At 37.6% G+C, this 55,418-nt stretch overlaps 13 protein-coding genes and 2 long non-coding RNA genes across 18 annotated transcripts; 6 read left to right on the plus strand and 9 right to left on the minus strand.

Annotated features, from left to right (window-relative positions):
* Positions 1 to 1,398: 1,398 nt before the first annotated feature.
* Positions 1,399 to 2,870, minus strand: LOC148697681 (uncharacterized). The gene is made up of 3 exons (XR_015961276.1): positions 2,448 to 2,870; positions 1,765 to 1,854; positions 1,399 to 1,681 (listed from the first exon to the last, which is right to left on the minus strand). It is a non-coding gene; the product is annotated as an uncharacterized LOC148697681 (long non-coding RNA).
* A 1,644-nt stretch (positions 2,871 to 4,514) lies between these two features.
* Positions 4,515 to 8,255, plus strand: LOC137722315 (uncharacterized). Of its 2 annotated transcripts, none has more exons than XM_088693165.1 (13): positions 4,515 to 4,934; positions 5,416 to 5,541; positions 5,717 to 5,776; positions 5,864 to 5,959; positions 6,087 to 6,197; positions 6,313 to 6,431; positions 6,526 to 6,627; positions 6,756 to 6,872; positions 6,994 to 7,062; positions 7,168 to 7,234; positions 7,363 to 7,416; positions 7,523 to 7,696; positions 7,798 to 8,255. In XM_088693165.1, the coding sequence occupies exons 1-13, from the start codon at positions 4,896 to 4,898 to the stop codon at positions 7,891 to 7,893; spliced, it is 1,230 nt and encodes a 409-aa protein (XP_088549291.1). In that variant the 5' UTR covers positions 4,515 to 4,895; the 3' UTR covers positions 7,894 to 8,255. The 2 variants fall into 2 exon arrangements, with proteins under 2 accessions (XP_088549291.1, XP_068317383.2); XM_068461282.2 differs by having other exon boundaries at positions 4,515 to 4,917.
* A 1,303-nt stretch (positions 8,256 to 9,558) lies between these two features.
* On the minus strand, positions 9,559 to 10,340 carry LOC137722316 (uncharacterized). The gene is made up of 2 exons (XM_068461283.2): positions 10,110 to 10,340; positions 9,559 to 9,967 (listed from the first exon to the last, which is right to left on the minus strand). Exons 1-2 carry the CDS (start codon positions 10,206 to 10,208, stop codon positions 9,710 to 9,712), a joined length of 357 nt encoding a protein of 118 aa, XP_068317384.1. The 5' UTR covers positions 10,209 to 10,340; the 3' UTR covers positions 9,559 to 9,709.
* Positions 10,341 to 10,736: 396 nt separating this feature from the next.
* Positions 10,737 to 14,825, minus strand: LOC137722313 (zinc finger CCCH domain-containing protein ZFN-like). 2 transcript variants are annotated; one of them, XM_068461281.2, is made up of 7 exons: positions 14,242 to 14,825; positions 13,466 to 13,623; positions 13,238 to 13,300; positions 13,044 to 13,163; positions 12,281 to 12,571; positions 11,607 to 11,936; positions 10,737 to 11,465 (listed from the first exon to the last, which is right to left on the minus strand). In XM_068461281.2, exons 1-7 carry the CDS (start codon positions 14,324 to 14,326, stop codon positions 11,184 to 11,186), a joined length of 1,329 nt encoding a protein of 442 aa, XP_068317382.1. In that variant the 5' UTR covers positions 14,327 to 14,825; the 3' UTR covers positions 10,737 to 11,183. The 2 variants fall into 2 exon arrangements, with proteins under 2 accessions (XP_068317382.1, XP_088549290.1); XM_088693164.1 differs by having other exon boundaries at positions 12,281 to 12,574; positions 14,242 to 14,754.
* Positions 14,826 to 19,675: 4,850 nt separating this feature from the next.
* On the plus strand, positions 19,676 to 23,173 carry LOC137722972 (GDT1-like protein 3). Its single transcript, XM_068462110.2, has 9 exons — positions 19,676 to 20,131; positions 20,209 to 20,274; positions 20,801 to 20,941; positions 21,217 to 21,315; positions 21,445 to 21,517; positions 21,674 to 21,762; positions 22,350 to 22,433; positions 22,617 to 22,676; positions 22,788 to 23,173. Exons 1-9 carry the CDS (start codon positions 20,051 to 20,053, stop codon positions 22,974 to 22,976), a joined length of 882 nt encoding a protein of 293 aa, XP_068318211.1. The 5' UTR covers positions 19,676 to 20,050; the 3' UTR covers positions 22,977 to 23,173.
* A 5,532-nt stretch (positions 23,174 to 28,705) lies between these two features.
* LOC137722443 (CRIB domain-containing protein RIC4-like) lies at positions 28,706 to 29,847 on the plus strand. Its single transcript, XM_068461447.2, has 3 exons — positions 28,706 to 28,959; positions 29,109 to 29,264; positions 29,393 to 29,847. Exons 1-3 carry the CDS (start codon positions 28,824 to 28,826, stop codon positions 29,692 to 29,694), a joined length of 594 nt encoding a protein of 197 aa, XP_068317548.1. The 5' UTR covers positions 28,706 to 28,823; the 3' UTR covers positions 29,695 to 29,847.
* Positions 29,848 to 29,978: 131 nt separating this feature from the next.
* LOC137722441 (photosystem I reaction center subunit XI, chloroplastic) lies at positions 29,979 to 31,259 on the minus strand. Its single transcript, XM_068461446.2, has 2 exons — positions 30,929 to 31,259; positions 29,979 to 30,550 (listed from the first exon to the last, which is right to left on the minus strand). The coding sequence occupies exons 1-2, from the start codon at positions 31,094 to 31,096 to the stop codon at positions 30,059 to 30,061; spliced, it is 660 nt and encodes a 219-aa protein (XP_068317547.2). The 5' UTR covers positions 31,097 to 31,259; the 3' UTR covers positions 29,979 to 30,058.
* Positions 31,260 to 33,346: 2,087 nt separating this feature from the next.
* LOC148697682 (uncharacterized) lies at positions 33,347 to 33,636 on the minus strand. Its single transcript, XR_015961939.1, has 2 exons — positions 33,527 to 33,636; positions 33,347 to 33,493 (listed from the first exon to the last, which is right to left on the minus strand). It is a non-coding gene; the product is annotated as an uncharacterized LOC148697682 (long non-coding RNA).
* Positions 33,637 to 33,638: 2 nt separating this feature from the next.
* Positions 33,639 to 36,141, plus strand: LOC137722593 (inositol diphosphatase DSP3-like). The gene is made up of 5 exons (XM_068461635.2): positions 33,639 to 33,793; positions 34,292 to 34,385; positions 34,653 to 34,710; positions 34,821 to 34,864; positions 35,588 to 36,141. Exons 1-5 carry the CDS (start codon positions 33,639 to 33,641, stop codon positions 35,843 to 35,845), a joined length of 609 nt encoding a protein of 202 aa, XP_068317736.1. The 3' UTR covers positions 35,846 to 36,141.
* Positions 36,142 to 36,846: 705 nt separating this feature from the next.
* On the minus strand, positions 36,847 to 41,698 carry LOC137722592 (WRKY transcription factor SUSIBA2-like). 2 transcript variants are annotated; one of them, XM_088693167.1, is made up of 6 exons: positions 40,992 to 41,698; positions 40,218 to 40,343; positions 39,683 to 39,982; positions 39,111 to 39,574; positions 38,859 to 39,017; positions 36,847 to 38,619 (listed from the first exon to the last, which is right to left on the minus strand). In XM_088693167.1, the coding sequence occupies exons 1-6, from the start codon at positions 41,256 to 41,258 to the stop codon at positions 37,890 to 37,892; spliced, it is 2,046 nt and encodes a 681-aa protein (XP_088549293.1). In that variant the 5' UTR covers positions 41,259 to 41,698; the 3' UTR covers positions 36,847 to 37,889. The 2 variants fall into 2 exon arrangements, with proteins under 2 accessions (XP_088549293.1, XP_088549292.1); XM_088693166.1 differs by having other exon boundaries at positions 39,111 to 39,982; positions 40,992 to 41,697.
* Positions 36,961 to 37,604, plus strand: LOC137722594 (protein METHYLENE BLUE SENSITIVITY 1). The gene has a single exon (XM_068461636.2). It carries the CDS (start codon positions 36,961 to 36,963, stop codon positions 37,294 to 37,296), a length of 336 nt encoding a protein of 111 aa, XP_068317737.1. The 3' UTR covers positions 37,297 to 37,604.
* A 1,154-nt stretch (positions 41,699 to 42,852) lies between the features above and the next one.
* LOC137723805 (putative pentatricopeptide repeat-containing protein At3g49142) lies at positions 42,853 to 45,200 on the minus strand. Its single transcript, XM_068462997.2, has one exon. It carries the CDS (start codon positions 45,054 to 45,056, stop codon positions 43,047 to 43,049), a length of 2,010 nt encoding a protein of 669 aa, XP_068319098.2. The 5' UTR covers positions 45,057 to 45,200; the 3' UTR covers positions 42,853 to 43,046.
* Positions 45,201 to 46,148: 948 nt separating this feature from the next.
* On the plus strand, positions 46,149 to 48,011 carry LOC137722230 (Putative adipose-regulatory protein (Seipin)). Its single transcript, XM_068461187.2, has 2 exons — positions 46,149 to 46,825; positions 47,182 to 48,011. The coding sequence occupies exons 1-2, from the start codon at positions 46,199 to 46,201 to the stop codon at positions 47,935 to 47,937; spliced, it is 1,383 nt and encodes a 460-aa protein (XP_068317288.2). The 5' UTR covers positions 46,149 to 46,198; the 3' UTR covers positions 47,938 to 48,011.
* Positions 48,000 to 50,167, minus strand: LOC137723130 (putative 4-hydroxy-4-methyl-2-oxoglutarate aldolase 2). The gene is made up of 2 exons (XM_068462299.2): positions 50,025 to 50,167; positions 48,000 to 48,774 (listed from the first exon to the last, which is right to left on the minus strand). The coding sequence occupies exon 2, from the start codon at positions 48,759 to 48,761 to the stop codon at positions 48,261 to 48,263; it is 501 nt and encodes a 166-aa protein (XP_068318400.1). The 5' UTR covers positions 48,762 to 48,774; positions 50,025 to 50,167; the 3' UTR covers positions 48,000 to 48,260.
* A 1,803-nt stretch (positions 50,168 to 51,970) lies between these two features.
* On the minus strand, positions 51,971 to 55,161 carry IPP1 (isopentenyl diphosphate isomerase 1). Its single transcript, XM_068461529.2, has 6 exons — positions 54,724 to 55,161; positions 53,689 to 53,744; positions 53,214 to 53,305; positions 52,858 to 52,960; positions 52,626 to 52,763; positions 51,971 to 52,452 (listed from the first exon to the last, which is right to left on the minus strand). The coding sequence occupies exons 1-6, from the start codon at positions 54,945 to 54,947 to the stop codon at positions 52,199 to 52,201; spliced, it is 867 nt and encodes a 288-aa protein (XP_068317630.2). The 5' UTR covers positions 54,948 to 55,161; the 3' UTR covers positions 51,971 to 52,198.
* Positions 55,162 to 55,418: the final 257 nt, after the last annotated feature.

The following is a 55,418-nucleotide window of genomic DNA, read 5'->3' on the forward strand; positions in this document are numbered from 1 at the left end:
CATTGATATAGGCTTTAGTTTCATAACAAAACGGTAACACACTATTTTTTGTCAAATAAAAGAAACAAAAGCACAGACACCAAAACTACAAGCTAGTGAACGTAAACAAAAGCATAATAATAATAATAATAATAATAATAATAATAATAATAAACTAACTAAAAGTCCTTAAAAACTTTAGTTTTAATCAAAATAACAAAATAAAGGTGTGAGGGAATAGTATCAGAAGTGACTTTTCAGATTAAAAATATCCGCAACGTTAAAAGTGAACAGTATCAGAAATGTTTTATTAAAACTTCCTAAAAAAAAAAAAAAAAAAAAAGAAAGAATTTTCAAGATAGACTCGAGTCTATCCTGGTCTTTACGTGGTTTCATCACTGTGGGCCATGATTAAGTGATAGATTGATAGAGTGGAATCATTGTGGCTGAACTGGATTGTCCAAGGTCAATATAATTCGGCTCGAACGATAAAAACACACAGTGGTGACGATGATGATGATGATAGATGCATAAAGAATTCAATTAACCATTTAATAGTTTGAATTGACATATTAACATAGTGATGAACATAGAAAAGGATATATTAATTGACAGTTGGCATGAAAAAGAAATAAAGAGGCTGTCTTGAAAAACCAGTTTGTGAGATATTTCTGTCCAGATTTCGGGTCAATGTTCATTGGGCTCGTCAAGGAATGCTTTTCTTTTTTCCTTTTTTTTTTACCTTTTATCTTTATATATATTAGCATTTGCTTGTATACTTTGTATATATGAACACAATTTTTTAAAAAATGATAAGAAGAGAGGGAGAGAAAGAGAGAGAACGTAAGGGGATTGAGAGGTTTTTGTTTTTTTTAATTTTTTTAATTTTTTAATTTATTTTTAATATTAGATGTATTTTAACATCACCTATAGGTGAGGTTTCAATAAAAAACAGTAAAATTTGGACCTGTGAAATTACATTATTGCCCATTGTTTTATTTTATTTTGGTGATAGAAGACTAATTTATCTTTTCACCCTCTTTTGGTTGACAAAGAGAGTTTCATTAATGAGTAGAGATTAGTAGATACATACATATATATATATATATAATTTTTTTTTCTTTTCCTTTTACAGGTACTAGCCTTTCTACACGCGTCTTGCGTGTGTGAAAGGCATTTTCTACATCACAGCGCGCTACGTACGGCATACATAATTCTTTTTTTCGTTCCACAATTCTGCACGCATAAAGAGATCTTTACAAAAACTTCAAAAAGCATACAAAATTTTGTTTGAAAAAGCTTGGCTACGGTTCCCGATGTCATAACATCAATTTATATTTTTCGTAATCCCATTTAAAGTTGTCAAAGTCTATTCTACCAATTTAAGGTTGTCAAGGTTGTTGACTGAAGTCACCTGGGGAATAAAAAAAAACTAACTAGATTTTGTAAGACAAGTATCAGTACACTGTAATATCAATCACATTGATTTTTGTTTTGTTTAGTGAAATGAATAAGTCAAACAAAAACATTAGAGTTGGAAGTCCATACTCACTACGAAACCCACCAAATGACCTTACAAATATGAAATGTTGGCTAATTCTACAGATTTCCAATATGCCTTTGTGCTTGTTGACTTCTGAGGATGTTGATCCACATAGATGTTTAGAAATTCACCATTTATGATAAACAAACACATGGATACCTGAAAAACATCAAAGGAACAAACACAGATTCAACAATTGAGCACTAATTGAAGAAGAAATTGAACCGGTTAGAGAGAATCACCATTCTTCAACCGAATTGCTGATGTCTGCCTTGCTTTTTCTTTGTACTCTTTGTTTGGCTCTTTTATAACTTCAATCAATGAACATCCTCCTAATCCATAAAAGCAAGATTTTTGTACTTAAAAAACAAAAACAAACGCTTATAATTCGGAGTAGTAACCTGGAGAAAACAGACAGTGTCTTAGGTGTTGTTCTAAAACAAATGACAAATGCTTAATTTTTGTACGTATTTAACTCTTTTACACGTAGTAGTAATTGGCAGGAAATGTGTAACTTAAAATGAAGAGTATTCACAATGAAGAAGTAAGGATGATTGTCTAGCTTGAGGAATATATGAGTACCAAAGAGAAAACAGAGCAATAAAGACACATTTAAGCTTAGTACCTTTGAGGAATATGAGTCGATGAGTGCCTAATAAACATACAGGCTGGAAAATTATTTACTAAATAAGAACATGTCGGGGTCGCATTGAGTGGAAAATTAATTAGTAAATAAGAGTAAGTTGGGCTGAGAGTAAATAAGAGTCGCCTGGGCAGTTCATAATCATGTCGAATAAAAAGTATCTATTGTTGTCCCTCAGTGCAGCCAAATTGCAACACTATTCCAAAAAACACATCCGAAATTTAGAAACCCCAATTTTATTTATGCAATGAAAAATTAAAAAAAAAAAAAAAAGTAAATTACCACTGGAATTCTTTATGGAGAGAGCGAGTCTGAGTCTTCGGAGGATGCGATCGTAGTGGGAGAAGGGGCGGCCGAAGGCGACAAAAACGACGGCATTAGAGGTGGAGTGGGGAGGCTGAGAGAGAGTGCTTGAGAATGTGGTGGAGGGCGAAAGCGGCGCTGGTGTCGACGCAGTCTTTGAGGTGCACAACACCCTGGAGGGAATAGCCGGTTAATTGTGGGAGGTAACTGAGAAAGTGGGGGATTAATACGGTTGAGAATGATGAACACCATGTTTATTTTTTTCACTCACGTCTCTTTTTTTTCCTTTTTTCAGTTTTTTAAATAATTTGTTGTTTTTATTCCAAATTTTCTATTTTTTTGTGACAAAATTGCCCTTGTAAATTTGTTTCTATTATTTTCATTCAGTTTTGGATTTTTTTGTTTAAAGGGCTTTTTAGTCCAATTATTTTTGGTGAAGCCTTGAGACACCAAACTTGACTTCTGGCTTTCTAATATTAGAGATGTTTATTTTTTTCACTCACGTCTCTTTTTTTTCCTTTTTTCAGTTTTTTAAATAATTTGTTGTTTTTATTCCAAATTTTCTATTTTTTTGTGACAAAATTGCCCTTGTAAATTTGTTTCTATTATTTTCATTCAGTTTTGGATTTTTTTGTTTAAAGGGCTTTTTAGTCCAATTATTTTTGGTGAAGCCTTGAGACACCAAACTTGACTTCTGGCTTTCTAATATTAGAGATTAGAGATTAGAGATTAGAGATATGCAATATGTTCATCTTTTTTATTGGCTACTATTATTTCCCTTTTAAGTCGTTGAATTGAAATTCTAACGATAAAGAAAAAAAGGATTCAAAGATGCCATTTTAAAAGGAAAACTCATTTAATCCTAAATTTCTGCTTATCCATTATTTAGTATTGAGTAATGAGGTTGATGACCTCTAATATAAACTATTTATTATCCCACAATCGACACCAAACTATTTAAGTTTATTCAAGGTTTTAGAAGGTGCTAGGTGTTAGTCGAGCAGTGGATAATGGTCTATCGACTAGGTAGGGCCTAGGTGGGCACCCATACCCTTTTTAATTAATTTTGTTATATAATATATAAATAATTGTTTACTTATATTTAAAAAAACATAATTGTATTGTGTTACAAAAATTATAAAACAAAATGACATAGAATATAAAGTATTAGAACATATTAAAACCATGTGGAACAAACATGCATTAAGTGTTCATCCAAGTTTTAATCTGAGCAGTAACTAGCCGCCTAGCGCCTAAGTGGTATTAAGTGAATTTTTTTAGAACAACATGTCTATTCAATCAAACAATCGGAAATAAATAAGTCGCTTCTTTATAAACTATTTGTTATTCCACAACCGAAAACAAGCTATTTGAGCTTATAGTGATCCACTCCCTTACTCATTTTTCCATATTAAAATAGAATGATGTCAATCGGTATCAAAAGTTTGGTGTGCACTAAATGTTATAACTAATATATCATGATACAACAGAAAAATAAATATAATTATTTTACTAGTGATACAATGTAAAATACAACCTAAAAAGGGGCCTACCAATATATGCAATTATAGTTTTAAAGAAAATAAATAAAACCCATGAACGTGACATCACATCATGCTAGAACACATCATGCTAGAAGCAAAATGCCAAATTTAAAAATCTTTGGTAATCTCTTTATCAAGTTGGTGTCTTGTTACACTTAATTATTGTTACTTTTTTTATTTATGATTACGTAATCAAAAACGCTTTTTATTTGTCAAATTTTTTTCACATTTCTATGGACATTTTCAAATGGGTAATGTTAATGAGACTAAATTTAGAAGCAAAATTTTAAAAACTAAAGAACATGAAAGTAGATGATTGATTTTTTACTCCAACGTTGATAAACGTACTTATTTTTATTGGTAATACATCATTTAACTTGCAAATTTAATATTTCTAATATTACTGTAATAATTCTGGTCGTAGTCGTACCAAGAGACTAGCAAAGATCGTGAGAGTAGTGCTTCCCCACTATTATTTATTTAATTTTGTTTAAATAATATTGCGCGTGTTATTCGGGTGCCCGTTAACAAACATCCTGTCTCTCGCTCTCTCTGTGTCTAGAGAGTCAAGGCTCTTCCTTTTCTTCGTGCCTCAATATGTTTGACAAATCTACGTCGTGATGATTGGTGAATGGTAGTCACCCAATCCGAACCCGAATCCGAATCCGAATGCTGATGCTTCTGCTTCTTGTTTCTTCTGGGTTCCTGTGATCAATCGCTCCTTCCTCCATCATCCTGCTTTCTGCAACACATTTTCCGTCCCCTGTAAAAACTGCGAACGAGAAAGAACAAAAAACCCAGAAAACGGAGCTGAGCATTCATATTTCTTCATCGAAAACAAGAGCCCCAGGACGCAAAGAAAGAACAGAAATCGGGTTGTTGCATGGAAGATGAAGTCCTCCTCTGTAAGCACGGATCACCTGTTCGTCTTTCACTCCCTTAATACTGATATTGTAATTTGTAATTGGTAATTGGTAGTGAACATATTGATTATAAAGACAGATACTTGTATGCTTTTCTTGTTTTTATTGGGATTTTTGGGGCTGTTAGATATATCGAATTCATCGTTCCTTGTTCGAATTCCTCTGCACATATTTTCCTGACCATTGGATTTGGAGCTACCGAGCATAATTGAATAGCGGTTGGTTAAGAAATATGATGAGGATGCATGCTTTCTTGTACATAATTGATCATCACTTCTGTTTCTTCAATGAATTTTGTAATTATTAGTTTAATTTATGATTAGCGGTCAGAAAGTAACAATAAGTAGGTAATTAGGACATTTGTTCTAATTTCTTTGCAGATAACTTGGTTACAAATTGTATTTTTTTTTACCTCTTTTTCCAGCCATCTAAATTGTTTTGACATGTTTTCTCCAATTTTTCGTTGCCTTCTCCTGTCAGGTTACTTTTCGTGCAGATTCGAGAAGCGGAAAATCGTGTTTTTGTAGTATTCTCCCGGCAGCTTCTCTGCTGTGTATATTATTTGTCATAGTGAGTGCATACATATCATCATCAGATTACAAAGAGGTATGTATGTATGCGTGTACGTATATCAACTTTTAGTCCCGAATCCAATCTGTATTTTCTGTGTGAACTCCGATATCTAAGCTTATAAATTATCAGTTTTACCGGCCTGAACATTGGAATTGAAAGTTGAGTTGGTGTTGACATAATCGCTTCAATTTTGCGTTCTATTGCACAGGATTCATCGTCATTTTGGAAAGTCACAAACAATTTGCAAACTCTAAAATACAAATGCAAGGTTTGTTTATCATTCAGGTTCCATACATCTTTCCTATCAAATGAGTTGTTGTGATTTATTACTTATAACTTCTTGTATCTGTTTTAGAATCAAGATAAGCCTTACGGAAGTGAGCCACTTCCTCGAGGTATTGTTGCCAAGACTTCTAATCTGGAAATGCAGCCGTTGTGGCATGCTAAAAAGGTAAGGTTTTTGGAAACGGAAGCTCCTGAATCATTCACCTGATGATTCTGTAACTTTGCATCCTGCTGCTCCAATTGGAAGTGCTGCAGGCTTATCTAAATTTTTAACTGTTACACTGTTTGCCCAGAAACCTTCGTTTAAATTGTTGGAGAAGAAAGATGCAAATTCTTCATCCAGTTTGTTTGCCATGGCCGTTGGGATAAAGCAAAAAGATCTTGTTAGTAAAATGGTCAAAAAGGTATGTCCTATAAAACAATGCTCACAAAGGTAGTCCAAATTAAGTGCTGCTGATAATTCTTTTTCATTGTTCATAGCTCTTTACAAGTAATTGCTTTTCGCTCACCATGTTTCAGTTTCTGTCAAGTGGTTTCGTTGTGATGCTCTTCCATTATGATGGCATCGTCGATCAATGGAAGGAATTTCAATGGAGTGACCAAGTCATTCATATATCTGCAGTCAATCAAACTAAATGGTAACTAATTGGTCTTACTCTTTATCTTTGCATGCCTGAAACCAGTTAAGTCAAAGCTGCAGTATTGAAATGTGATCTTCTGGTTGATGCCTAGGTGGTTTGCGAAGCGCTTCTTGCATCCTGACATAGTTGCCGAATATAGTTACATTTTCCTCTGGGATGAGGACCTCGGAGTTGACAATTTCCACCCCCAACGGTATGTACATTGTTGGCCGGCTGCATCTCTTTTCTCAACCTTGTACATTATACCGACATTAAAACTTGGAAGCTACTTACTGGTTCTTAATCCCATTTTGTCAACTTGTTATTTAACACTACTGTTAGGTACGTATCCATTGTTCAAAAGGAAGGGCTTGAGATATCACAACCTGCACTGGATTATTCCAAATCAGAGGTGCATCATCAAATTACTGTGCGTTTGAGAGGATCGGTAGCACACAGGTCTCTTATAACTGCTAAATGATGAACTCCCTTGAGGCATATTGTTGAATGTTGACATATGAGTTAATTTCAAGAACCCTTAATTTCAAACAACTTGATATAGTTCATGTTGTATCTGCAGAAGGACTTACAAGTCAAGTAACAATGGGAAAGGTTGTCACGTCAGCAATACAGCTCCTCCTTGCACTGGGTAAAAACTGTGTTTCCATTTGATTGCTCAAGACAATTCCATTGGTAATTTAGTATTGTAGTTGCAGAAGTCGTCCACTAAAATAATGCAATGCATTTTCTGCAGTTGGATAGAAGTGATGGCTCCTGTTTTCTCTCGAGCTGCCTGGCGCTGCGTATGGTATATGATCCAGGTGGGTGTGTTAACTTATTTCTATTGTCCTGCCTCCTGGAACTCAACTCAAATACCTATTTTTCTCTTCGCGTGAGAGTAGAGTCAATGGCGGCTTAATTTGCGCCGGTTTGATTATGTTAATTGCAGAATGACTTGATTCATGCTTGGGGACTAGATATGCAGATTGGCTATTGCGCACAGGCAAGTTCTTATACTTCCTTTGCCCCGATCTTCTGCTGTTTGCGGAACAAACAGACCCGCATTCTTTCTGTGTTTGATTTTGAATGTATATGTAATGTTGTAATAGGGGGATCGAACTAAAAAAGTTGGGGTTGTGGATGCCGAGTACATAATCCATTACGGCCGCCCTACACTGGGGGGATCCTCAGATGATCAAAGTGATCAGGTGACGAAGGATAAAATTCGTTGGCAGGAATCGTCACCATCATCAAAATCCACAAGAAAGGGCCACAGAGCTGATGTAAGTCTCTTGACGGTTGGCACGATAGTATTGTATTTAACGTATAGTCTTCATTGGATTGATTAAACGGTTTTCGTTTCTTCATGTTGTTAATGTTGCAGGTGAGGCGGGAATCGTACAACGAAATGAAAGTGTTCAGAAGGAAATGGGAACGAGCCATCAAGAATGATAAATGTTGGATCGATCCCTACAGGTAGCCAGTAATTGGTTAGTGCTTGAGCGCTCCTATCCTATATATGAATATCGACATCCATCGTCCTTCATTTGGAGGAAGCTCAGAGCGCAGAAGATGGTTTAAAATTTGGAGGATCATTATCCAAAGCAAGGTTTTAAGTCCCCCGAAATTTTCCTTTTTTTACATAGTTGACACGTAAATGTGAACATAGATAGAAACCAACTCCACTTTATACTTGAGAGAGGCTTGGCTGGCCGGCCTCCTGTATATTGATGACAACTCCTTCTCTTGATGCTGATGATCTTGTTGTACTAGCACCGTCCGATTGAGCTTACAACGTTGCCTAGAGATGGCTTGTGGTTTAATTGAAGGTTCCTTCTGTCATGAGTTACACTACTACTAGTACCACTTGCTAGTTTTGAGTTTACTCGATAGACTTGTCATACTGCCCTAACCAACAGGACTAACGCTCGTTTAGTTCACTGGTCAAATGAATAAATGAAACATGACCTCAGTTGGACCAGTGACCAGCAAGGGAGGGAAGTTGAGAGGAAAACAAGGGCAAGCACTTTGAGCAGCACATGGGTTGTTGGCATGTCGCCCCATACAACTATGTCATCACAATATGCAAAGTCAATGAGATTCCCTTTATTCCCCCAAAACACTCTCATCAAGACACCAAAATCAGATCATGTGGCTCACTGCCCATGCCTAAAAGGACTCTTTGATTCCATACTGTCATACATTTTAACATTCTCGCATGACATTGCGTGTTCAACTTAAAATACCATTACAGTAGCATCCCCGTTAGATGTAAGCTAAAAACCCTAAACACAAACTTTTGGTGCATTGAGACTTGCATTTCACGCAACAATCTACACGAGGATATAGAAAAAACCAGCAAATTCCAAGCAATAAAAGTTATGCAATTAATATCCATCCAAGAATTGTAAAACTACCATCTCAACATCATGGAAGCAAAACTTAGTGGCGATGGCTTAATTGCCCCCCATACCCCCACCCAACCCAACTTCCAGCTACATGCATTAATATTCATCACACTAACTCATCCCACCTACTGTTCGACTAAAATCTAATCTACTTAATTCTCCAATCTCCACCACCAACAATATCCAATCTCCCATCTGTTGCAGGTAACTCAGAAGCCATAGCTAAGCAAGGAGAACTCTCTCTCTCTCTCTCTCTCTCTCTCTCTCTCAAGTATCTATATGCCCAATGAAATGCTTGAAATTACAGACAGAAAGCAACAATTTATAGCAGATGAAATGAAACCCTCACATTCTGTAAACATCAAGTGGAAAACTAGTAAACATCAAGTGGAAGCAGCAGAAGAAAACATTAGTAGCAACCACTTTCATTTAAAAAACGTGAACTAAAACTCATCACAAATTAATAGAATATCAGCACAAGACTAAAATAATAGAACATGGGAGTTGAACCTTAATCCTTGTCACAGAGTGTCACTCACAGTAGCTCTACTGAGCACTTACATTAATATATTGTTTTGGAAAGTCAATAAAATATCATTAAGAACCCCAAATAGCTCCATTAACAAGGAAAATGTTCCCTAAATTGCCTCACAACTATGCTAATCCTATCTCCAGGCACTGCTTATTCCACCAAAAAAAAACAATGGAAAATTATCCCACTAGATATAGAAATAAGCTAACCTGGAAATATAAATAAATTTCATAACTTCTAAGCAAACAAATCAAGAACAGATATTCTTTTTCCCATCCAGACTCCCAACAAAATCAAACATTACCCCTAATTAAACAATTTTTAATTATAAAATTATAAAATATAGAGAGGAAGAGTTAGATACGGCATCCAAAGCAATTACAGGTCTTGGGTGTGAAAGAACAGAAACCGAAAGGCCTGTTTGGAATGTTGCAATTGATGGCATAGCAACAAGGAGAAGGCAAGCAAAGACCTTTGGCACCTCCACAACAAGTACACAATGCACAAATCCGGAAGCTCCCCAACTTCCTCCTGGTCTCATTCATCACCAAAGTCTTCATCTTTTCAGCTCCGATCAGTGGCACCAGTGGCCCCACAGCTGCAGACCCATTGGCCTTAAAAGTTCAAAACAACAAACAAGCACTTCAAATCACAGAAAACCCAGAAAAAAAAATCATGACCCATTTGACAAGCAAAAGTACAGGGATCTATGAAATTGAAAGGAAAGTTGGGGGGTCTTTGAAGCGAAACACTCACATGGTCTAAGCTTGCTGCTTCAGTGGTGGAGATAGCGGTAGCCAAAAAGGACAGCAGGAGGAGAGAGAAGGTGACCCCATGAGCACGAGCAGGCATCATGAATTGCTTCTTGAGATGGGTGCTACTTTGGTGTGAGCTTTGAGAGGCAAAAGGTCATGGGAATTTGGTAAAAGAGTGTGAGCTGGGAAGTGGGTCCTTGATCTTTTCTCTTGAGCGGCCTTTGAATTCGATTTGGTGGATCATTAATGTTATGGTAACAAGGGTCCGTAATGGGTATTTGCTTTGAGCTGCTTGATTTGGTAAGTTTGGGTTTGGGGTTGAGGAATTGGAAAATCAAACGTAAAGAAAAAGCCTAGAAAGGGAGTCGACTGTGGGAGTGGTTTTTAGTTGGGTTTGGGAAAAATTAGGAACAAGGGAGGATTGATTATGTGCAGTACAGGTACGAGGGTTTCTCTTGTCGGACCAAAGGTGCGGACCATCCATGCAGACCAATATTTAACAACGAGTCCGGATCCCTTTCCACCAAATCCATCTAGTCCAGGATCCGGACTGTTGGATTTTGATCAAACGGCTAGTTGGCGGAAGTGGGGCAGCGAGGAATGAATGATTGGATTTGGACATCCAAAGTGAATGAACGGTTTAGGTCATGACATTTATTTGGTCAAATGATGTCAACAATAAACCTGATAAAAAAACATATAAAACAAATTACAAGATGCATACAATATATTTTGAACTCTTTTTTATCCCACGACTCATCCTTCCCTACAATTTTCTATTTTTATCAAACTTTTCATTACAACTTACAAGGCTTCAAGTAATACCCGCGAAAAATAAATCATAACATGAGAAAATTTGGGATTTGGGATGGACAGAATGTTCACATTGGGTTTTCCAAGTGACAACATTTGGAGATGTTTTATACAATGCAGCAATGTGAAATTCAGAAAGTTGAATCTGTCAGCTGAATGCATTTTCAGGACATAATCAACTTCAATTTACAGATATCATACCAGACTCTTCTTTATCCCTCAAAAGATTGTTAATGTAAATGGCTCGCTTTCGAGCCGCTTTTCACTCCTCTGTGTCAATGTTATCCTCAGCACTAGGCATCTGCCTCGGCTCTGACAATGAAAGTCTCCTGGGCTTTGCTGATCCTGCTTCGACTAGCCCTTCTGATGATAAATTTAATGAAGCAGCCCCCGACGTTGAACCCAACAAACGCCGGGCTGGGGCATCAGCCGAAGATGATGCAGAGAGATTCAAAGTGAAGATACCCATAGGGTGGTTGAACTTGCAACTTGGTCCAAACTTACAGATACCATAACGAGAATAGAAGATGCACAAAGGTTCTCCCTGTTAAAAAGTGTACCAGATTCATCGTGTAAAATGTCACCAAGTTAGACTACTTAATGAAAGATGTAATAAGAGCACACAACTAGTTTCGAAACCATAGCTCAAGTTTATAACCAAACTCCAACAGTAAAAGTAACTCACCGGTCGTAAAGGAAGGCCCATTGGACTCAAAACACAGTCTGGAGCAGGAATTAACCTCTCCCTAGGATGATGGAATCTACAGACTGCACCAAACTTACAATCGCCGGTCTTCATATAAAACTGGCACTCAGGCTGGCCAGGTCTCTCAGGAAATACATTTTCCCTTTGCAATGCATAGAACCCCACAGGGATGGAACCGGAACTGTAAGGAGAAAAGCCCCCTTGAGATCCTGAATTTTCCGGTTCACCTTGGTGTGAAGTTCCATACATCTGACTGTTTCCCACTGTTTGTTGCTGACTCTCTGGAGATGAAACGGAGCCAACTTGGCCCTGCAAAAATTACCAACAAAATAAGCGTGTTGATTGTGCTCAGGGAACCATAGCGCAAATATACTATTGAACTCAAACTCAAAAGCTGCTGCATTAGAGCTTTTCTGATGGAGTGCAGTAAAAGAAATTGCAAACCATTTGATTTTCATCTTGTTTTCTTCTCATGAGATAGATTTTCAAACTATTATTTGTGCAGTAAGATCAACAATTTTAAACACACATGCATATAACTCCGATTAAATTGATTCCGAGACAAACAATAACTAGTTGCACCCTTACCTGCAATCATAAGGTAAAACAAGAGCATCAAAGCATTTTGCACAGAAGGGTACAATAAAACTTACACTGTATGTGTTCCATCCCGGGACTGATACCACTCCTTGAGGAACAATGAGAGGAGCATAACTTGATTGAGCTTGCCAGCGTGGACTGGGAATAAAAGATGCTCTTGACCAATTTGTAATTCCTCCCGCATACGACTGCTGGCCAGGAGTAGTTGGAGATTGGACAGTAGGATATACAGGAGAGGCGCCCACTGAAACCATCATATTAGTAGGTTGGGGATGGTGGAATTTACAAGTGCTTCCGAACTTGCATTGTCCAGTTCGTAAATAATAAGCACATTCGACCTCATTCTGCTAAAAACAAAGAACAAAAAGTAAGGAATTTATCGTACCAACTAAGATGCACACAAAGATCTACAAAACAATCTCTAAAGCAGATATGCATAGACATTTATAGATGTACAGTATGCCTTAACGAAAAATGTGCAGCAGCAGTTATTGTTCAATTCTACAATTACTTCAAATATACAGATGGTATACAAACAACATGGCCACCACACATATTCAAGTATAGAGTAAAAGTGGAACACTCGGTCCTAAGACGAAATGGTTTCTCCTCTAGCATATGGGTGATTCTTAAATCATTATTTTGTGTCACACTACTTGTAAAATTCACCACATCAACACGATTGGCGAGTCCCCTGTCTGTCCGTATGCCACAAAAATAAACTACGAAGTAAACATTCAAGTAAAGCAAAGAGAACGGAAATGAACAAATGAAGTGAAAATGGCACAATAATGAGATGAAAACAGAAAATCAAACCGGTCGAAGTGGATAGCCTAAGATATTTAAGGCAACTCTTCCAGCCATTCCCGCCTTGTCTCTAGGATGATGAAACTTGCATGTTGCTCCAAACTTGCAGGTTCCTGTCTTCAGGTAGTACTGCAGGGAAGTTTAACAAATATTATTGAAGTCAGACCAAAATTACACGACCGACCTTCCACAGAAATACATGCCTGACACTCTGGTTGTCCAATTCTTTCGGGGAACTCTCCCTTCATCCTTGCAGCGGCAATAGCCTGGCAATAAACAGAATCTTATTATACAGACATAATTTCAATCAAATTGAATGAAATTATTAAACTTTAGACACGAAGCATACTACCCTTGTGCTAAAAAGTATTGAAGAAAGATTAAAGATTACTAAACTCATAAAAAATCGCGTAAACATGGTGAAACTATACCAGCTTGCGGTTAGGTGGATGATTAAAGCGACATGTCGCCCCAAATCTACAAAGTCCTGTTCTGATGTAATAAGAACAATCTGGCTCTCCAGTACGCTCGGGATAGGGCCCGGCTTCCATTGTTTCACTTGATCTCAAATTCATTTGCCACATTGCATCTGAAATAACATTTCATAACTAAGTTCGTTACATTGTGTCATACAAACTCATCAAAATTCAAGTGAAAGGCATATTTTTGACGAGTCCATTTCGTCTGCATTCTGTTACCACTTGTATGCCTTAAGAAGACAATCAAGCAAATAAATTGTGCCTTAAACTGGTAATTAAATTCAACATTGACATTGCATTTTCTGTTTAAATTGGTTCTGAAATAACGGTTCTCATAGCGATTTTCGTGCTATAACAATTACTGTGTTTAAATCGTCACGGAATGGCTAAAACTTTGGTAAAACAAAACAAGAGGCAACATTCTGTAATCATTCGAGAACCGGAAAAAAAAATCAGATTAAAAAACAAAAAAAACATGCGAATTCAAGTCCTGGGAATCGAAATTGACGAAGCTGAAGAAGATTTGAAGCATTGATCACATCTGAATTGAGCTATTGAGAGGTCAAAAGGGACAATTCGCATCGGCGGAGGCAGCAAACGTGATTGGGGAAACAAGGAAACAATGGCGAAACAAAAGAGAAACAGAAACAGAGAAAACAACGACAATTATTGACATACAAAGACAAATGCATGTGCGTTGTGTTATGTAAGAGAGAGGGAAAGATGACCTTGGGTCAAGGAGGGTGACAGTGAGCGAGCGTCGGTGACGGGCGCGGCAGCACGAGACATGGGAATTCCGGCATCGAAGTCCATGGCTCCGTCGCCGGCGAGAGAGAGACAGTAAGTTAAGTCGTCAGCAGCAGCACCACCACCACCACCTGGCCGTCACTCTAGCAAACCCCACCGGAATTCCCATTCATTCACTCAACCCCTCCCCCTCAACTACCCGGCACTCTACCCAAATCCCCCTCTCAACGATCAGACACACACACTATATCTCTCCTCTCTCTCCCCTCTCTCCCTCTCTCTATCTAAACCAGACCAAACCCAGACCAAACAAAGAAAACAGAGAGCCAAATTAACAAGAATAACAGCTTTCTAGAGAGAGAAACTTTTACATGGAGAGAGAGAAAGCAGTTTTAACAGAGAGATGATGAGAGGGACAGAGAGAGGAGAGAGAGAGCGGTGTGTTCTCCTCTCCACAAACGAGAAGAGGAATAAAAACCAACCATCTCTCAACCAGACAAGCTTTTTCACCCGCGTTTTGGCAATAAACGGACCAAACCCCACACTACTTCCCTCCCCCGCGACTGCCTCAGCTCCTATACTCGCTCTCCCCGCTCCACGCGTGCTCCTCCTCCCTCACCATTCCCCTTTGCTTTTGCGTTTTTGCTCGACGTCAATGCCCTCAGCCAATTTTTATTCGACACGTTGTCGGCTTGCGCCGCGAGTAGGTTCCACTCTCTGGGCTGCGAATATGCGCTTCCCCCAAACCGGATACCAGAAACTCGGACCGCTTTCTGTAACCGCTTTTACTATTTCCAGCTTATTTCTTTATATTTTCCACTGTCTGCTCTCCCTCCCATTTTTTATTTATTTTGATTTTCAATTTTTTTAATAATAATCGAAATCTTACTAATTACTTTTTTTTATTTTTTAATTAAAAGTGATTAGCTAATGATTTCGTCATGACAACCCATTTTTTTTGAGAGCTTTAAAAACTCACATAGATATTTAAGTGATATATTAATAAGAAAATAGTTGTAATTATATTCTTTTATTAATATGAAGGAAAGTAGTTGAGATATTAAAAAGGTTTCTAGACCAAAAATAGTCAAATGCATGCATGGTTGACGAATGAGTTTTACCATCGACAGAATATACAATTACGAAACGATGGGTCTAGGGTCCCTCCTCTTTATATTTCTATATGCCCGTCAAGAAAACTAACACAATTTTACACGATCTAAAAAGTGTTTATAAAAATAAATTTAAACTACATTTTTGTTAGTTCGCAGACATAACATACTTAAAATGCAACAAAGTCTTAGTGTCTCGTTTTGATGTCTTCAGCAACTAAATCCAACGAGGAATAGTCACCATGCAGGAATCCGATGATCTGGACAACTGAGAGGGCGTCACCCTCAAGCTCAATCTGTCACTCGAAGGCCAGCTGGCCACCCTCCTGGCAACTTGAAACTTCACCACGTCAAGGCTCGTCACGTGAGATATTTTTCAAACAAAAACCGCTTCATAACGAAATGTTACACCGACACGCCAATTTTAATAACATCACAACAAACTCTATCAGCATTAAATTTCATCCACTACAAAGAATAACGAAAACTTTAAGACGAAAACGAAAAGAGTGAGCATTAAAAGAAGGAAGAATCACAATAATTAAGGTGAGATGATCAAGCTTAGAAAAAGGGTTATGTAAATGTACTATAAATATGGTTTTTGTGCCCTCTAAAAAGGGTAACCATGCATATTTGTTTTAGTTATTTAACCATCAGATCATGTCTAGCTACTCCCTGCTAATCCTGTAAAAAGCAACATGTCAATTTCTCCCACTTTATGCTATGCAATGGATTTATTTACTTTCGGAAGCTCTTCTAATTTGTTTCTGCCTTAATTTTGGTACTGAGATTTTGCACCTTTACATCCCTTCTTTGCATTATTGGCTTAGACAAAGTGGTCGTTCTGCTTGCTCAACGTATGAGTTCGACTCGCCACCAACGTTCGGTGGTGCTAAACATGACAAGATTTGTTGTAGGCTGCTGCTTATTTAATTAGTAAAGCTCTCATGCTTTTACTTTTATAATAGTTGCTTGACGAATGCCGTTGTCAAGACATCCATCTATTTTTGGAGTAGGATTTTTTTCCCTTCTATTCCCATCATCTTCTCTTCCTTCCTCTCACACATTGATTTTTGTCTTATTGTCTCTATAAAAAAATCAATATAAGATGTTGACGTGGCTTAACCGTGACTGTTCAAATAGAAGGGGAGAGAAGGGAAAAGAGATTAGGAGGGGAGATAATCATATTCCTATATTTTTCTAGCTAAATCTATTACCTATGCACCATTTGCATAATTATTTAGAGCGGTTATTGTTTTGTTGAGCGAGTAGATTATCTTTTTTTAGTGGATTTAACGATGACATGATAGTATATTGAGTTATTTGTTGGATCGATGCCTTCCAGTTTGTCCTCTTTTGTAACCGAATAAGAAAAAAAAAGAGTTATTTCAGGCACTTTATATAGAGTCGTTCATTACTCGTTTATATATATTTTTAAATTAAATTAAAAATAGAATAACTAGAAATTAGTACACCAAAAACAAACAAAATACATACATAAATGAAATGAGTGGGCGTGGGAGTAGTGAAAGTTGGAGGGAAAAGAAGGGGAAATTTGGTGGCAACACGAGAAATCCGCTGGGCAGTAAGAGGAGAGAAGAGGCGGGGGCCGTTTGAAGTCTTAACCGGCGGAGATTCACTTCGTTTTCACGATTCAAAAGTGGCGGCAGCTCGAACGCATTCCCCTCAAACCTGATTGGTCGAGCGGCTCATCTGGGTTGGGTTGGGCCCAGTTTTGGGCCCTCACTGGCCTTTCCTTTTTTTTTTGGTTTTGCAATCGCATCTTTTTTTTTTTTTTTTTGAAGAGGGACAAAAAAAGAAGATGATTAGAAGTGTACGCATGGACGATTTCTATTTGTCCTTTGGCCTTCGTTTTTATGCAATGAGCTTTCTTCTACCCTCTCACACCAATTTGGTTGGTTGCAGATGCTTGGTGGAATTGCCAAGTGGCCCTCCCAATTGATCCATTATTTCCACTTCCAATTGAACAGCGATGACTCGTGTGTTTGTGTTTGTGTATGCATTGATCTACTATACTTCACCATAATAAGATCTTCATACAGTGCCTTACATCTTTTATATTTGATATGCATTTGAATTTTAACATTTTTAAACGACTCAAAGTACAATTATGTTATTTTATTATTACTATTTGCAAGACTCGGTCCATGGCAACGTATAAATTAGTTGATTTGTCTATGATTTGCGCGTATACAAGCACAATGAACGTGATAATAAGATCTTCATACGGTGCCTTACATCTTTTATATTTGATATGCATTTGAATTTTAACATTTTTAAACGACTCAAAGTACAATTATGTTATTTTATTATTACTATTTGCAAGACTCGGCCCATGGCAACATATAAATTAGTTGACTTGTCTATGATTTGCGTGTATACAAGCACAATGAATGTGATTCACAAACTTTCTCTTTAAACTGAACATACAATAAACGTGAACAAGTACGTGCTTTATGCGCAACTTTAATAAGGCCGTTTTACCTAATGACGTATGAATTCCAACTATAGATTACTTGTGCGTTGATTGCTTATGTGAGAATGAAAACATAAGGGAGTCCCACACCATATCATGAATTCAACTTCTGACTAGAAATTGGACTCTTGAAAGAGACCTAATTATTGTGAGTTTGTAAATATCTTTACAAAATCAATAATGTAATTTAGCACACAAAATCATCTATAACATTCTCTAATTAATATGAACTTTACTATAGCATGTGACACTGAGAATTATTCATTCGAAATATTGTATTTTCTTATTAATGCATTTGAAATGAAAAGTTAGTGCAGGCTAACTCCATTATATACGGCAGTTTGAGGTAATTTTCACAATTTGGTCATGTAGTTTTACATTTGAAATCATATCAATTTATACATTCAATATGTTTAATGTTGTTGATAATTGGAAGTTTACAATATCGTCAAAGTAATATAGTGATAAGTAGAGTGTCGTTCAAACAATGATCGGATTAACCTAAATTTACTATTGAGATTGACTTCAAGCTAAACTTAAATAAAAGAAGGATTACGATAACAACTTCAAATATGCAAAGAAACGAAACGAAAGTAAAAATAATAATTGATCGAACATGAAGTTAAAGTGAATGAATTATGCAAGATTAATATATGGAAGCACTAGGACATCAAGTTCCTCATTCTCAATCTCATCTAATCCCGTTATTCATATTAACATCAAATTATTCCCATGTTACTAGCAATTATCCCTTGATTCATCAACATTTCCTGTCAGAATATATTAACCGTGTTTCTAACTATCCACCCATGCTATGTCTAGCCACAAATATAGATAACCGAAACCCTTTACGCTCAATGGATAATTACGCGATACTACACAAAACATAACCAGTACGTCTACTTAATTATGTAATTCATGGTAGTTGTTATGAGAAGCAATCTACTAAACTCAACATGTCAGTCACAATTTAGTTATTCACACAAATAATAGCCAGTTATTTGATAACGATGAAACACAATAACAATTACTCAACATGAAAAATAAATAAGATTAATATATAATAACGAGAATTATATGTTTATGATCAGAGTACACCTAGTCATAGCAAAAGGACTTAGTTCATGATTAAACTAATGACAAACATGAATGAATTCAATAAGAAACCCAAAACTCCAATTCTGTATTCGTGTGCGAGTATGTCCTGAAAATCTGCAATCTTCTTCCCTAGAGGCACACCCGGATTCGGCTCTCAATCTTCTCCTCTTTTACGGGGCTGGGTTCTCCTTCTTTTTTATATTTTATCCTCGTCTGCCTCCAAATGAGGAATTAAAGTCCTTCTCCTTGTTGGAAAAGTCCAACCGCCACTTTTTATGAAGCCCAAATTGGACTTATTTGATGAAGCCCAAATTCCAGCACAACTCTCACATAGCAGAAGTTCACTTCGTTATTCCTTCATACTTTCCTTATAATTCTTTTTAAAAATCCATATTTATTTCCGACTATTATTTCTATAAAACTCACACAAAACACATCAAACTCCCCAATTTAATACAAAATCATGATCAGATAATAAGTAAAAGAGGTAGAAAACATGCATATAAGATCACCCTAACATTTAACCTTGTGACAATTATATAAATGTGAAATTAAGTCTGTTTGAACATGTGGTCAATCGTTAAATTGATGATACAGTATATATGAAAATCATCATTAGGATAATGTATAAGTCAAATTGACACCAATAAAACCAAATTGTGCGATTGATTCGCGTTATATTGCAAAGTATCAAAACTCTGATAGTTTGAGAAGAGAGTCCCTAAAGAAGAAGAAAACATATTACTAATACGATTTAAAAACGTCGTCCCTTTTTCACTTTATTCTGGGGTCAAACCTTTGTCTGTCTGAGAGTTTGGGAAGAGGGTCCCTTCCACTATTTAAAATTTTTAATATGTGAAACCTTCATACTCGTAGAGATCTTCGCTTTCAGCAAAGATCTCTCCCTCTCCGTCTCTCGTCAGATCTCTCCCATTTCTACAGGCTTTACGTAGGATCTCAGTAAACCACTAAGCAAGGATTCAGATCCATTTTCCTGAGAAAATCCTCCCTAAACTTTTCCCCTCTGATTCCATCGACTACCCATCGCAGCTTCAGAGTTCAGACCTTCCAATTTCTGCAGTCATGGGGTTTCGCTCGATTCCCAGAACGATTGCGTACTCCCTCCCCCTCCTCTTGCTCCTCCTCCTCGCGGTTTCTGCTCAGGTAGCTCTCTCTCTCTCTCTGTATGCATACATATAGGTATATATGATTCTAATTGTGGTGATTTGTTGGGTGATTAGGAGTCTGGGGCTGAAGCTGAGAGGGGAGGCTATGGGGGATCCAAAGATCTGGGCCGTCGTAGCAAGGTTTGACAATCACCCTCTCTTTATCATCTTACAATCTCTTTGGTTACTGAGAAAATGGATCAGAAACGAAGACATTGAACATTCCCTAACCATTATTTATCTGATGGGTCATGTTTCTGTTCTCTGATTGTAAGCAAGTTACAATGTGATACTGCAAGACCTGTTTAGAGTGGGGGAGTTGGTAGCTTGTATAAAATTCAATTGTATGTTCATCGAATTAGGTAGTGTTGCGTAAAGTAAGTTTGTTATTTGATTTGATTTGTAGTTTGATGCTTTAGAAGCTTGGATACAGTTATTTGGAAGTGGCGCGTTGTAGGTCTGAAATTTGGACGAAACTAAACTGAATTTGGTTCTTTTGCGCAACATTAGTATTCATTTCGTTTATATTTTCATGCTTTTGATGGGGTACTTGGATTGGATTTTTGTAACTTGTATGCCTAACACTCAATTGTATTTTTTAAATGGAAAATTCTGTATGTTGTTCTTTGAATTTCTTCGTTAATACTACATCAATTTGTCTGTACAGATAAAATTTGGTATTCTTGAAGTTAATACTCTTGGAGTCAAGACAGAGGGTGACTCAGTTGCTATCGGCCTCCACGTGGACTCAGGTCTTGGAGTTTTCGATGCCTTTGTTGCAAGCTTGTCAATGATACTAGTTAGTGAGGTTTGTGCACAAACTTTCCAATCTTGTTTAGGTAAATTTTAGTTTGAAAGTTGTGGTAATTTATGGGAGGTTCTCACCTCCTTGTTCTGTTAGTAATCAGTAATCCCATAATAACAGAATGAAATTTGATGGCCTGGAACCAAGTCAAGTGTATATAAACAAATGATCGAGCTTGCATGGTGGTGCTATTTTTGTTTTTATGTTTTTGAACCTGTTTAACAAAGAGAGCTATGTTGTTTAAACTAATATTTTTCCCAATTGATAACTGCTACTAGATTGGAGACGAAACATTTATAATAGCAGCTCTTATGGCAATGCGTCACCCCAAGTCAATTGTCCTATCTGGTGCACTTTCAGCCTTGTTTATAATGACGGTAAGTTATCTGATATTTCAATATGCAATTTGTTTCCATGGTGTTGTAACAAAACGGTTTCAAGAACTGAAAAGTGCAATTTGTTACTATTTATCTGATCGAGATTTAAGTTTTGTGTGTGTCAATTAGGTACTTTCCACTGGACTTGGTAGGATTGTGCCAAACTTGATATCAAGGAAGCATACAAATAGTGCAGCTACAGGTAAAGCTACCCATTCTTTTTGTTACTTGACCACTAAAAAATTTTATGAGAATTGGATCTTTCATTTTTTTTTTTTTGGCAATAGAATCATAGACACATGTTCTTGCTTCAATGTTTGATGGTAAATCGAGTTTTGTAATTCTATTTTCTTTGCAGTTCTATATTTATTTTTTGGACTGAGGTTACTTTACATTGCTTGGAGATCATCTGATTCTAAATCTTCCCAGAAGAAAGAAATTGAAGAAGTAAGTTTATGATATGTTTTCACTTTTTAGCCTTTTAACTGATTTGTGTTTATTTATGATCTCTAGATAGATGGATGGTAAACTAGCAAATGATTGGTGCCTGTACTACCCAGTTTTGGATCATAATATTCAACTTTAGATTGGATAAAGCAATATTTAAATTATTTCGAGAATTGTTTTGATGCTTTTGAATGAACATGTGAACAAGGGAGGTCTTCAGAAACCTCCGAAAAAAACCTCATCTGTATAGTGATGAAGACTGCCAAAAAAACTTTACCTCAACTGTGCAACTGATAAAGCAGGCTGATGACATTGAGTAAACCGGTGTCGTATGTTTAAAACTTTTTACGGTCTGTGGTTTCCCTTGAGTTAGCCATGAAAGGACTAGGAATTTAGGAGTAGTGGGAATAATCTCTTAGAATTCATATTTGTTCTAAATTGTTTGCCTGCATTATTCCTGATGCCTGATCACTTTTTATATCCTCATGTTTTCATTGCATTTATGAACTTACAACATGAATTTTGTCCCTCCACTAGTGTTTTTGGTCGATTGTTGTCTAAATTTGCTTGGAATCTGATATATCTAGGTTGAAGAGAAACTTGAGTCTGGTCAGGGAAAGACACCCTTCCGCCGTTTCTTTTCCAGATTTTGTACACCTATCTTCTTGGAGGTATGACTGATTTGGTTTATTTGATCTATACTTGTAGCGCATGCTTGTAGCAAATATGATCCGTATCTTATTCTATAGCTAAGCGATGTTGAGAATCAACTCATGCAGCTGAGACCTTTGAGCTGTTAGTTTGAAGTCTTATGATAACCTTCATTACTAACTTAATTCTGTTTGCTGTTGCAGTCATTCATTTTAACGTTTTTAGCAGAGTGGGGAGATCGCAGCCAAATAGCGACAATTGCTGTAAGATGAATATCTTTGAACTGATATATTAAGTCCCCTTTCATAGTTAATGTTATATTTAGTCAATACTTTTTCCTCTTGAACTGAGATGAGTTTCTTTGAACCCTGCAGCTGGCAACCCACAAAAATGCGATTGGAGTTGCGGTGGGTGCAACACTAGGACATACAATCTGCACGTCTGTGGCTGTGGTAGGAGGGAGTATGTTGGCATCCAAAATCTCCCAACGGACAGTCGCTACAGTTGGAGGCTTGCTCTTCCTATGCTTCTCCGTATCGTCTTATTTTTATCCTCCTCTGTAAGTGCAAACTGTGAACCCTAGGCTAACCTGATTCTTTTAAGAGCCTTGAATGCTCTACACATTTTGTTTTCGTGTTGTGCTCCGTTTTTATTTTTTCGGATTTCTTCACCAGTAGAGCATATGAGGCTCGTTTATAACACATCATTCTGATTTGTTTGTAAAATGTTAGCATATACTATACAGTGATATTTTGTGTCCCTCCTCGGTTGCATTGCCCCATTGTTAATGATGCATACCACGAAAGAAAATGTAAACCCATTTTCTTACAAACGTTTTCAATTACATGGTCTCATCCTCATGTGAGATGAATCAAAGTGGAAAACTTTTACCCGAAAAAACCGCATACGTGAAATAGGCCAGTTGCTCGTGACAATGTCTGTAAGCGAAAAATGAAATCAGTAACGTGTTCGAAAGAGAGACTTCACTCTATTCATGTTTGGTTGATTCTCATTCGTGTCTTACAAATAGAGAAATTTTTCATTGTGATCGGAATATTGGTATACCACGTGTTTTTATATAAGTGGTGGTAAATTGTATTTCTTTTTAGTTACTAATTTTTTAACACACATATTTCACTATTTGTATAATAACACGTGGTGTACCATCTTGTGTTCTAATCACATTGAAAAATCTCCCTTACAAATAGCCAAAAAAAGAGACTTTTCGTTGATATTTTTTATAGGAAGAAACCCTATTTTGGCAACATTTTGAATCTCACTATTCTTTATTTCACTTCATTGTTTAGTTCTTGGATATTATATTAAAAACACATTTAAGCTCAATAAACGGTAAAACCAATTCTAAATGCTTATAAAGTTTACCTTAATGCATAAGAAAAATATTTTGTCCAAGTAAAAAATTTGGACTTTTTCCCCAAAAAAAAAAAAAAAAAAAACATGTGCTAACACTTACGGTATTTAGTCGGTTTTACAATTTTGTACAAACTTCATCATAATCCATTTGCTTTCACCTATGCCTCACCGTAGAATTTGAGAATTTATGTAAAACATTCCGTTGATATTCTTGAGGGTGGAACCTTATATTGGCAATATTTTGAGCCTCACAACTATTTATTCCACTTATTATTAGTCGGTTTTGTATTTTTTGTACAAAGTTCATTATGGAATCCATTTACCTTCACCTCCACCTCACCATGCGGTTTTGAAAACTCGTGTAAGACTTTTCATTGATATTCTTGAGTCTGAACCCTATGTAGCAACATTTTGGGTCTCGTTACTATTTATTCCGTAATCAATATGGGCTAGGGTTTAGTTTTAATTGCATGAGTCAACTATTGTTGCCTGTACAAACCATTGGTACTGAGGGTAAGACATTTATAGGAGGTAGGGTTTAGCTTTAATCTCATGGATGGACGATTGTTGTCTGCATGAAGCATTGGTGCTAGGGGTGGACATTTATAAGCCGCCATCAATAGGGGTAGAGTATAATTTTAATCTTAGGGGTCAACTATAGTTGGCCGCACGAAACATTGTTGCCGTGGGTGGGACATTAATAAGACGCTATTTTATCTTTTTGTTAAAATTTTCTTTTTTTCCCTTACCTTAACACCAAACTATCATCTTCATGCTCTACAAAATGTATTTTCGATGAAGATTTTCTTATAATCCATGTCAAAATAATTAAAAACAAGGATATAAATATAAATCTAAAATTATTTGAATTATAAATAAAGTAAGATAGGAAGAAAAAAAATTAAATGGAAAATGAAACAATCGGTACTTTGGTACCGGTTATCCCAGATTATAGTCGCTATAAATAGAGCGACTATTGTTGTAATAGTCGCTATCAATATAGCGACTAAATTTCTGAAGAGTCGCTACAATCATACCGATCCTTCTAACGAGTCACTTCCGCCATACCGATCCCCACTTTTCAAATTTTTTTTTCTTTTCACTTTTGTTAATTTTTCTTTTAGTTCTCTTACCATAACAACAAACCATCATCTTCATATTCTTCGAAAAAAAAAAAATTCGTGCAAAATCTATTATAATTCATATTTAAGCACTTGTAATCAACAATTTAAAACCTAAATTGAAAGATATTTGAATTTAATAGTGGTTGCTCAAATAAAGTAAATAAATTATGATAAATGTTGCTATATGGTTGGGATATTATTGTCATGACATTCACTTTTACACTTATATTGCCAAGTATTCATTATTGTGATATAAATTGTGATAAATGCTGCTATATGGTTGGGATATTACTGTCATGACATTCATACATATTTGTACATGCTCATCTGCTGCACCCTGGTGTTAGTACTCCGCCCAAGGCTAGGGCCAGTCCTTCACGTGTATGTTCACATTCGCACCATTCGCTCGCCTTGGATCCAAGTTAGGTGCCAGTCATGTTGTACAGATTGCATTAGGCAATTCCGACTTGTATGTGACCACGCCTTGACGCCAGTCTTCACGTGATCGTAGTACTATAACGTATTGATTACACCAAGTCCAGTCGTACATGTTGCATTATGCAACTCCAACTCATGTGCTAGCATAGATTGATGAGCCATTGATTATACTTGTTTATCACATGATTATATTATTGTGGCATTGATATATCATGACTTGGCATATTTCCTGGTTATATTGTTGTTATTGTTGTTTACATACCTATGTAGTATGTTTTAAGGAAACTATACTTGTTTTACGGCGAGGGGTTAGTATGTTCAAAAATAAAGGTTTTCGTACGACTGTTGTTTTGCTGACCCACTCAACTTTGTTTTTCCCCCTTCAAGACCTAGATAGCTGATTTCTTCGTGGCACTTGAGGAACCTTTGGCAGTTCTGACATCATCTTCGGTTCAAATGTATGAACTTATCATTGTTGTGTAATAAGTGTACTTTATCTGCTTTTACTACTTTTTGGTAGACGTATTGTCTTTTAAACTCTGAATAATTGTAGTGGGTTACTCCCACGATTGCGCACTCTTCCACTGTTAGTATAATTAGTTCTGATTAGTTTTAAATTTATTCACTTTTTCACATCACTTACCCTTATGGTTATGTCACCTCATGGTGATGGCCAGCACGCTTCGACCTTCCTAGGTCGGGTTGTGTCAGTTTAGTTTTAATCTCATGGATGGACAATTGTTGCATGCATGAAGCATTGGTGTTGGGGGTGGACATTTATAAGCTACCATCAATAGGGGTAGAGTCTAGTTTTAATCTTAAAGGTCAACTATAGTTGGCCGTACGAAACATTGTTGCCATGGGTGGGACATTTATAAGCCGCTATTTTATGTTTTTGTTAAAATTTTCTTTTTTCCCTTACCGTAACACCAAACTATCATCTCCATGCTCTACAAAATGTATTTTCGGTGAAGATTTTCTCATAACCCATGTCAAAACAATTGAAAACAAGGATATAAATATAAATCTAAAAGTCTTTGAATTATAAATAAAGTAAGATAGGAAGAAAAAAATTAAATGGAAAAAGGGAAAAAAATTAATAGAAAGTGAAACAATCAGTACTTTGTTACCGATTGTTATCAATAATAGTTGCTAAAAATATAGCGACTAAGCTATATAAGTCGCTATATCTTACGGATCCCTACTTTTCAATTTTTTTTCCTTTTTACTTTTGTTAATTTTTCTTTTATTTCTCTTACCATAACAACAAACCATCATCTTCATATTCTTCCAAAATATTTTTTCGTGCAAAATCTATTATAATTCATATTTAAGCATTTGTAATCAACGATTTAAAACCTAAATTGAAAGATATTTGAATTTAATAGTGGTTACTCAAATAAAGTAAATAAATTGGAATATGGAAAGATCGGTACCATGCTACCAATCCTCACCCAGTCGTACTTAAATCATCGTTCAATCTATTTATTTTCACTTTCGTCTCACCGTGGAGTTTTGAAAATTAATGTAAGACTTTCCGTTAGTATTCTTGAGGGTGGAACCCGTTTTTGACCATGTTTTAGGCCTCAGTACTATATTTTTCACTTACTTTTTTAGTTGTGGCTTAAATCTATATATATAAAGTGAGAAGGATTAAAAGGTGAAACATTGAAAATACCAAAAATTGTCCTTCAAGAATTCTTAAAATTACAATTGAACCATAAGAATTTAAAATAATTCACCACATTTTAATTTTGAATGAATTTTAAATTTAAAACTTTAATTAAAAAAAAACTCCCATGTTAGTGGGCGGTTTCATGGTTTTGCTTCATTTTTTTTTTGTAATAATTTTTTAATAAAAATATAAAATAGTTATTTTAAAAAAAAAAATTAAAAGACATAACCTAATATAAAAAGGCCAATTGCCACACGCGTATGCGTGTGGCAAGAGGCTAGTATTCTATTAAATATACAAATGCCTTATGATGTTTTCCTTAATGCTCATGGAAAATATTTCAAGAAAATAAAAAAAATTGCATTTTTCACAAAAAACGTGAGTGTTACTCACGATTTTTATCTGTTTTGCAAATTCGTATATAAATCATCATTGTTATTCTTGAGGTGGAACCCTATTTTGGGCCTACTACTAATTTTTGGATTAAATATTTTATCAAAAGTACATTTGTGGCTTAATAAACCATAAATACAATTTTAAAATTTAAATGTCTTATGAAAAAATTCTTAACACTTGCTGAAAATATTTCGTAAAATTAAAAAGAAAATTTCATTTTCGTTTTTCGCAAAGAGCTTGCAATAGCCTATAGCATCATGAAGAACCTCAGAGTGTGCACTGATTGTCGCAACTCTGCTTCTCATGACCTTATAGATAGGGAAATAATTGTGATGGTCGTTTATCTTGTCATTGTTCCATTCCTGTGGAGGTTATACTGGTAAGATAAAGACACAGTGGTATGATAAAATACTTGAAGTTAACGAAAGACTTAACATAAAATCGATGATAGTGGTGTTTTAGAATTCATGTTGTTGTTTTGGTTCGACACCAAACGATGCTCGAGTCAGCCTCGGAGTTTGTTGATTGCTGTTTGTCTTGCAACCAGAGGCAGGGACAGAAGGTATGAGCAAATTGACTAAAAATAAATAAATAAATAAAATAAAGGTTGGTGGTGACACAACGTAGCTTTCTTCCCTCAACGACTGTATTTTCTATCCTTGCAATCATTCATATATTAATGCCCTACTTGTAAGTAATACTAATAACCCAAGTTGATATTCCTGGCCATCAACATTGTTTGAGAGAGAACTACATAAAACAGAGACGCTAAGGTGACAGTGTCTCAAATCTATCACTTGTCGTCAAGTGTTTTAACTTTCTCACATGACGTCATATGAATGATTTAAGACACTGTCACCTTAACGTTCCCGTTTTATGCAACTCCTTCTCTGATTATGCATAAGAAAGATCCCTTGGTATGCACTACATGAAGCTAGAGTCCAAATTAAGAAAACGAAAGAAAAGGAGAGAAGAGAGAAGAAAGGTGGAATTTGGTAGCTTAATCTATAAGAGAGGTAAGTGAAGTGGAGAACCCTACCCACTTTTGAGTAATTGTATACAAAAGTACACATTTAATTAGTTTATCTGAATTATATGTAAATTGTTTAGGTTAAACTTCTCAACCCAACTTAAGTAATGTTTAAATCACGTCCAAACATAACCATCAATTGGAGTATTGCAAATGTTAATTTGTGTTTATCTTCTCCATCGCTACCAAACATACTTGCATATGTAGCTTGACTTTTTCATACGTAAAATTATTGTGACTTGATAACAAAGCCAGTGCATCGCATACTCTTCTGCTATAACAAACCATTTTCCCACCCCCGATTTTGCATTTTCCCAACCACCATTTCTCCACATTTCCATCTCTCTTTTCGTTTGCGTTGTTTGATGGGAAAATGAGACAAAGAATGGAAAGATTCGTTCTTCTTCCTTACGCAATTGGTTGCGTTTCTGAATCGAGCGTTGCTGTTGCCGGCGTGCAGCAGCAGCCGCCCAGAAGATCAAAACCGGACACAAAGCCGTCTCCAATAAGTCTCTCTCTCTCTCTCTCTCTCTCTCTCTCTCTCTCTCTCTCTCTCTCTCTCTCTCATATATATATACGTACTTCCATGCAGTGTGTGTCTCTCTCTAATTTGCTAGCTAGCTTATGTTTTCATGTTATTTTGATGATTTCTGAAAAGGAGCTAAAGAGGCTGAAGAGGAAGAAGATGAAGAAGATAGCTTATCGGGCGAAGGCATGAAGAACTCGTTTAGATCCCTGGCTCTCCCGAAACCAAACATATCAACCGGTATTCATAGGCTCGTCAAGGGTTTCAAGAACTTCTCTCAGCAATTTGGTAAGCCTCAATGAACGCGTGATTTGGTTATCATTGTTTTGGGGAGTACATCCGCTCTAGTCAATGTGACTACTACCACGACAGCTCTTGTTTATCTTTACTTATTCGTGTGGCCATTTCCCTGATAGTTTACAAGGATGATATGGAAGAAGTGCTGGAAATGGATATGGAAATAGGGTGTCCAACGGATGTGAAACATGTGACACACATAGGTTGGGACGCTTCCACTTCAGCTTCCGCTGCCTCTGCAACAACTGACCCCTTTGGGGGCTGGGATAATCTCGTATCGCCTGATCTGCTCTCTGTTTCCCCTGTTTCTTGGAGGCAATTTGAGCTATCTGTGCCCTCACAATCTGAAGCTGCAGTACCACCTCTTGTTCATGGTTCTTCTTCAAAATTTGTTGAAAAGAGTGGTGGAGGGATGATGTGATTATATTTAAGATCAAAGGGCTCGTTTGGTTCGTAGGATATCCAAATTGAAATCGAATTCTCTGTCTACCCCGCTACGTACATCTTCCAGTATGGTTTTTCTGAAGCTTGAATGCTGTAATGAGTGATGAATCTATGGGTTTGTAATTAATTATATGGCATCTGATATCTGATATACATACATATACATATACATATACATATACATACACACGTACTTTTTTGGCATTTTTAAAATTGTGAATTTATGGTAATTTGAAGTGCATTAGGTTAGTTGTGACAAAGTGATCAAAAATAAAATATATTTCACAAACAATGTGGCATACATGACATGAGTGATTACAGTTTGATAAAAAGAAGTAAGTCTACTTGAAGAAGTAAGGAAGGTTAACAACATAGAGGAGGAAGTAGGCCCAAGTGACACCCGAAATGCCTCCGAAGAAGAAGCCGCCGGTGAATTTAGACCATCCCTCAGCGGTTTGAAGCTGGTCGGGCTCCTTCTTCCGGCCAGTCAATGTCAAAGCGGGCGCGGAGGATGGCTCTCCTTCCTTGAAGGAGGAAATTCCATAGATTGTCAAGCACAGGGTTAGGATGACTACAAGACCAGCAGCAGCCAAGGAGCCAGCTCCCCCAGCATAGGGAGTGTTCCTCAATGGGCCAGTCTTGACAAACGGGCCTACCAGGAGGAAACCGTGGGCCAGGCCCACCTCAACGCCCCTGAGAAGTGGGCTGACTGCTGTCCTGTAGGCTGGGAGGTTGGACAAGTACCAGGCAATCAAAGGGCTTGATGTCACTGGAGTCTCCAAGCTTCCAATGAAAGGATCACCGTTGATGGGTTGAATCACTTGGAAATTTTGCTGCAACATTGATTCAATCATCATACCATAACATTACAAACACATTAAACTCAGGGAGCTTTTATTGACACTAGTATTTGCGCTAAATCATACAATAGGTCATAATTAAGTTGTTAACTATGTACGAGAGCCGAACCTAAATCTTCCTACTTATATAAGACAACTAAACCTAGTGGCTAGTGCTACCGTGCTAAATCATACAATAGGTCAGAAGTATATTCATATCCGATATTCTCTATACAAAACGCCGGTTAAAATGACTGACGCACCATTAACAAGGTATCAATAATATGTCGGTACATTTTGTTAGCGATAGTCGAGGGCACTAATGCAGACACGCATGAAGTGAAAATGTATGACGAGGAGAAGTAAAAGTACCTTGTCCGATTGGACAGCCTTGATGGAGAAGGAAGAGAGTCTCCTGGAAGGGAAGAGCCTGAATGGGGAGGCAGAGAGGCCTTTGGGAGAGAGCAAGGCAGGTCTGGTGGTGATCGGAGAGGTGAAGTTGGATTTAAGCTGGCTGGCCATTGGGGAAGCTGAGGCCATCACTTTTGCACCAACTGCAGAAGATACACACACACAGTTGTAACCAAAGAATGGGAGAGTGAGAGAGGGCAGATATGGGGCAGGTAAGTATATTTTGCAAATGTAGTGAGATGTTGTGGTGGTCAGAGACCCCTCTGATTCCACTGGATGAGGTGTTTCCAAAACCTTATCCCTTATCCAACGTTACCCCTTTTATTTCCTTTGAGTTCCAAAATTGGTTGGGCTAGGACTTTATCTTCGCTTTGGTATTGGTTTAGATTTGGGCTGGACTGCCTTGGTTAGATGTTTTGATTGCATGGTCTTCTAGTGATAGGAATTTGGGTTGGACCCACAACACGTCTTACTCGATATCTGGTCATCCATGACGATTTTAAACAATTAACAGCTGAATGTGCGCTCTATTCAAATTCCAAAATAGAAACCGCCCCCTCCCCCTCTCCACGACACATCAAGATCAAACAGCTGAATATACTAATAGTACGAAAACATAATGAATAAAATGTCAGGTGATTTGTCAAACCAAACGCAACAATAAGCTACAATGAACGCGTTTTGAGAAGGCTCCCACACAATACAAGCTATTTTGACCGTCGATGATCCACAAATGTCACTAAAATTACTAGAAAGTGTCTAATTATAGAAAAATGAAAAGGAACCACTCAACCAACTTGCAAGCAAAAGGAGAGAAAAGTTGCAACCTGCGTGCTTGAATGTTGAATGTGTGTTGACAAGTCACATTTGGATGGGTTGAATCAAATAAATCAATTCACGAGAGAGGGTTTCAACTTTATACCGAGTTAAAAAACAAACAACTAACCGGATCCTCTTCGGATTCTTTTGGTGGGGATATGTGGGTTATGTAAATCGTGTTCGTTCATCGTATATCGTGTGTTTATTTTTTATCAAGTATTATTTATATTTATTTTTAAATTAAAATATTTAAAATATTTTTTAACCTCACGATGTACAATAAACAGACATAATTAATAGATTTTCGAGATTTTCACAAAAAAAAGATCCGGACTCAAAAAACAATACTCTTTTCTAAAAGATAAATTTAATTATTTAGGGACCAACTTTTTTATTTTTATTAAGTAAATGGTAGTCCAGATTCAAAAACCAGCTACAGAAAGCTCACATGAATGATGCTTCCTTAAAAAAAGGGAAATAAAAGTGGCGATGAAGAAATCCATTGAATCTCAACGAAAATGACACGAAACGTCCCTTTATTTTTCGGGCATACAATAAGTTTTTTTTTAACTTACAAAGCAGATCTTAGCTTTTATTTGATTTTTACAAATTGCTCATCAAGGAAAATATCAGTAACGAAATTGAATTTAAATGTTAATCTAATAAAAAAATCGATTTTTACCAATTCAGCTGGCTGTTGTTAACAGTTTTTCCCGGCTTAATGCGATGGCCTTTCGTCGACAGAATAATATCCTTTTGACTAACATGTTTGATAGCGCAGACCACATGGTGTTGATATCTATGTGGATTCTTGGAAACGATCAAATATTAAACTCAGTCCGACCTTATCCCAACTTCCCATTGAGAATCCTTATTTTTTCTACTGCCGTCATCAATGTTATATTTGTCTAAGTTCTCTCTTTTTATTGGTCCATAACACGATATTTCAAATTATTTTAATTTAGAAAAATAATATTTAAAATCAATTATGTTGAAATATGCATAGCTATTTGGCTGTTATAACCTATAAACCTAAAATAAAAAATTGGCATCTACTGAATGGTGGGTACGGTTTAATTTGTTTAGCCAAAAAACTAATTTTCTCTGAACCCTGAGAGATCTCAAACTTGATGAATGGTGGCTTTTGAATTACACCAATGGAAACTTCCTAACACCCTCCCAAATTATGGCTTTACTAAAAACAAACCAACAAAAAAAAAAAAAAAAAAAAAGCAAGGAAAAAAACCTAACAAGGGTCAAAACCGAAATTAACTTTCACACATTTTTTTTCTTTTATTTATTTCTGACTACGAGATTAAATAAATCAAAAAAAATTATGCATAAATAACCCAAAAAAAAAAGTGTTATTTACACACCATTTTTTAATACTCACACGCTTGTTAATTTCTATTTATTAATTTTTGTTCAATTCATTCAATCAAACAGTTAAAAATAAATAAATAAATGTGAAAATTATTTTCAAGTCAAATTATTATTTTGTAATATAAAAAATGGAGGTAAAAAAGATTATAAGAGGTGCTAGATGATGAGAAGACAAGTCCACAAGAACCTCGAACACGTTGGAAGAAAAGTTGGAATCCAAATCCAATTCAAAATCCAATCGCTTTCACATGAAAACATGAAAACTCAACCCCCCTCCCTCAACGGCGTCATTTCCTCCTCCTTTTCCCCTTCCAAAACCATGACCTCCTCCTCCTTTTCCCCTTCCAAAACCATGACCTCCTCCTCCGCCTCCTCCTCTATTTCGTAACACCAAACGCCTGCGCTCTGCGCTCTGCATTCTGTGTTGTTCTCTGCCCGTATTTCGGAAGAGAGACGAACCAAGAGAGGGATGAAAGAGCAGATGAAGATGAAGAACGACGAGTACGACGACGTTTTGGAACCGCCCATCAATTTCTCCATGGTGGAGGACGGCATTTTCAGATCCAGCTTCCCGCAGCCGTCCAATTTTCCTTTCCTCAAATCGCTTAATCTTCGATCAATCATGTAAAGACTTTATCTTCTATAAGCATTTTATTCGTGTGCATGCATCTATCGGTCCATGTGTGCGTGTGTGTGTGTTTGAAGGTCGCATTGCGATTTGTGAGGTGTTTGGTTGCTGAGAAAACCGACGGAAAATTGAATTACGTGAGAAAGAAAGGAAAATATTGGAAAAGAATATCTTTTAGTCTTTGTTTTTGAGTTTTTAGCGTAAATTAAGTGTTTTTGCATTGAAGGATCTGATTAACGTCTGTGATTCGTTTGAAGAATTTATTACTTTCGGACACCGTTTGATTGCCAAGAAAATCGAGGGAAAGAAAAGCAAGAAACTAATTGAGAGTTGTCTGAGTTGTTTCTAGAGAGAGGAATTAGAAAAAGCAAAAAACTCTTAAGTTTTTGTAAGGATTGTCATGTATTTCCTGGTGACTAAACAGAACGGAATCAGTTTATTTGCTTTAATGGGAATATAGCGTTTATTGTGATTAATTCTGGGTTTTGGAGCAGATATTTGTGTCCCGAGCCGTATCCAGAGGAGAATTTGGAGTTTCTTCGGTCTCAGAATATTCAGCTACTGCAGTTTGGAATTGAGGGGAAGACGGTATACTCTCCCTCCCTCTTTCTGTGATTGTTTGTCGAAATTGTTCAGTTTAAATCTTTTTGTGAGATTCATATATGCTATTTGTTTGCTCCTGATATATGCTTACGTGAGCGCACACATCTGTAAATTTAAGATGTATTATTACAACTATTACGTTTTACGTTTTAATTGAATGGGGAACGACATGCTTGGCTGACGTTTGATGGGATATGGGCTATGTTGTATAATGTGTTGTGTTGATAGGTTTATGTCCATGTCTATATGCAGGAGCCTTCTGTATCTATTCTTAAGGATACCATCCTGGAGGCTCTGAAAATCCTCATTGGTACTGGGCTAATATGGCAGTTCTGCCTTTCTTTTTTATATTTAACTTTGTATTTAATTTTTAGTATTACACTTCATAATTTCTAACTGTAACCTTTTTCGTGTTTCTAGATGTGCGAAATCATCCAGTTTTGATCCACTGCAAGCGTGGAAAGGTAAATCTTATATGTTCTATCTATCATCAGCCTGTCATAATTTGTTTTACTTGGACGCACTGTCTTATGATACAATACTTGTTTCTTCAGAAGTCAATTTAGCTTTCATTTCAGTGTTCAACAAATCAAAATTAGTTTTTCAAGAACATAATTTAGAGTGCATTACCGTTCATTTAGATTTGAGATTTTATTTTCTTGATCGATATGGATTCTCTTTATTCAAACAATGTAAACATTTCATTCTTGTTGTTGATCATTGTTAATATTATGTAGAGATGTCTAAGAAAATAGGATTCAGCTTTTAAAAAATAGTCTCTGTCATTTCCCAAAACGGGCTGGCTTTGCTCAGGCTCCTACTGTTTAACATGCAAAGCATCAGAAACTGAATGCCGTACTTTTAACTATTGATGTATTTGTTATCAGTGAGAGATCTTTCCTTAAAGAATTTATCTTTTGCTGGCTTATAGTTTATCTGTGTTTCTAGGTTTCAGCCAGGAATCATTTTCTCCAAATCTCCATGATAGTATAACCTCATATAACAACAGATAATATATCCGGTGTATAATATATCCGGAGTAGTGTCACATTAGGGCCTCCTTGAATTTCAAACTGATACGGCAATATGCACTTTCTCTTGTTAATGACAGGAACTTTTAGGATTGTAACAATTTTTCGGTTATGGCAGTTCTTTCTCACCTTTTGTTTGCAATTTTGCTGTTACAGCATCGGACAGGTTGTCTTGTTGGTTGCCTACGAAAATTTCAGAATTGGTGTTTGTCTTCTGTGTTTGAGGAGTACCAGCGTTTTGCCGGCGTGAAGTCTAGACCAACAGATTTGAGGTTTATAGAAGGATTTGACATAATGCTGCTGAGGCAGTGCCTGTACAGCATAATCTACCAGTATCAAGGTTACGGGTCGAACAAGAGGAGGTTGTTATACAAAGAAGACAATTTACAGAAGCCCCAAACCATGAAAGTTTGACACACAGCTTGCGGAATTGGAGTTGGAGGGCCCTTGTTTCTTTACCTCGTGCTTTGCTACTAGTCTCACTTAGACATACATCGGTTTGTCACTGTGGTGTATAATATGAGTCCATGGTGTCATCCTCGTTAGCTTCTTCCGGTAAAGGATCGATTCGGAACTATTTCTTTTGGATTTGGTCTTCCATTGGCATCTCTTGGGACAATGTGGACTACTACTACTACTGATTTGTTTATTCTTTTAGAATTTCTCTGTATCGATGAAGACCTTTCTACTTAGTGAATGTTATTTACCAAGCCTCTCTCTCTCTCTCTCTCTTGAAGGGATAAACTGCACTATTGCAGGTTTTAAAATTTCAAGGGCATCCTTAAGGTTTGGACTTATTCTATCTACATCAATGCTCAATGAACCTGAACTTTCGAACTCGTTTTACTTTGTCCTTTGAGCTTTTAATTTCGTTTTGAGGTCTCTAAATTTTTAGTTTGTGCCAATATTCCATCGAATGTCAATTTCGTCATTATATTTTGTTTATTCTATTGTGCGCATATATGTTAACAAAATGCAAAACTCACAAGGAAATTAGTATACATTTTACACTATGATGATTGAGTTGTCATAAAAATTAAAAGAAATTGAAACATAACACGTTTGCAGCAGCTTTAGAGACTCGTAATGTATAAAAATTGACACCCAATTTGACATTACAATCGTCAAAACATACCGGTTAGAAGTATCAACACGAATCAAAAAGTGGTTAGAACCAAAACTTATAATTCATAGACATCGTAATCGTTTGTTTTGAGTCAAAAGAATCATCAACCTTATTCGCCAATGGCTAATTACAAAATATATGTGCAAACTCTGTTGATCCAATCAAGTCCCATACTATAAGAACCAATGAAACCCGAGCACGTCACCCGAGCTCACGTACATCTGAGTACACCAAGTCATCGTGAAAGACAGATAAAGCCTATATATATTTTGAGCCATAAACGCCGCGCACCCACACACATTCTCCCAATCTTCTCATAAGGTTAAGGTCCTCTCCGTCCGAGGGTCGGACTATTAGAGTTAGGGTTTTCATCTACGCCGTCCGATCAAAGTGATCGACTAAGATGACAGGCAAAGCGAAGCCCAAGAAGCACACGGCCAAGGAGATCGCCGCCAAGATCGATGCTGCGACCACCAACCGCGGCGGCGGGAAGGCCGGGATAGCTGACCGGACCGGGCAAGACAAGGGAGGACACGCGAAGATGGAGTGCCCGCACTGTAAGATTACGGCGCCGGACGTGAAATCGATCAAGATTCACCACGAAGCTCGGCATCCGAAGATCCCGTTCGAGGAGGAGAAGATTGTGAACCGCCACGCTAGCACCAGCACCCAGGTGGCGGAGCCGGTCAAGGACGCTAACAAGCCACGCCCCGGCGTCCGTGGAAGCCTGAAGAAGTAAAATTTCGGTTCAAAATCGAATCGAATCAGCCAGGCTTTCCGGTGCTTTGGGGGGTAAAATTACTAGAATGGGGTCGGAACGGGATTGGTGCTTGGTATGGTTGGGAAGTGGGTTTAAGGTTATTTAGGGTATTTAAGTGGAATTTTACGATGGGATGTATAGTAGTTTATGGGTCTTGCTTTCTATTATGCCTAAGATGATGATCAAATCAATGTTTGAGAATTGATTCCATGTGCTTTTTAAATCAGTTTCTTTCTTGATGTTGTTGATCTTTGAACGTTATCAATGAATAGCATATCAAATATCAATGGTGGTTTGAAGACTCTGATTATTGTGTTGCTGTGTTTAAATGATTCCAACAATTTCAAATACAAACCCCTTTTCCAGTCTTTGTTTCCGGCGCCAGAAAACGGAATTCAAGCTCAGTATACACTAGTGAGGGAGAGAGATTGATCGAGTTGGAAAACATGAAGAGGAAACTGTCTGCAATGAAATTTTGCAAGAAAATAAAACCTTTAACCAGAACGAGGCGAGCGGGAAACCAAAATCTGCCTCGGCTGATGACTGCTTTAGAAGCAGAAGAACAGAAAAAATTATGACGGATAACCTCCCATGACCCTGTGATAGAATAGCGATGACGACGATAATGCTGCACTTGACTGATCCATTGTTGGGAAGCAGGCATCATAAAGGTTATCATCCTTCTGCTCTTGTTTAGGCTGTAGGAATCTTACATCGATCTCCTGCAGCTGCTGTCCGGAAAAATAAGGCTGTTCTGGACAAACTGATTTTCCGTTGTTGAAATCGTAACTGGCGAGAGGGAGGTTACCGGGTGGCGGAAGGTTCATAGGCAGTGAAATTGGGAAGTCTGGGACAACAGAACCAGCCTGATGAGCCACATTGTGATTAGCATGCATTCCGAATGAGGCATACAGCATGGTATTCTGCAGAGGAGGATATTTCATTTGGTAGGGGGAGGAAGAACCAAATTTCATGTCATTACTGAAATTCCCGAGAAAACTAGGCCTCATGTATTTGTCATGGAATTCCGCTTTTCTATCAAAATGAGGTGCAAGATCTTGTACTTGTGTCTCAGGCTTTGGAATATTGGTATTTCTAGGTAATACCAGAACTGGCTGAGCATTGGCAGTAGATGGGAGTCCATTACCGCTACTTGAATTCATGTGATTACTGTTTCTCGCTGCAGGCACTTCGTGGTTGTGTTTTCCCTCGTACGTTGTAATTACGAATTTCAGATCGTGGGAGGCCCTTTCCACGTGCTTCCTTACTGAACATCCCGCACTTGTGCACTTGTAATAGCTCCTATAGGATGAAGAATGATACAAAGATTAACTGTATACATAGAAATTGTTATGCAAACGAAATTGTGATAATACGGATTATGAGCTAATATCTTAATTGAAGAAATAAATTACACCAAGAAAATGCCATCCTCTGTCCTTCTATATTTTTTTAATGAACTCTTCTATGTTCATAACTCCATAGAGATCCACACTAACAAGTTCGATGGAATGAGTGAGTGACAGAGAGGAAGAGCATACCTGGCGTTTGGATTTCCTTTGACAACTTTTTGCCCATACTTCCGCCAGCGATAGCCATCATCTAGTATGTCAATTTCGCTCTCAATTTGGACAACTACTCTTGGTTTGTGGACATCCCTGGATGCAAAATTTGTTTCAATCATGCAGCTCTCCTTCTTTCTGGAAGCAAAAACCAATGGAGAAGATTATAATGTTGTTCAGTCATGGCGTCCTGGAAAAAGATACCTTTGAGATAAACAGAAATTGACTTGCCTTCTTTTTGAATCAGATTCTTCATCATCTGCATCATCTCCAAGTGATATGCTTCCTTGGGTGGCCTGATCATCATCATCATGACTAGCAAGTGTGGATGAAAGCTCTGGAGTTTCGGCTGATTCAAAGATATTCATGGACTTCCCTTGGGTAGTTGAAAATGGATCAGAAAGCTCGGTAACAACAGATGCTGAGGATGTCCTTTCCAGACCGTCAGGCCTCCCATCGTAGCCAACTTTCCTACCCTTACAGGACTGAATATTTGTCCAAACTGGCCCACCTTCAACTTTGATAGCAGCCCTACTACCTTCACCCATCTCTAACATGTCATCATAAGAAAATGATGGTCCAACCGATGCTCCAGCTTTACGGTTAGGCTGAGGTTTTGCATGATTATGAGGAGCTCCCTTGTAGATGATTTCTGTTATTTGACCATCATAGGATCGTTCCACCTTTTTCTTCACCTGACAATTTGGATGCGTGCATTTGTAATAACTCCTTGGATATTCACTACCTTTTACCTGTTTCTGCCCATACTTCCTCCAATTGTATCCGTGTTCTGAGGTCCTTACCATTCCTGCAGCTGAGTATGACCCCTTATGCTCTCCTTCTGAAAACTGATGGGTCCCCATGTCCTCCCCATCAACCGCTTCTTTGGGAAGAGAGTTTTGATCACTAGCTGCACTGGAATGAGACATTTGCAAGTTTGCGCCGTTGGCATTCATAATCACACCGCTGCTTATGTTTCTAACATCAGTGGACGGATCCACAGCATAGTTCATTGCATTAGCTTCTTTGGAAAACTCCATCGGGAATTGAAACTCCATTGGTTGTTGCTCCAAAACAAGAGCTTGGTAGTCAACAGTAGATCCCTGAGGAACAACGCAATGGGAAGATACCAAACTCATGCAAACACAACCTCACAAAAACCTCTTAACATAATTTATTGGTACTTTCAGACATGAAATATGTACCTTTGGGAAACTTATCAAAGTCACTCCCCCCTTGGACATTTTGGTTTAAACACTTACATTTTGGTTTAAACAAGTACAGTTGGACATTGATGATTTGAAGATATGAGGACGCATCGTAAGTTGAGGCATTTACCTGATTTCCAAAATTAGAATAGGCCGGCCTGTAACCATCATCTTCACGAGTTCCTGATTTCAGCAGCGAGCTGTTATCATTGGGAGGACGCAATTGAAAAGTTCCGGTGGTGGGAGATGGAAGCGCCTAGAACAATACAACAATCGAAGATCACATATCAAGCAGGACGTCCTAGACAACATCACAAAGAAAGAAAAAGCTTTGGACTTTGCAACTCTCAACATCCATAGTGTTCATATGCCTAGCTTTTGGTGATTGTATTTTGAACCAAACAATGTCAAAGCAGAGACTTTTATACAAAAGTGCAGAATGACAAATTCAGATCTGAAAAAACCAAATTATAAATGAACAAGGTAAGTTAATTAGTTCCTTTTAACACAAGTTTTCTAGTTAAATAAGCTAATAAAGATTAATGAGTAGCAACCAAATACTAAAAGAAGTAAAAACTGTTAATCTGTTTGACATTTACTTTCACCCTACTACCAATTGCTTGCAACCAGATGCAGATATACTACGGCGGTTCAGAAACCCATAAGTTTACCAAAAAACCAAAAACATACAAAGTTATACGTTTCCTTGATCACACGGCGAAAAGTTCTATGGTGCTCCGTAGTATACTATACTCCGAGGTTTTTCGGACTAAACAAAATCCAGAAGAATATGCAGTCACATACATTTATCTCCCAAAAGAAGAAAAACCCAAAATTTCACCAAAAAAAAAAAAAACCATGAAAATTAACAAAGATGAAAGAAAAAGAACGAAAAAAGAAAAACCTGAGAATTGGGGACCATCACGGGGGAGTCGAGCAGAGCCGTGGGGCTGATACCAGACGGAATAGTAAGGCACGGGGACCTCGCCGGCGGAGAATTCAAAGGGTTGGTTGTCCTGACACGCACCGTGTTGATCCTCTCCGCATTGAATCCACACTTGGCTGCCCTCCTCTCTGCAATGCTAATACTGCTCCCTGCTCCACCACTACCACCACCGCCTCCTCCTCCGTCTGCTTTGCTCTCCGTGACGGCGTCGTCTTCTTGCTCCATTGGTCTAAAAAAATCCCTTATTTTTTTACACACACTGTATTTTTTTTGTCCGTCTGGTCGGATTTTCCTGCTAGAGTGACAAGGCTGTGACTCTGCCTCGCCATCTAACTGTAGGAATTTTCTAAAAACCCTGACTCTGGTTTTTGGTTTCAGCTCCTCCTCCCTGAGTGGTTGCGGAGCTGAAACCTCTTCCTTGTTATTGTATCGAAATGAAAATTAAATTAAAAAAAAATGGTTTGATTCAAAATTCAGGAAACGAAAAGGCTTTTTTGATCAAGTTTCTATGTCTATATTTATGGTACAAAATTTATGTGTGTTTCCAATAAGAAGAACAAATGGATTTATCAGAGAGAGAGGGGAAGAAGAAGAAAGGGAGAGAGAGAGAGAGAGAGAGAGAGAGAGAGGTGGGTTAATAGTCCTACGCTGATTAAAGCTTTTTTCGGGAACGACACATCTCTTCTTCTTATCAGAAACCATGAACTTCAACAAACTCCCCCCAAAATCCAATACGTGTTATTTCTTTACAATGTTTTTCACGTAAAACTAGATAAAGTTGGTTTCGTTTCTTCCCTTAAATTTCTATTACAATTTTTCCTTGAGAAATATTGAGAAGAATTTCTTAATATTTTGATACAATTCTCGTACCAATATTATAAAATGTTCTGTAAAAAAAAATGAAATGACGAGGAGTTCATGAAAAGTCTCACTGTAAAGTGAGAGAGTCTTCTTGGAATTGGATCCTCTCCGAGGCAATGCCTCGGGATTCTACTGACCAGACAACATGAGTCGTTGGATTTTGATCTAACGGCTACGATCATTATAACTTTTAGAGGGACCCTTCTATTTGTAGTCATTGGATCAAAATCCAGCGGCACATGTTGTCCGGTCAGTAGAATCCTGAGGCATTGCCTTGAAGATGATCCAATTCCAATCTTCTTAACATTTCTCTTTTTCTCTTCAAGTTTCTACTATTTTTATTGCATTATTATCTTTTAATTTCATCGCTTATCGACTATAGAGTCTCATACTTTTGGACAGTGGATGATCAACAAAAAATAGTCAAATACTATTTGGATTTGAAAAAAATGACCATCTAGTTTTTAGTGTCAAATCAAAGGATAAGTGATTATGAGTTTTTATGTCACCATGACTAAGAAAATATTTCCGTCAAACTCTATTCAAGTTTTAACCTTATCTAATTGATTGCTTGTATTCCTTTTAAGTTAGGCATGATGCAACAATACTTACCAAGTATTATTTACTTAATTCACGTACCAAACACAGTAAATCCATTTTACTTGGCACATTTTCTATATTAGCTCATTGATTAGTAATTAGTGTAGTTTTATTTCGATAAGAGAAATGCTAAAGAAACTATGTCGAAAATGAAACTCTCTATGAATTCTTTACCTCTTCACTGATTAACGTTAATTTTTGTGTGAACATTATAAAATAGGAAGCTTTAGCATTTCTTTTTCGATAATGTAATAGTTATGTTTTAGGAGTTCGAGACTTAAGCGTGGGATTTGTTATGCTAATGGCTAGCCACAAATCTTGAGAAGCTGGTTTGCTTTTCCTATATAATCCAAAACAATGAGTAATAATTCCTCCTCTATTAACGTACGTTTAAGCCAACCTCGCTAAGCTTAGGTTTGCCTTCCAACGCTAAGTAAACATTAAACAAGTATAGTATTTTTATGTAACTAAACCAAAGAATTTACTCCCTACAACTACTACTTTCTTAACGGGTTGACATGAACACAACTTGTTAAGCTAACGAGTTTATGTTCACCAATAATCCCCACAAGAACATGCACCATCCTTGAAATGGTGGAATCTATGAGCATCTCTCATTACAATTTCCCTTCCTGTAACCTTGGAGATAAACTTGGAAGCTGTATGACAATCCCCACAAACTCTCAAATTCTTCTTTATTCTGATCACACTTTCCGGTCCTAAATTCAACAGTCCGAAAACTATTGCAAGCTTCTCACTATGCGCATACAGCATTTTCTCCTTCATCTCTTCCTCCACATCATGCAGCACAAAGTTCAAATCCGGCTTGTACCCTTCTTGTCGAATCCTGTTTATCAATTTCTCCAGCTCCATATAGATCAAATCCGATTGAGCATGCGAATGATCTCCCGCCACAAATGTGTAGACCTTGTTCTTAATCTCTATACTGGTGTGACCAGCCACTTTCCTCAACCCTCTTTGTTTCATTAAATCTCTAATCTCATCAGCATCTTTCTGTTTCCCAGAAGATGCATAAATATTGGACATTAGAACATATCGCCCTGGGTTCCCTGCATCCAATTCGAATAAATGTCCAGCAGCAATTTTAGCCAGTTCTGTATATGAATGAATTCTGCATGCTCCGAGAAGTGATCCCCATACACCAGCATCTGGCCTTACCGGCATTCTCTCAATGAACTCAAAGGCTTCATCCAGTCGACCAGCTCGTCCCAAAAGATCAACCATACATGCATAATGTTCGGGCCTTGGTGTGACATGAAAATCCCTACTCATGGAATTAAAGCAGTCCCATCCCTCGGCAATCAACCCACCATGACTACAGGCTGACAGCACTGATAGAAACGCAATGTGGTCTGGTATTATAAGAGCCTTCATCTGATGAAAGAGGTCAACTGCTTCTCTTCCATGACCGTGCATCCCATATCCTGAAATCATGGTGCTCCACGAGATTATATTTCTTTCTTGCATCTCATCAAAAACCCTTCTAGCATACATCAAACTTCCGCATTTAACATATAGATCAACTATAGAAGTTTCAAGCGCAATGCAATTGCTGAAAAAGCTACGAATAACAAGTCCATGAATCCAACGCGCTTGCTGAAACGATGCTAAACTTGAACAAGCGCGAACAACACTTAGAAGTGCCACCAAATCAGGGAGAACCCCTTGCTCTCTCATCTCTTTAAATAGCTCAACAGCTTCAAGAGGCAAATCAGCTTGCGCATATGCTTCGATCATGGATGACCAAGACACCAAGTCCTTATCACTGATCCTATCGAAAAACACCTGAGCAATATCCATTCTTCCGCACCGTGCATACATTTGCATTGCAGCATTTTGAACTGAACGGTCCAAATCAAGTCCATTACCGGTCACAACTCCACAAACCTCACCAGCATCATTCTCTTGAAAAACACATGCCATCGCGTTCAAAACGGAAGCCCTGTTGGGTGTAATTTTCTCATTCAACATCATTAAAAAAGATTCCCACCCATCCTCAAAGCACCCATTTTGCGCGTACACCCCAATCATCGAACTCCAAGAAACCACATTTCTCTGGGGAATTTTATAAAACACCTTCCGTGCAGTTTCAACCTGCCCAAATTTCCCATACAAACCGATAAGTGCATTACCTACAAACACATCTAATGCATACCCACATTCAATCACATCTCCATGAACCTTCTTACCCAATCTCCAATCACGAGCAAACCCACAAGCCTTAATCACAAAAGGGAAAGTAAAATGATCGGGTCTAACACCCACGTCCCACATTTTACTGTACAGAGCAATGGCTTTGTTATACAGGCCATTGTCGACGAAACCTCTGATCATGACATTCCAGAGAAAGACGTCGGAGGCGGAGGAGACGGCGGAGAAGAGGGTGTAAGCGTGAGAGGGGGAGCCTAGAGAGGCGTAGTGGGCGATAAGGTTGGTGCAGAGGAAGAGGTTGAGGTGGAGGTCATGGGTTCTGAGGACGGCGGCGTGTACGGCTTTGAGGGACGAAAGGTTGTTGCATTGCTTAATCAGGGAGATTATCATGTGCTAATTACGCGGGTCTCGTAATTTCAAATGTTTCAGAAGCAGAGTCGGCGGCGAGACGTCTCGCGAAGAAGATGAAGCAAGGGAGAGTCGAAACGTTGTCGTTTGATCAACTCTGTCGCTTCCTTCAGTGAAACTGTTCGTATATGCAGATCCGTTGCTGACTATGGTTTTCTTTTTCTATCTTTTTTTTTTTTTCAACAGTAGAATTTTTTTTTTTTAATTTTTTTTTCAAAATTTAATATATATCAATGATTGTGGTCATAGAAAGATCACATTTATTTTGAGTGTAGAAGATTTGATCTCTAGTAGAAAGAGTTAATGAATTAGATGGTTAGTTGTTAGACATAGTGAAATCATGAATTAGATTGTTAGTTGATAAAGAGAGTGAAATCAGTAAGAATCGAATATAAAAACTCTTACTTAAAGGTAAATAAAAATATCACTAAACACCAAACCCTACTGAAAATGAATTTGCAAAGTACATATATCGTTCTTACCAATTTTTTATGTTACTAACATGAATTTAGTAAATAGTAACGCATCACAATCATGAATTTAGTATACCGAACTCTTCATGAATTCAGTATACGAATTCATCAGTTTAATATATTGAACTCATGAGGTCGATATATTAGAATTACACTCAAATTTGTCAGTCTATGAGTGTGATTACTATATGAGTTCAACATATTGGATTTACTCTTAAATTTTTCGGCTTATTATGGAAAACCTTAGTTACGCACATTCTATTTTATATATAATTGTTGAATCGAATGAATCAAACAAAATTGATGTTTAAAATTAAACATAAATGGACCAAAGCTAAAAATTATGTTTAAAAATCACATCATATTTACAAAACACTAAATTATAACTGTCAGATCATATAAATTAAAAAAAATTAAAAGATAAATGAACAAGTGTGTAAAGAAGCACCACCTTCTAAAAATTAATATATAAAGCTAAGCTACAACAGAACAGAACAGATGTCAACCCCTCAAACAGCCACACTTCCACGTCGCGTCTTTTCCTTTCATGCACATTACACACCTGGAGCTCTGCCTCTTGCTATGTTTGGCTTGGCTAAGCTACGACAGCACTCTCACACTCTCTCTCTCAGTGTCAGAGACTCAAAGGACATGGAAGCTACTTACCCCAACTCAACAATCACCGACCCACCGCGGCTGCCGCCAGAGACACCAATATTTGATGAAGATGATGAATATGGCTTACCAAAACCAACAGATTGGTTCTCAAAGCTTGCGTCTTTACAAATCGACTTGATTTACAACTGCTTTACCACTCTCTCCGCTCCCATTTTCTCCCTCCTGTCCGCCGCTTCCGAGTCCTACCACCAAGCCGAGGAGGCCAAAGAAACCGTCGAATCTGTCGTCCAGCAGGTCCCCTCCACCATCACCTACGGCAGCGCCCTCCTCCTCAAGAAGATCGGATTCGGGCTTCTCGGGGCCGCTTATGTCTGCATGTTTTTGGTCATGGTTTTGCTTTTATCCGCTCTTTTCGGAATTGGGTTGGTGAATCTTTGGGTGGAGGAGCCGGTGTTCGTCAGGGAGCAGCTGCACTTCGATTACACGGAGCCTCATCCGACGGCTGTCTTTGCATTTGGTTCTGCTGATGATATTTACCGACATAAGAGTTCATATTCTAGGAAGCATGTGAGGGGAATTCCTGTTGGACACACTTTTTATGTCTCTTTGGTGCTTTTGATGCCTGAATCTGATTTCAATAGGGACATTGGTGTCTTTCAGGTATCTATTTATCCATCTCTCAGTTATTAACTTATTAGATGTGTTACATCAAAAAGTTGTCTGTCCAAGACGTTCGTCCGTGCATATGTTCGTCGAGGCTATTGTGTATTTCACCGATTTCTCCTTGAATTTGTATCTCGCTACCACAATTAAATAACATGACAGTATGAGAAATTGGTCGTTTATAATAGTTTAGGGGAAAATTGGTCGAAATAAAATTCTAGAGGGGAAATCGACATTTGAAAGTTTGGGGGGGAAAAGCCTGACTAGTGTTACATTACATGAGATTGGTCATAATTTGACTAAAATTATTGTTTGTTACTAATTAATTAACTAATTGGTGATATGGCCATCAGTTGAGTGCAGAACAATTGTCAGTGAACGGTGATGTGATTACAAGATCAAGCCAGCCCTGCATGCTGCGATTTAGAAGCCTCCCGGTTCGACTCACACGAACATTTCTGATGGGAGTTCCTCTGCTGCTAGGAATCTCTGGTGAAACCCAGAAGTTAACGGTCCAAATAATCAAGAACAAGGAAGGGCATTATCCAAGAACTCAAGCCATAAGAGTAACTTTAATTCCAAGGGCCGGAACCTCGTACATTCCACAGTTGTACGAAGCTGAAATTGTGATGAACTCCCAGCTGCCTTGGACTAAACAATTGGTGCGCAGCTGGAAGTGGACATTCTACGTCTGGACCTCTCTATACATTTATGTTATGTTCCTCGTACTTCTCATGATTTGGTGCAGGCCGCTCTTCTTTCCAATGACGACGATCAGTGCCAGTACTGCCGCAACCCCAGCAGCAGGGGACGTCGCTGAGGTCCCGAGTTATAGCAGTAAAAGAGAATCATCCTCTGCAGAGCGGAGGCAACGTGCTAGGGGATCACGAGCCATATCTAGAGATGACGAGAGCGAGGATGTTCAAGAGCTGCTAAGAAAATGGCAACGAAGCAGAAGCAAAAGAAAGGCAATCTACTTGCAACGTGGGGATTTGAATTTGCCAGAAACTGTCGGCTCATCTGGACCCTCAACAATCAGCATTACAAGAGACGATGCAAGTGTTGCTGCTCCTGAGGAAGTCGGGGACTCGGAATCGGTCTGTTTATAAGGCGATGTAAACCATGTAAAAAATTATGTACTTGTTGCCTTGTGTTAATGCACATGACTAAGTTACTGATCAAATTATTATCATTATTGATAAACCAACTAAAACATAGTTAAGAGTTCGATATCGTGTAATGTTGCTCAATACAGTAGACAGTTGGAAAATGAGGCAAAGGTACAACAGCTTAGCAACTGAAAGAAAGAAAGACATAGATTTCGTGCTGCGAATACTACTCGTCTTCGGAAGGAGAAAATCTTTCTGCAACCGTTGCAGGACAACAGTTTGCAGGAAACAAATTTTCCTTTCGAAGGGTCTTTGTTTAAGGTTTAGACAGATAATTCGGTACGAGAGATCAGAATTCCATCGGTGTCGGCATAAAGCCATTCTCCGTCACAGATTCTTGTCCCGGCAATGGTTATCGGTACCTGTTTCTCTCCAATCCCTTTCTTGTTGGCTTTCATGGGATGGGATGCAAGAGCTCTCACGCCGATGTCACAGCCTTCAATCTCGTCGACATCTCTTATACAGCCATTGACCACTATCCCTGCCCATCCGTTGTTCTGAGCTTGGACTACAGGGTTGCCTCCCAATATTGCGCACCGCTTGCTTCCACCCCCATCCACAACAAGTACTCTGCCGTTTCCTTTCTCCTCGAGAAACCCACGAACAAGAACATTGTCTTCAAATACCTTTAAGGTAACTATTTGTCCAGAGAAGACCTGTCGCCGGCCATATCTCTGGAATACTGGCTCAAGCACCCGAAGATCACCACTTCCAATCAACTGCGAGTGAGCGTCGCAAACTTCAGCAGTTGTAACCAAGGCCATTTGTTCCCAGCAGCTTCAGGACAAGACAAGGGTCGATGTGTTAGACTGACAACAGGCAACTTATAGAAGGTTTCACGGGAAACGTTATGGCAAAGCACGTAGAGGATGTCATGAGAGATTTGATGGAAGAAATGAAAATATAAGAATCCCAAACACTAAATGTTACAGAAGTATGCTTTATATGAGACATAAAGTGGTTACAATGCAAAGATTGCAATATTAGTCTTGCACACACTAAGATCAACCGAAGCATCAGTAGTAGAATCGGCGCTTGAAATGGAGTTGTGCAAATTAAAATCATGATACGGATAGTTTAAAACCCCATCAATATTTCAAGTCACACGCTGCCATAATCCAATTATCTTCGCTTCAACTATGAGTGTCAAAAAAAAAAAAACATTTTGTAGAGCTGAGGACCACTGCAGAATTCCCTTCAACATGAGAAAATTCAAAAGCTCAAAATGGTTTACTCATTTCATTTGCAACAAACAACAATGACCAGTCACAGCAAAAAAAGGAAAATATACGGAACAAATAGGACCCCCGAGATGATCACCTAACAAAGTATCAACATTTTCAAGAATTCAAATATAGGATGCATACTACTCTTTGAATAAATTACGCTAACATCGTTTTCCCCCAGCTCAGACATGGTTTTCCAAGTCCGAAAACAATTGAAACCAGCAGCATTTTGTATTGAGTCGCCATTTTCAAGAATACAGAAGGCAGAGAAGATTTGTAAATCTTACATGTTTGGATTCACTCAAATTACAGAAAACTGCACAATATATTACAAATCTCAACCTCCTAATAAAAGTTAAAACTAATTACGATTAATCATATACAAATTTTCATAAGTTCACATGCCTTCTGAACTCGGGAAAAAAAAAAAAACACCAAACCTCATCCACATAAACACACGCAAGGATTAGATCTCTATGTTGTTCGCATCATTATACATATTCAGAACTAACAAGATTAATCAGAAATCTTAACTCTATTAATCATTCATTAAATTATTAATCGCAGAAGCTGGTTTTAATCTAATTTTCATACAAATCCAAGCAAGACACCCGACCCAATGATCCAAATCAATACAGAAAAAGAAAAAGTTGATTAATTTTCATATTGGGTCGGCCTGTATGCCAGAGAAATGCAAGAAATTGGAATTTGACACCAATTTTGATCAATCGGATAACCAAATCAGACGAATCAAGACAAGAGAGGAGATGAAATCCGGCGGCTAATATGAAAAGTTGATACCTGGAACGATGGAGCAGGACACCGGAACGCAGCTGAGCAGTTCACTTGTGAGTTATGACTGTGGGTGTCTGTGTCTGCGTCTCTCTCGGAAGAGGAAGGAAAAGCAAGAAGCTTTGAGGGGGAGAGAAAATCTGATCTGTTTTAGGAAGCATTTGTACCATCATATTTATAACAGTTAAATGATTGTGAATTTCAAAATTCGTTTAGGAAATAAGTATAAATCTCAAAATTTAATTTCATCTAATGATAATAAATAGGATTAGCATTCACCACATAAAGGTTGTAAAACGCGTGCAAGATACAGTCTTTTTCATCTGTTGTTTTTTTTTCCCTTGTTTGTTTTCCTTCATTATTTATTCGAAGAGGATTTTTCTCTTCTTTTACACTAGTTGAGTTTTGTTTTAGGAATTTTAACAAAAAATTTTCGGTACTGATTACTTTAAAGAAAAATCATATTTTTATACTAAAAAGTTAATCTTAATATTATTTACTTTACCTTTTATTTATCTTTATCACTAAAACTCAAAGTTGTCAAACATTTTTCTAGAAAAACTAATGAAAAGTCCAAAAAAACTTCTGTTTTAATGAAAAACCATTTTTAAAGGTATAGTGAATAGTACCAGAAAAATGTATAAATGTGGTTTTTCGTTAAAAATAAACCGTACCAGAAGTGTTTTGTTAAATCTTCCTAATTTTTTTTCCCCTTATTTAGTGAGATTATTTGGAAAGATATATTATAGTTTTGGGGAGATGACTCCTTTGAAAGAAAGAAATAAACTTGATGAATCTACACAATAAATCCAAAAGGTAAAAACAAAAGGAAAATGCTAAAGAAAGTTTGGTGAAGTATTCAACGCAAAGAATCTGTGTTATTATTAAATTTTAATTAAATTGTGGTTGATATAACAAGTGGAGCACATCATAGGTGGCTTTTAGTTCTGAAAAGAGGATCTATGTTCACACCTGCATAGTCATATTATTAACAATTAATTATACCAGGTAAACCATTATGGTGCTGCTGACATATTAACGTGATGTATCCCATGACGAATGAGATAGAAAGATTGAAATTACATAATTGGACAACTAAATATGCATAGTTGATGAAGACAATTTCAGCCTTGCCAAAATTTGTAAGACAGTTGAAACTCAATACATGTGAAGTTTCACACAAAAGACATCCATACAATTATCGAGATATAACTTTACAAGGCTTTCATCATAAACTTTCAACAAATTTAGCCGTTCAGACAAGTGTGTGTATGAAAAGAGAAAAAAATGCTAAGGAAAAGAAAAAGAAATGCTGAGGGAACTCCATTAAAATGACACTCTATAATCTCTCCTATCTCATAGCAAAAAATAAGAAGCGAGAGAATAAAAATAGGCCGGGGTGCCACGAGAGGTGAGGACAACAAGCACCGCGAGACACCTGGGAAAGCCAAGAGAGGACGAACAACAGGCGTCGGCGGTACCACCTTCGAACCTCTCGAGGGCTTTTTATCGACGCGGGAATATACAGCGCGAGGCGTCGTTGTTTCATTTTTTTAACCGCACGGGGGAAACACCGGATAAAGACCCCTTACAGGTTGACCCGTATAATCGGGGCATGGTTTAGGGTTGAGGTACACGTGTATATCCCAGCCCAGCACCCCAAGGTGCTGTTTGCGCCCCTCCTTAGTCAATATAAAGAGCGGTGACTTTGTTGCTCCAGCCGATGTGGGATGTGAGGTCCCTTTAACACAAGGGAGTGCTCTAATGCTGGCAACTTGTGATTGAAGTCCACAACCGTGGTATCCGAACCAATTGTGCACTAACACGTGTAAAAGTTTAAATACATAATGCTGTACGATGGCATGGAATACTGGCACCGTGGCATTTTCGCAGGACTAAATAGCAAGTTCTTGCCCTGCCGAGACAAACATGCAGAAAAGAAATTTGTGAACCTGTTTCATGACGAAAGAGGCGAAAAGTTTCTTATTGATTCATCAGTTCTAAATTACAAAACCACGGCATTTAACAAACTTGTTTCAGTCAAGAAAGAACCGAACTAAATCAAGTAACAACAACAACAAAATGCCCGCTTGTGGGAACGCCTTATGAGTCCAAACTTATTGGAACGGGAAAAAACACCAAGTATAATAAAACCACAATCAAAGTTTCCCAGCAGACTCGATTTAAGTCAACCTGTGGATGGTTTTCATGTCAGCAGCTTCCTTGATGGTGTTTTTCTCAACATGGTCCCACCACTTGAACAAGAAGTTGTCCACAACGAGCCTGAACCAAGGCGACAGCTTCAGACCTTCCTCCCCGGCATCTGCCTTCCTCAACAGCTCTTTCAGCTGCTCCTGGTTTACGTACTTGATATCAGCTACCTCATCAGGGTTCGGATGCACATTAACATCTCGTACAGTGAAGAGAAGGTAATCAACTGCAAACAAAACATAATACACACACAGGGTAAATATCAAAAAGCTGAAACAAGACAATTTGTTCAATCATCACGACCAGTCTAACAAATGCATCTTGGACAGTGAAGAGACGGTAATCAACTGCAAATACGTAATAGTAAACAATGTACAGTAACTCGAGTTGGAATATTACGTTCATGTTCTCCCCACTTGCCATCAGAAGGTGCCTTGTACAGCATGCGACCCAACGGGATAAACTGATCAACTGGCACATCTTCAGCAGGAATACCGAGTTCATCCAAAAGCTTCCTTTGAGCAGCGTTTCTTACCCCTGGAAACAAAATGGAGATAAAAAACTGATAGACTAAGTCACAATAGGACAAGTAAAATTGACTCTGAAGGGTAAGATAAACAGAGAAATATACCAAGAGAGTTCTCATCAATAAGCTCGGATTCACGGTACAGCGGATGGCTGCAACAGGTGTTTGTCCACACAAGTGGAAATGTTACCTTGGTTGCAGAACGTTGCTGTGCACAGAAAGACAATGAGTATGTCAAACACTATAATTAACAATTGTTATAAAGAAATTATCCACAAATATCAAACGAACAATCAATGCCATCAATAGCAAAACACAGTCATCCGCTCTTCATATTCTATTATTATTACTCAAGATCCTCGGGATACACCCTTCTACCATGGAACATCTTGGGAAATACCACTCTCAACTGAACGCTGCCACCACTGTGACTTTCAATTAGCATGATCCAAGAAAAATACCTGAAGAAGCAACTCATGCTTTGAGTTAAACAAAAAGACACTGAAAGCTCTGTGAAGCAAATTTTCAGATTCGATCTTTTCCATCAAGTGACCTGCAGTTCACAGAATAAATTAAAACTTGAGAAACCAACAGTTGTACAAGAAAGAACACAAGAGTTGTATCAACATGTATAGAGCAGGCATTATTACCAAGTACATTCAAGCTCCAAGGAAATATGATCCTTTACTATGGGTTTTCTTTGCAATAAATTTAAATAGGAGACAAAAAATTCTTCCCTCGGAACTTCTATCTTACTCAAATCAAATTACTAGATGTCCTAGAACGGTTTATCAAGTACCACATCATAAGCCATGGCATGAAGGCATAAAACTTCAAGTCCTAAACTATCGAAACAGAATATTAATTTCTAAAAATAACAAATTTATGACGCTGAAATCTCGCAATGAGAAGGTTAATGCAAGCAAAATTACTTACAATTGTACTTGGTGTCGTGACCTACAACACGATCATTCTCATCCACCAGAATACATCTGCAGAAATTTGAATAAAATAGATTGTCAGCTCCAGGGAGTGACAAACACCTGAATATACATTGGAGTGAATATCAAAGGTTAAAATCGTAAAGGACAAGGACAAGGGGCAGCACCAATTGAACGGATGGAAGAGACAACCGATGCTCAGTGGGGGGAGTTGCCCCTTCTTTCTCTAGTGATAATTTTCGCATAATAAAGACCGGTTGTGCACATTACATTACGCCCTAAACGTTATTTCCAAAATATGAAAATCCGCCGTGGGTAGTTATGACTGGTAGTACTAAAGCCAATCTAGAATGGAATTCAAAATTGAGTGTTGTGGAATTACTTAGCATGTTGAGCTAATAATATTCCTATTCCATCCCAACCTCCCTAGCTAAATTCCAATCCGTTGCGGAATGAACAAGTATCACAGCTGATTGGTATTCTCATATTCAAATGTTTTCGGCAAGACGCAGAAACTAAAGGGGAAAGCAATAAATGGTTGTTTCAGTTCTTACTTCCTAACCAATTCGGGATTTCAGATCAGATGTAGCCTCCTTTAAATCGAACAAAAACTCGAGCTCTAAGTATCATTGGCTCAGATGAGAGCTCAGCCTGTGCATACATTTGTGTCTTTCTAATTATATTTTCCTCTCCACTATGTTGTGCTCTGTTTGGTCAACTAGAAACTGGAGTGTTCACAAAGAAAATTAACTCACGATCACAGCTTACCTTTGACAAATTATTCGTTACTCATCTGTTCCAAATTCTGAGCAACCAAACAGACCACAACATAACAATCAACAGAAAATAAATTTGAAATAAATAGCTAGAATTTAGGAAACAGAATAGAAAAAGCCTATGAATTTCATTTTATTTACTGTTCCGGTGTTTCCCGAGCAGAAAAATAAAAAGACCAAATGACAAACAGATCAACCTAACCGCTCAAAAATAAAAGAAAACGCAGGGACAAAGTGGGGAGGGAGGTACTTACTCGTCTTCGAACATGAGGCGGCGCTGGACGGCGTCCATGCCGGCGTCGGGAGCGTCGGCCATGGTGGAGATGTGAAAAGAGAGGGATAGCCTGGCGGAGAGGGAGGGGAATGTGGAGGGCTTGGAGAAGGAAGAGATTCGAGTCGCAGCGGATGGGAAGAGAGGAAGAGGAGATTTGGGGAAGAAGGAGATTGTGTGGAGAAGGCGAGTAGTGGTGAGACTCATCGGAATGGAACAGAACAGCGAATATATAGAACAAGTCAGTCTCCGTCGTAAATCTCAATAGGAAACTGACTCCTATTAAATATTTTTGTCCTATTTAAAATTTTTTAAAATCTTAATTGAATATATCCCTTTAGAACTTACGGTTCTTATGCAATATTTTTGTCTTATACATTCGAATCTTATTTAGTTCTGATAAAAGTTCACTATTCGTCATATGAAATTTCTTGTCGTAAATTTGAAATATCTATATTTTGAAAAAAAATTGAGCAGCAAATATGATAAAAATCGCACAAATAAAATGATATTCTGAATATAGTATTTAGTTTAATTCCTTCCTATCACCTTTTGTTTTTTCTTTTTCTGGTAAATAGCTCTCCATTTATTTTGTGTGATCATGGATTCATGGCTCATGATTTAAGGTTTTACTTCTTAAGATTTTATGTGTTTCATATTTTTTTAAGGAAAATCTTA

The sequence above is a fragment of the Pyrus communis genome, chromosome 4 (assembly GCF_041283825.1).
Source record: "Pyrus communis isolate YQ-2024b chromosome 4, ASM4128382v1, whole genome shotgun sequence".
In the NCBI taxonomy this organism is placed as follows: domain Eukaryota; kingdom Viridiplantae; phylum Streptophyta; class Magnoliopsida; order Rosales; family Rosaceae; genus Pyrus; species Pyrus communis.

Excerpts from the sequence above, each read along its gene's own strand:
- LOC137722315 (XM_088693165.1), top strand. The coding sequence starts at position 4,896 with ATGGAAGATGAAGTCCTCCTCTGTAAGCACGGATCACCT. Across the intron at positions 5,960-6,086 it reads CGTTGTGGCATGCTAAAAAG|AAACCTTCGTTTAAATTGTT; the intron begins GTAAGGTTTTTG and ends CTGTTTGCCCAG. Across the intron at positions 7,063-7,167 it reads ACAGCTCCTCCTTGCACTGG|TTGGATAGAAGTGATGGCTC; the intron begins GTAAAAACTGTG and ends CATTTTCTGCAG.
- LOC137722316 (XM_068461283.2), bottom strand. The coding sequence starts at position 10,208 with ATGATGCCTGCTCGTGCTCATGGGGTCACCTTCTCTCTCCTCCTGCTG. Across the intron at positions 9,968-10,109 it reads AAGCAGCAAGCTTAGACCAT|GCCAATGGGTCTGCAGCTGT; the intron begins GTGAGTGTTTCG and ends TGAACTTTTAAG.
- LOC137722313 (XM_088693164.1), bottom strand. The coding sequence starts at position 14,326 with ATGGACTTCGATGCCGGAATTCCCATGTCTCGTGCTGCCGCGCCCGTC. Across the intron at positions 13,301-13,465 it reads ATCCACCTAACCGCAAGCTG|GCTATTGCCGCTGCAAGGAT; the intron begins GTATAGTTTCAC and ends GTTTATTGCCAG. Across the intron at positions 11,937-12,280 it reads CGGGATGGAACACATACAGT|GGCCAAGTTGGCTCCGTTTC; the intron begins GTAAGTTTTATT and ends TAATTTTTGCAG.
- LOC137722972 (XM_068462110.2), top strand. The coding sequence starts at position 20,051 with ATGGGGTTTCGCTCGATTCCCAGAACGATTGCGTACTCCCTCCCCCTC. Across the intron at positions 20,942-21,216 it reads CAATGATACTAGTTAGTGAG|ATTGGAGACGAAACATTTAT; the intron begins GTTTGTGCACAA and ends AACTGCTACTAG. Across the intron at positions 22,677-22,787 it reads GCCAAATAGCGACAATTGCT|CTGGCAACCCACAAAAATGC; the intron begins GTAAGATGAATA and ends TGAACCCTGCAG.
- LOC137722443 (XM_068461447.2), top strand. The coding sequence starts at position 28,824 with ATGAGACAAAGAATGGAAAGATTCGTTCTTCTTCCTTACGCAATTGGT. Across the intron at positions 28,960-29,108 it reads CACAAAGCCGTCTCCAATAA|GAGCTAAAGAGGCTGAAGAG; the intron begins GTCTCTCTCTCT and ends ATTTCTGAAAAG. Across the intron at positions 29,265-29,392 it reads GAACTTCTCTCAGCAATTTG|TTTACAAGGATGATATGGAA; the intron begins GTAAGCCTCAAT and ends TTTCCCTGATAG.
- LOC137722441 (XM_068461446.2), bottom strand. The coding sequence starts at position 31,096 with ATGGCCTCAGCTTCCCCAATGGCCAGCCAGCTTAAATCCAACTTCACC. Across the intron at positions 30,551-30,928 it reads AGGCTGTCCAATCGGACAAG|CAAAATTTCCAAGTGATTCA; the intron begins GTACTTTTACTT and ends TCAATGTTGCAG.
- LOC137722593 (XM_068461635.2), top strand. The coding sequence starts at position 33,639 with ATGAAAGAGCAGATGAAGATGAAGAACGACGAGTACGACGACGTTTTG. Across the intron at positions 33,794-34,291 it reads CTTAATCTTCGATCAATCAT|ATATTTGTGTCCCGAGCCGT; the intron begins GTAAAGACTTTA and ends GTTTTGGAGCAG. Across the intron at positions 34,711-34,820 it reads GGCTCTGAAAATCCTCATTG|ATGTGCGAAATCATCCAGTT; the intron begins GTACTGGGCTAA and ends TCGTGTTTCTAG.
- LOC137722594 (XM_068461636.2), top strand. The coding sequence starts at position 36,961 with ATGACAGGCAAAGCGAAGCCCAAGAAGCACACGGCCAAGGAGATCGCC.
- LOC137722592 (XM_088693166.1), bottom strand. The coding sequence starts at position 41,258 with ATGGAGCAAGAAGACGACGCCGTCACGGAGAGCAAAGCAGACGGAGGA. Across the intron at positions 40,344-40,991 it reads TGATGGTCCCCAATTCTCAG|GCGCTTCCATCTCCCACCAC; the intron begins GTTTTTCTTTTT and ends GTATTGTTCTAG. Across the intron at positions 39,983-40,217 it reads ATTCTAATTTTGGAAATCAG|GGATCTACTGTTGACTACCA; the intron begins GTAAATGCCTCA and ends GTTGTTCCTCAG.
- LOC137723805 (XM_068462997.2), bottom strand. The coding sequence starts at position 45,056 with ATGATAATCTCCCTGATTAAGCAATGCAACAACCTTTCGTCCCTCAAA.
- LOC137722230 (XM_068461187.2), top strand. The coding sequence starts at position 46,199 with ATGGAAGCTACTTACCCCAACTCAACAATCACCGACCCACCGCGGCTG. Across the intron at positions 46,826-47,181 it reads GGGACATTGGTGTCTTTCAG|TTGAGTGCAGAACAATTGTC; the intron begins GTATCTATTTAT and ends TATGGCCATCAG.
- LOC137723130 (XM_068462299.2), bottom strand. The coding sequence starts at position 48,761 with ATGGCCTTGGTTACAACTGCTGAAGTTTGCGACGCTCACTCGCAGTTG.
- IPP1 (XM_068461529.2), bottom strand. The coding sequence starts at position 54,947 with ATGAGTCTCACCACTACTCGCCTTCTCCACACAATCTCCTTCTTCCCC. Across the intron at positions 53,306-53,688 it reads TCACGACACCAAGTACAATT|GTCACTTGATGGAAAAGATC; the intron begins GTAAGTAATTTT and ends TGTGAACTGCAG. Across the intron at positions 52,764-52,857 it reads TATTGATGAGAACTCTCTTG|GGGTAAGAAACGCTGCTCAA; the intron begins GTATATTTCTCT and ends TTTTGTTTCCAG.